Here is a 63,313-nt window from a genome sequence, read left to right on the forward strand (position 1 = left end):
GTAGTTGTGTTTTTCGGTGTTCCAGTTTTTCGGTGTTCCAAGATGATTTGTCTCACCTTGGATATAGGTGTATTATTTTTTTCCCATCCCTCCCCCTCCGGTAGTTGATGTGGATATTGTCCTGTGGCATTCATTGTTGTCATGGAACATCATGTCTTTGAAGCTCCGGTCCTTGAGTGATGCATTGTGTTCATGTTTAGTGAGTGATGCTCTGTATATCATAGTAACGGGCTGAGATTTGTTTGGTTTGGTCTGTGTATTGTGCTACCTGAAAGGAAAAGTAGTCTGAGGTCAAGATTGGTGAGTTGTGTTTTGTGTTTGCATGTATAAGGTTGGCTGGGAGAAGCAGAAGAGTGGAGAGGGTGTCACAGTGAACGTTGCCATTGTGGACAGTAAGTGATGTTGGCTGCATTACGTTGTTGAGTAGTTAATGCATTGTCTATAATGTGGTGTGTGTGGTTGAATCTGAGCATTGTCTTTGTGAGTGCTATTATGCGACTGCACTGTCATGTGTGTGATGATATATGGGCCATTGTTTGTGAGTTTGTCTTTCATTGCTGGCTGGTGGGTAGCAATGCCGGTGTCCATACAGGACTTGGGGATTGCCTGATGAGGACAGAGAACAGTTCCCCATGAGGAAATGGATGCTGTTTTAAGAGTGGACTTTGTGGCAGAGGAGTGTAGTGAGGTGGTTGTGTTTTCCATGCATGAGGGTAGAATCCTTCTTGGTTTGTGAAGAGGAACGTAGCATCCTTCCTCCTCCCATTCCATTGCTGTTGCCAAATGGAACTGTTTTGAAACTGTGTATGTAAATGGGTAAGAGCCTCTTGTGGCACAGAGTGGTAAGGCAGCCATCTGAAAGCTTTGCCCATGAGGCTGGGAGTTTGATCCCAGCAGCCGGCTCAAGGTTGACTCATCCTTCCATCCTTCCAAGGTTGGTAAAAGGAGTACCCAGCTTGCTTGCTGGGGGGTAAACGGTAATGACTGGGGAAGGCACTGGCAAACCACCCCGTATTGAGTATGCCATGAAAACGCTGGAGGGCGTCACCCCAAGGGTCAGACATGACTCAGTGCTTGCACAGGGGATACCTTTACCTTTATGTAAATGGGTATTTGTGATTATGTGTGGGTTTTTTTTGGGGGGGAGGGGGCTGTGATCATTGCTTAGAATGGGTGTTTTGAAATGGCTTCATGTTTCTACTCATCCCTCCCATCTACAGTGTTATCTGACATTCTGAAGGGGGATGCACTTGAACTGTTTCACCTACCTTGTGTGTGTGTGTGTGTGTGTGTGTGTGTGTGATGCTGGCATCTTGATGTCCCCTTGTGGGGAAGTCACCCCTTGGCGTGTTGTAATTGATGACGTTTAAGTTTGTTTAGTATTCTGTCTGTTTGTTGGGTTGGTAGGCTGCTCTCTTGTTTGTCAGTCAATGGTCCTACTCAGAGTTGTATCCTGTATAGAGTAAGGGGGCATTAGTTGAATTTGGTGGGTACTTGCACATTAAGCTTCCGTGTAGATAAAAACGGACATAGCAGAGATAGAGGTTGCAGTCAGCCTTTAATCAGTGGGTTCTCAACGAAAGCAAAGCATCAAAAGATAGTATTCTCACCTGTCATCAGAAGTTGATCATCCAATTTTGCAGCCTTAGCATCCTAATGCTTGCTGGACGCCATTGAGGCATCCACGGTCTCAGTGTAACCAACCTTACAGGGGTGTTGTTGTTGGAAGCTGATGTAGGGGGAAATTATGTTGTAAGCTGCTTTGTGTGCCCATTGGGGAGATAAATGAGGTATACGTAGCTAAAGAACAGTCTGTAATAGTCCACGCTCAGCCTTGCCAGGGCTGGGGCAGAAATTACCCATCCCTCTTTCCTACAGAGGTAAGGGAAAGAAGCAAGGGGGAGGGAGGAAGAACTCACCATTGTAAACTGAGGCTGCCTTGATAGATTTCAGCAAGCCAAACTTGATAGGATGCACACAACTGGATTGACAATACCTGAAAAGATAAAGGGAAGAATCAAAGGTGGTGGTGGGGGGGAGGAAGCAGAGAATAACTCACCATTGTAAACTGAGAGGAGCTGAGAGGAGAATTTGCTAAGGCAAGCTTGACAGGACTCACACAACTGGAATCAGAATTCCAGCAAAGTTCAGGGAAAGAATCACAACAAGTGAGGTAGAATAAATCACTGTTGTAAACTGACAGGAGCTGAGGGGAGAATTCATCAAGCCAAGCTTTAAGTACATGGACTAATCAAATGCCATTGTTCCAATAGGCTTCCAACTAAAATGTAATGAGGATCAAATCCCTCGATAATTATATAGTCTATTATACTCTACTTCAGTTTTAACAATATATATATTGGCCTTTTGCTCAAAGGTATGGGGAAGCCTTTGACTAAATAGTAACAGGAAACAACCACTGATGAAAATGCTACATTGAAAATGGAACAAATCTAGATTCCATTTAGGTTGTTTGATTACTATTAAAAAGAAGATATAAGATATACTGTATTTCATTAACATTCATTGTTAAATTGTATAACTCTTTGTTATAGTCTACGATAGGTTTTTCTTTTTTCTGCTGCACTGCCATGAAGACAAATGTCATCCAAGAATTATGAACTATAACATCACTATATTACTAGATTTTATCTTTGAGACTCAAGTTTTACTTTTCCTTAAAAAAAATTTCTGTTGGGTTTTGCAAGGGTCATCCCTTCAGTCATGAAAGGGTTAAGCCAAAGTTTTTCAAAGCTAATAGCTATTTTAGTGTACAACTAATTAGGTGTAGAGTAGATTGTTTCTACCAAATATATGGGGAGGTTTTATTCTTAATGAGGGTACCTTAAGATTGACAGTTGGCTAATCAATATATTGGAGATAGTACATGCTATTTTGTAAAAGATCAAATCAAATTTATTTAATAAAGCACTATGGCCAGATAAAACAGATAATACTATTTTGTATGTATACAAGAGTTGGGATTGAGGGAGGGGGGAGAGAAACTCCCATTTGTTTCTTATTAGGATCAGAGAAAATAAATAAAACCAAGATGGAGTAGATCAGAATTAGAAAGATGAAGTCAGACTGTTGTTGTTTTCTTTCCCTGCATTCCTTTCCCTAATTTTGAAGTAAACCTTTTCTTAGAAGTTTAACACATGTGTCTGTGCTGCATTATTCTGCTGTGCTTTATTTACTCTGTTAAATATCCAACAATTTCTCTGGTCTTTTAAAAATCTGGCAAGGCCATTCCCCCAAGTGAGCCCAAAATTTCACCCTAATTGGATCTAAACAAATGGTGTTACAGGCACAAATTAGAATAAAACAAACAAGAATGTAACAAAATAATGAACACGTTGAAGCTTCTGAACCAAAAATAAATTGCACACCTCTAGTTTAAACCTTCTCCATTATGTTATCCGAGCTCTACAATATAAGATAATTTTGAATGGAGAAATAACAATGAATAATAATAAAAGTGATAGATTCTGAAGACTCACAGTTTTAGCAAGTCTATATTAAATCACCCTTAAAAATACCTGATCAACCCTTCTGGAGATTACTTTTTTCATGTTGTTTACCAGCAACTATGGAGAAAATTATTTCTCTCTCCCCGCATTTATCTCATTAGTTTTGTCTCTAGGTGGTTAAGACCAGCCCAGACTTCTATGGCTTCAGGTAAGTAGCCATGTTGGTCTCAAGCAGCAGAACTAAGCCTGAATCTGGTGGCCCTTTTAAAATTAGTAACTCACATTTCACTGCATGTCAGGAAGAATACATGCATTCCGAAAAATAAAGATGTCCCTAGACTCAAATGTTGTTGACCACAGTTCCATACCCATTGATTTAGTAAATAATAGAACAATGCTTGAGTCCAACGGCATCTTTAAAATGGTCCTACATGTGAAAGCTTACCCCCAGAATTAAACTTTGTTGACCTGAAAGGTGCCATTGGACTCAAGTGTTGTTCGGTTGATTCAGACCACCTGACTCACCTGAATCTAGTTAAAAAACTGGTCTGTGCTAGGGAATGAGCTTCAACCTCTTCTTCTCCAAGCTGAATATGCTCAAGTCCCTCAGCCTTTCCTCACAGGGCTTGATCCCCAGGCCTTGGATCATTCTTATTGCTTGCCATACCCCATGGTGGAGGTGGGAGTCCCCCACTGACAGGTCCCACTGCCCCACCACTGATATGCTGGCCAACGAGGGGAACTTATCCTCCAAAAAGAGGGAAATCCAGCTGATCTGCAGCCACTTGCAGGTCACTTGCAGGCCACCAGTCATGTGATCTGGATGTGGCATCATCACACTAAGATATCAGGGCAATGCTCTGGTATTTGAGCAAAAACTCTATGGTAGAAGCCAAATTTTCCCCAAATATCAGAGCATCACCTCAAGGCCAACCGTAGAAATTCCACCCCAAGTCTTCTCCCATCTCCTTCACTTTAGTGCTATTTTTTTGTTTGGGAAATTAAGCATCATTTGACTAATGAAGATATTTACATATGGTAAATTGGAATGCAAAATCACCCAGCTACAATGTAAGTCTACACAGAACATTCACCATGAAAAAGACAATTTCAACCTTGAAAACTTACATGAAACTCACTCAACTCATTTGAACTCTAAATTGATTTCTGCTAAACATGACTCAAGGCTACCATGATTTTATTTAAGTTACAGTTGCATCATCTGTTCCTCTAACAAGGATGTCAAAAATAGCCTCTGGTCTACCTCCAACTGAGTTCCTCTTATCTTTTCCAGAAACCCATCTGCTCTAACATCAATGGAGACAGACTTCACTTCCAAGTATATTTTAAATGTGTTGACATTTAAGACCCTTTAATATGAATGTGCATTGAATCAAATTGTTACCCGTTTGTATTTTAAAAATGTGAGCCACAAATTAGTTTTCCTCATAAATATACAAATAAAGACATAGAAATATTTTTCCCAAAGTAAAATATAGTTTACTTTAGCTCTTCCTTGGAATGCAGTTAAGAGACACATGGGGAAAGTTCTGCTTCATATATTTTATCAAACTGAGATTAGAGTTCAAATAACTTCAAAATATGTTATGCATATAAACCTCAAGCATCTCCGTCATGGAAATCTCATTTTGCTTATAAACCCTAAAAATCAAAAATTAAAGGACTGACAAAAACTCCTTCAAAGAATGTTGCTTACTGATTTATTTATTCTTGCTCGTAGAAACTTTCTATGCAATTTGGTAAAAGGGATGAGGAGAACCATTTACTCCCCAAGCCCAATTCTATCTTCCACCATAATTATTTCCAATGTTTGGAAGAGCGCCCCTCTATTTGGCACAAAAGCTCTTTCTTTTCAGTTTAATGGACACATTCTGCCAGGCCAAGGCAATGCACATCCCCCTCTACTACAAGAAGATAAGCTGCATTTTTGGACCCTACTTCTTACTACCTGAAGGAGTCTCAAAAGAATTGTGATTGGCCCAAGGTAACCAAGGTTGCATGTGTAAGAAGTGGTGAATCAAACCTGGGTGTAAACTGCACAGAGCTTTTATTCCAGTGCCAGGTCAATTCAGTCCCTGCCGTCTACACAGAATGTGATTTCTGTTCTGATTTGGGTCGATTTAAATTTTCCTTCTGCAGCAAGAAGGATTGATCCAGAGTGAACCTACCTTTATTGTGTGATATCTTAGAGTGCTTTTAATGCTCAATATTTAAAGAATCGCATTGAGAAAGCAGGCTGTTTTGAATCTGGGCTTTGCTGCGTGGTAGAGAACCCTTGATTGGCCAAAGCTGTTCATGTGACAAGTTTGTCTTAAAGGAAAAGCCCCTAATTTCTCTCAACTTCTGTCTGTCTTGCCTTCTTCAATCCTCTCTTCCACCACCACCCCCTCCAAGAAAAGAAAGAGGCTCTCTGCTTGGCCCCTCTTTCCCCCCCCCCTTCAAGAAAGGAAAGAAAGAGGCTTGGCTCCCCCCCCCCTTCTGAACTACCCTAACCATGTGCAGAACACTTTACTGTTTCAATGGGGGGGGAGAGGAAAACCCAAGTTCAAATCGATCTGAATTCAACAGGATTGACAATGGAATAAACAAAGTAAGTGCAGACTTTGCCCTGGTTTTCCATATTAGAGGCAGACCAATACCAGAAGGCACTATGGTCATCTGTGAGAAACTTTGATTTCTAAATAGAAGAATGAAATTTTCTTTATTTAAGAACAATGAAAGCATCTACAATGAAGACATAGTCAGGACTGAGGAACAAAGCATAGAATAAGTAATATAAAGGTTTGTGCCCTCCTCCCTAGGAACTCGAACCAGGAACAGTTCAAAGGAGTCAAAGCATGGAGATAACTATTTGGCTACTGGGAACACCAGGTCTGGAAACTACAGGTGACTAAAAGAAGGGAGGGGGAGGCATAAACTATAGTGGCAGGAAACTGACGCTGGGAAAATAGGCCACTCTAACAAGCAACAGAATCAAACAGAATAAGATCATGACAGAAGACCTAGAGATTCTGACAACATCATCCTTAAAAATCCCACTTCTCCCTGGCTCCTAAATCATTGTGATTTAGGCTTCATGAAAATCCACAAGATTGTCAGCCAGGGAGCTCCACTTGATGGTTAGAGTTCAAAGGTCAGCATAGGGGAGAAGGCTTATTTTAGTGGAACAAAAATTGGCATCCTGTTAAAGGTCCAACATTCCTAACTGAGGTATGTAAAGGTCTTATGGAAAGCAACTCTGGGAGAGAAAAGCCTCAGACCTGCTGAGGTAACCTGTCCAGAAACAGGGAAATTAAATCTCTACTGAGATGCTTGGTTAATACAGCAGAATTTTGCCCAATCACAGAAGTGTGGTACTGAGTGCAATAAATAAATTTCCCGAGAAGTATATTACAAAAAAAAATGTAAAACTTACATTTATTCAAGTAGATCCAGTTCACATACAAGCTGCAGTTGACAGGGGAGAGATAAGCTTCATCTAAAGAGTCCTTTGCCTATCACAAATGGCCAGCTTGTCCGGCATAATTTGTGTGGGAGAAGGGCATTGGCTCTACAAGAGAGACTTGCAGAGACATATGTTACCATGAAAGGCCATGTGGAGAGATTGAGAGGACAGAGAAAGATAGAGGGGGGGAGGATTCAGAGGGCAGCTCCCAGGTTAAGACAAAGAGAGACAGCCCATTCAAGGAGATAATACCTAGACACACTTAGAGTGATGTAGCATTGTCTAGTATCGGAGTATGCTGAGATGCTTGCTCCTATGTTTCCTCTCCATTATTAAATGCTTTCTTTTGTATTAAATAAACCTCTGTTGTTCATCTCCATCTGTGTCTGCAAAGGCAAATATCCAAGAAGCAGTGGACTCTACTTAACTCATATATAAGTACAGCCATAGCCCTGGCACCTTTCCAGACCTCATACCTTTAGGGAGCACTTAGCCTACACACTGCCAATCTTTAAAGGCTTGAGTGGGGGACTGGAGAAGAGAAGGTTGAGAGGAGACATGATTGTCTCTTTAAACTTTGAAGGGTAGTCACTTGGAGGAGGGCAAAAAAAAAAAAAACGCTCCTGTTGGCAGCAGAGGGTAGGACCCACAGAGATGAGTTTAAACTACATGTAGAATGGTATCAGCTAGATATTGGGGGGGGGGGAGGATCACAAAGTAGTTCATCAGTGGAATGGGCTGCCTAAGGAGGTGGTGAACTCCCCCTAACTGGCATTTATCCTGGATTCTTTAGGCTGATTCTGCATTGAGCAGGGGGTTGGACTAGATGGCCTGTATGGCCCCTTTCAACTCTAGGATTCTATATTCTTAAGTCCAGACGGTGGTTTTATCTGTCTCCCAGCCCCTCTTACCCCATAGCTAACACAGCACAAATCACCAGTTCGAAGAAGATGATGATGATGACGGGATGAGAAGGGGACATAATGCACATCCTTCTCAAGTGGAGTGAAATGGCTGACAATAGATATGGGGGGGACTCTTAGAGGACCCTTGGACGTAAACTTTGGTATCATGGAAACCATGACTGCCCATTTTCATTGTGCAGTTCTAATAATATTGTGTCATAACACAGCTCCAATCCCGTCCTAACAATTCCCCTTCCTGAGATGTTAATGCAACAATGGTCTAAGAAGCTGCCATGCTGTGACTTTCTCCAGCATGAACAGAAGCTTCCTGTTTTACCGTACAGGGGAGAAATAAAATAGCAACTGCTTCCATGCCAAAGGTTATGCTTGAAGAACTCTTTGATAGCACTCTCAAGTGCTATCTCTCTATGTACAAAACACTTGTAACTATGGGCAGAAATAGCTCCCAGTCTTCAGTTTCTCCAGTCAGACTCACATTGTATATCATGACTGTCAAGAATGTCTCCCCATGCCCACCACACACTGAGAGACTCAACTCCACCCCAACGTCTATACCTCACCCACTGAGACCTATTCTGCCTGGTGGCAGCCATGCTAGGCCACCACCAGGAATTTGTGACTGGACGGTTTGCCCCGCTGCTTCCTGTATCCCCATGAGGGACTGTTTTTGGTGGTGGAACCTGTCCAGCCTGGATTTTTGCTTCCACATGAGGCAACTGGAGCAGAAAGGTTCTGCTGCATGGGGGGGGGCAGTAGGGGTGTTATTTTCATGAAGGTGGGATTGTGTAACAATGCTATCCCACCTTTATCAAAATTTTAAAAATTGCCCCAGTCCATACTGTGTTGCTGCAAAGTGCCATGGGGCTGACTGGGGAATTTTTTTGTCCTTTCCAGGATGATGTAGGCAGGGGAGGAGCCAGGGCTTGAAGGTCTGGCTTTCCCATCCACACCGGTCTGTGTTTGGATAGGCCCTGGGGGGTGGAGGGACTCGGAAATATCTGCATTCTCTTGCCATGGGGTAACAGAGGCCCTAAAGCAAGCCAGGGCCAGGCTAGGTCCAGGGCGGCTCTGAGGACATATAGAAGGGGGGTTAGATACTACTGCTCCTAGACTCTTACTCAGCTAGTAAACTTCTAGCTCTCTCTTATGAAGAGAGCTAGCATCATCTCATATTCCTGCAAGCCTAAAAGTAGAATAATATGTCAAGAATCTATTTCCATGAACACATTTCACTAAAAAACCTTTAAAAATTAATAATTTTCTCAGTTATCAGTCTTGTGGCCTAATTGGCAATTTAGCATTATTAAAGTAGGAAGTTAATTTCCAAGAGATTAATGCCCTTTTGAAGGTATTTAAATTTAAGTGGCTTTTGGATTTATGGTAAACAAAAAGAGGACTCTTTTGTTCAGTTATTGACTCAACCAGCAGTGATCTAAATACCTAGATGCGAGAAGTTCATATGAACTTGACCGATAAATTGAGAGAAAGCATGGTCAGTAATGAGAGGAAGTGTTTTCTAATATTTAGGGATCTCAAGGAGAAAGATGATTTTGCTAGAGAAACAGCAAAAGTCCATAATCTGCTAGAGAAACAGCAATAGCCCTTTGAAATTAAGATTTCATCTGGAATAAATTCCCTACATATCATTACTAAATGGAGCGCATGCAATTTTTTCCTTAACTCAATTATCAATTCTTAACTCATCCCATTCAGTACTTTCCAGGGCGGGGGGAGGGCGGCAAGAAAATCTCAGATATATGTGGGGATTAGTGGTAGACCCCAAAACAGCAGAAATTTGGGAGCAATCTGCCCCCACAGCTCTGGTGTTTTTTGGGCTTCTGCTACAACCCATTTACAGTTTAAAGGGACTGCAGTAGACAGCTCAAGGATCAGCTGTGCTGGGGGAGCAGACTGGCTTCTTGTACAAACTGGTTTGAACAAGGCTGCAGACGGCAACCCCAGAACCCTTGCAGGGAACCATCTGCTAGTCATGACACAACAGATCCTGGAGCTGGCTTCTTCTGCAGTCCAGTTTAAACCTTGTTGCAAGAGTCATCCAAGCCAGAATCTGTTAGAGGTGGGGAGAGACCTCCCCATAGCACATGGGTGCCAGCTTCTCCTCAGCTGAATCATGCAGGATCAGCTCCTTGGCAGGCTCCCTTGGACAGTCCAGTTTAAACCAGGCTGCCCCCAAACCCCCAGCTCAGCCTGCAGGCTGTCTGGCCTAAACAAAACAGACTAGCAGTGACCCAGCCAAGCTCGTTGTGATAACTCTCCCCACAGGATTGGCTCCTGGGTAGGGTCTTGATGGAATTGCAATCAGCAAGTAACTTGGTGAAGTCAGCCTTGCAAAGCTGTTGTTAAGCTGCTTTGAAGAAGCCAGGAACAGCAATTAAGGCTCTCACCTATCACCATTTGCTGATGTATAGGCATGTAGTCTGCTTGTAGCCTAGCCATAGAGGCTTGAAGTATGCTGCTTTTGTAACTGCTTTGTAAGTGTCTATACTTTGCTTCAGGATGTATGTAACTGCTTTGTAAGTGTCTATACTTTGCTTCAGGATGTATGTATGTATGTATGTATGTATGTATGTATGTATGTATGTATGTATGTATATGTAAATATCTGTCCTAGTAAAGATTATTATTTTTAGACCTTAAAGTGCTGTGAATCTGAATGTGTGCTTTATCCACAAAGGTAACTAATAACCATATACTTTCAAAATGCTGTTATTCTGCAACTCTATTTCTCTGGTGTAACTCCAGACCAAACCAAGTCCAAAAGTCCCAACAACTCTATTGGGCAGTCTGGCTTTTCTTTGGTTTGGGTTGATTGGACCTGAAAAACTTCAGGATTTTCGAAAGATCCCGTATGTCAATACTGTACTGGGATTGGGATACAGATTTTTTCATGAACTTCCCCCCCTTTTTTTTTAAAGATAGTAGGCCTGAACTGTAATATACCAAGAAAAAATTCACACATCTAATTGTTGTGCATCAAAACTTAAAAAAAAAACACCTTTCCCTGTTTGCATGATTTTTTCATGGTGCATTTTGTCTGATTGTTAGACATGTGTGAGGGAACACAGCAATCGATTTCTGCACAAAAATTGTATTAATTCCGCCAAACATGTGACAAATGGTGGGGGGAAGCATTATTTTACCAGTAACCATGTGTGCACTACTAAAAGCAAGGGAAGGTAAAAAACTAAATGCAGCAGGAAACTGCACGTGTCCCAGTTCCAAAATTAACTTCAGAACTTCTTTGTCAAAACAGAATTCAGGAAGAATAAAACACTTTTTGAATGAAATCCATGCAATAATAAAGACATTGGATGGGAAATGAGAATGCACTCATTTGTATTATATACATTTATTAAATTCATTTTTCATTACAACTTCTCTGCATTATTTTTCTGGTTAACTAAAGTGTCATCAAGGCACCTCTGAATACCAAAGCCAGGAAGCAACTTGAGGGGAGGGCCTGTGCCTCTCTGCCCTAGTATTGACCCTCCAGAGGAGCTGGCTGGCCACTGTGTGAGATAGAAGGCGGGACTAGAGGGGCTATTGATCTGATCCAGCAGGACTCTTTTGATGCTTTTACGTTCTTAACCATATTCATCATGGAAGAAGGGAGCAAGAGAAAAGACCCAGCTGTAGCAATAGGGGTGGTGGAATCTAATTATGTTGTAGATCCTGGGGAGAGCCAGGAACATGGAAGTGTAGCATCCACTTTCTGTTTTTCCAGGGGTCTGAGCAGAATGGGAGAAGGTCAAGACTGAGAGAGGTCAGGGGACAGCCAGCTGTAATTCAGTGCCACCAGTTTCTTGAGTTCTAAAGTGCTTGGAGGACTGAAATCGGGTGTCACACAATGAATGAAACTGTTACGGTCTTTTCCCTAACACAATTGTTTCAGAAGTTAGAGCAGAACAGCCTATCACAAAGAACATGAATATAGGATACAGCTGGTAAGCAGTGCCGTCATGAATGAAAGGAGGACGTGTGGCCAGGAGAAGAGTGATCTTCGTTGGACGAATAGGGATAACTATCAGAACGTGTGTCCTCTTTGTGGCCGTGAAATGATGGGGGATAAGGAACAGTTTCTGAACAAAACTTTTCAATAATAAATGGTGCAATTATATATTGTGCTTTCTTCCCCTGTGAGATGATATGAAACTCTGAGTCCAGGAGCACATTGCTGTGAAATTGCAGTCTGAAACTTTGAATGCGTCTCCCACTGCTGGTTTGACCTATCTTCATGCCTAGTGTCAAGAAAAATACTGTTACCATTTCTTAGGGGCTGTGGATATTCTCAGTTGGTGGCAGAAATTGGTCTGGATTCAAATACACATGGAATACATAAGAACATAAGAAGAGCCCTGTGTGGTCCATCTAGGTCAGTATCGTGTCTCACCTAGTGGACAACCAGCTCCTCTGGAGTTCCAAGAGACATGGAGTCCGAGGCCATCCCCTGATGTTGCCTCCTGGCTCTGGGATTCAGAGCTTAGTGCCTCTGAATAAGGAGGTTTCCCTCAGTCACCATGGCTAGTAGCCCTTGATAGATTTATCCTCCGTGAATCCATCTAATGTCCCCCATGAATCCATCTAATATCCTTTTAAAGCTACATCACTTCATTATCTGGCAGGAAATAGAACATTTTAATCATTCTAGCCATATGTAAAGTAGCCTTTCCTTTTGTCTGTCATGAATCTGCTGCCCATCAGCTTCATTGGATGCCCTGGAGATCTAGTATTTCGGAAGAGGGGGGAAAATGATCCTTTGTCAACTCTCTCCACCCCGTGCACATTTTGATAAACCTCAATCATGTCTCCCCCTTATTTGCTTCTTTTCTAAACTGAAAAGTTAAACACTCTTCAGCCATTCCTTGGAAGGAAGATGTTCCAACTCCTTACAGTATTTACTCAGTCGTGGCACAGTCAGGACGCAGCAAGAGTGAAGACATCTCAAAGGATGAAAGGGCCAGCATAGCATGGCCAGAGGCAGGAGAAGACAACCAACCACAAAAAGGAAGTGCAAGCCTGCCAAGGCTTATAACCAATACCATGCACAGCATCATCCCCACCCCCCAACTCTGATCCAGTGAATGAAAGCCAGTTGCTAGTTTCCAGCCCTCCAGGGTCACCTGCACCATTAAAGAGGTAAAGGTGCAGGCTTAAAGCAGAGCTGTAGGCTAAAAGGAGAAGTGCTTGCCATATGGCTAGACATGAGCTGAAAGTGAGGATGAGTTGTTGCAGGAGGATGTCAGAACAGCTGGTGCTTACCTATAAACATCTTGAGGTGTGAAAGCAACAAAGCCATACACTTCATTGTCTGTAAACCTTGACCTTATGGACTGGATGATCATGCTGGATTGATTTCTGGACTCTTGAACCTTGGAATTACAGCAACCTGTAATCTCCCTTAGCTTCATTTGCTTGGAAGACTTGTGAAGGATGCTAGAATCTAATATTGCTACCTGACCAGCTATTGCAAATAGTAAAAAACAAAACACGTATGCCATCAGAAAGGTAAAAGATGGGATTGTCTTATACCCTCATAGAAGCTATAATAATGTGCAGTAAAAATTAGGAGGGGTATATTTTAGGGGGATCCTCTCACATTCATGGTTGCCTTCAAAAAAAGATGTGGACAAAATGGAGAGAGGGTGCAGAGGAGAGTGATGAGGATGATCCAGGCCCTGGAGTCCAAGCCCTGTGAGGAAAGGCTGAGGGACTTGGGAATGTTCAGCCTGGAGAAGAGAAGGTTGAAAAGGGACATGATTGCTCTCTTTAAGTATTTGAAAGGTTGTCACTTAGATGAGGGCAGGGGAAGGTTCCTATTAACAGCAGAGAACAGGACGTGCAGTAATGGGTTTAAACTACGTGGAGAATGGTAATGGCTAGATACCAGGGTGGGAAATCACAGTCAGAGTAATTCAGCAGTGGAATGGGCTGCCTAAGGAAGTGGTGAGCTCTCCCTCATGGGTGGGGACCAGAGACTGGACAGATACTTAACATGGATGCTTCAGACTGATTCTACTTTCAGCAAGGGGTTGGATGAGATGGTCTGTATGGCCCCTTCCAACTCTATGAGTCTTCCTCCATAAAGGTGCAAACTCTAAACATTTGATCCATGTGCATACTCGATAGTACGCACATATATACACACACACAAATCTCAGCAGACATTTCATGTCTCTCTTTTAATATCTCAGTAACATTAACATGAGGTTTTATTGCATTGATTTCTGGGAACTATATAATATCGTGGCAGAAACGGCAAAGCTATAAAACAAACTTATAAGCAATGAATTTTTATATCTGAAGGGGGCATAAATATTGGTAAAGGCAAACACTGGCACACTGGCTTTCAGGAATGTTTTACACACTCACAGAGATACAAAAATTAGAAAGCACCAGGACTACAAGGACTAACTTTCCTGGTTGATTCTGAGAAGGCTGATTCAGTGCAGGTTCAAGGTGGTGGCAGGTGACAGTGGATGAGTGAGAGGGTTGTGAGTGTCCTGCATAGTGCAGGGGGTTGGACTAGATGACCCAGAAGATCCCTTCCAACTCTATGATTCTATAATTCTATGATTTTATGGTATAAGAATAGAGAAAAACTGTACACATATAAATGTAAGAACCGCACACCTCACCTCACAGGACTTCTGCACAATGACATTTCATGCAGTAATAGTACTTAACTTGCCACATAAATAGGGATTGCAGCCTCCAGGTGGGACCAGGGCATACCCCAGAATTACTGTGCATCATCAGACTACAGAAATCCGTTCCCTTGGAGAAAATGGATGCTTTGGAGTAAAGACTCTATAGGATTGTGCCCAACTGAGGTCCCTGTACTTCCCAAAGTCCACCGCTAAATCTCCATGAGTTTCTCAACCCTTCCCCCCATCCATTGATAGCCAGAAGAAACCTGGCAACCCTACACATAAGCCTGACTGATCACATGTTGGCTTGCTTTGGACATAAAGCCAGAAGACCTCTGTAGATCTTACGTCCACATGAACTCTGTTCCATCTGCTGTCCATACCAGAAGTATGTGGCCCCTGCAATGACACCGGATATGTGCAGTCACCATTTGATATGAAATGGGTTGGCATTGCTGGCATATATCACAAGCATACAGCTTTGACATATGTGAACACATTCCCAGTTCATGTGGATGTAGCCTTTGTCCCTGCAGAAATTAGCTGTGAAAAATTTTCAGGTTCACTTGATCCTTGTCAACCAGGATTGCCAGCTCAAGGTTATCAGGCATCTGAAGATTGAGGAAGTTGGGGACAGCCAGCTTGGTGTAGTGGTTAGGAGTGTGGACTTCTAATCTGGTGAGGCAGGTTTGATTCTGAGCTCCCCTACATGCAGCCAGCTGAGTGGCCTTGGGCTCGGTCTCTGTTGTGAGGAGAGGAAAGGGAAGGAGATTGTAAGCTGCTTTGGGTAGAGAAAAGCAGCATATAATAATCAACTCTTCTTCTTTTTCAGTAGTATCAGGGCTCTCTCAGCCTCACCTGCCCCACAAGGTATCTGTTGTGGGGAGAGGAAAGGGAAGGCGAATGTAAGCCACTTTGAGACTCCTTCGGGTAGAGGAAAGTGGCATATAAGAACCAACTCTTCTTCTTCTTCAGTAATATCAGGGTTCTCTCAGCCTCACCTCCCTCACAGGGTGTCTGTTGTAGGGAGAGGAAAGGGAAGGTGATTGTAAGCCACTTTGAGACTCCTCCTGGTAGAGAAAAGTGGCATATAAAAACCAACTCCTCCTTCTTAATGAAGGAAAGGACTTCAATGGGGGATAGTACCCTAGAGCCCACCTTCCAAAGCAACCATTTTCTCCAGGGGAACTGACCTCTGTCACTTGGGGATCAGTTGTAATCCCTGGTGATCTTCAGCCATCATCTGTCAGCTGGTAGGTATGTGAAAGTCCTCTGCTTGGTGCCCTGGACAGTCACTGACCTAGATTGGCCTTGATAGACCATTGATCCAACTCAGTCTAAGGTAACTTCATGTGTTTACAGACAACCCTTTTCTGCCTAGATGGTTCTTCTACTAGCTTGAAGAGATGAGGGAATTCTACAAGGAAAAATAAAACAGAAGAACAAAAATGAGAAGATGGATGTGCAAGCCCAACAAACACTCCTTCCAAGAGGTACAGTATACCTGTGTCACGGTTACTGAATCACATGGATGCATGAATCTGTCAGATGGAGTTGTCCATTTATATTTGGTTGTTCCCGTTCCTAACTGTGTTTGGGGGTTCTTTTGTTCTTGCCTCCCACCCCTCCATCCTCCTTTATTTTTGTCCTGTTCCTTGTGTCAGCATGTCACGTCAACCCAAGAGGTTATTTCTTTTTGTGTTGTCCTGCTGTTCCCCTAGAATCACAGCCTAGGGAGGCCAGCTCTAGGCTTGGAAATCGCTGGAAGTTTGGGGGATGTAGCCTGAAGACAGTGAGGTTTGGGGAGAGAAGGGGCTTCATTGGGGTATGTCCAGTGCCTACCTTCAAAGCAGCCATTTTCTCCAGGTGAACTGATCTTTTCCCCCTGATAAAGCAAAAGCAAGAGAAGGGTGATCAAATGTCCTCTTTTAAAGGACAGGTCTTCTTTTCTTTACCAGGAGGCTGAGCCTATTTGCCCTACAGTCCCCCAACAGAGAGAAGCCCCAGTTCTGCCACCAGCATTACTTCCAAGCATCTGTTTTGAAGAGGACATCCTATTTCATTGTTGTGTATCAAGATTTTCTTAGGTCTTTGGACTGCTTTGCTCTTGACTCCTTCCCTCCCTATAGCAAATGCACAGAGGCCCCAAGACTGTCTGGAAGTGCAGAAGTCTGGGACCTTCATATCTGAGGGGCCACCCCTCCCAGTATGTCTCCTGGAGACATTCTGTAGCCTGAAGACATTTGTTACAAGTGCTTAATTAGAGGAGGACTTCAAAAGAGCACCAGTTGGTGACAAGTGATTTAAAGACTTTCAAAAGTGCTGCAACACACTTTGAGTAGATGACATTTCCCCCCCTGCATTCCAAGACATACTACAGTGGTTGAGAATAATGCATTTGTTAAATGAATGCCCAGTGGACAGATTTACCACTGAAACCATAAAGGGTACTCTGTCACCGCAGTATAACCCAGGGGTAGTCCAACTGCGGCCCTCCAGATGTCCATGGACTACCATTCCCATGAGCCCCTACCAGCGATTGCTGTCAGGGGCTCATGGGAATTGTAGTTCATGGACATCTGGAGGGCCGCAGTTGGACTACCCCTGGTATAACCTATGTGATCAAACATGCCTTGAGTTCTACAAATAACTACTTGAACAACCAATTCTACCTAGGGAAATAAAATCTTCCAAAAATTATTTAGAGAGCCAGTTTAGAGTAGTGTTTAGGAGTGCCAGCTTCTAATCTGGCAAACCAGGTTTGATATCCTGCTCTCCCACATGCAGCCAGCTGGGTGAACCTGGGCTCACCATGGCAGTGATAAAGCTGTTCTGATCGAGCAGTAATATCAGGGCTGACTAACCCCACAGGATGTCTCTTGTGGGGAGAGGAAAGGGAAGGTGATTGTAAGCCGCTTTGAGACTCCTTCGGGTAGAGCGGCATATAAGAACCAACTCTTTTTCTTACCACTTCCTCATAGGTATCCAAGTACTGGAGTTATAAGCACAGATTTGCTTAGTGATACGTAAAACATTATTTGGGAAGGGAGACATTCGTTTTGTTACTGTTTTACTGTGTTATTTCTTTCCTACTTCAATGCAAACTTGCCATTTCAGTAAAAATAATGCAGCTATGTATTTAAATATATAGTTAATTTTTTTTCCATATACATATGCGTGCCTATGCCATCCACAATGGCTATGTGATTTTTGCAGCTGTGTTTCAACAAAAAAATCAAAAAAACTTGTGAATGATCTTTTTTTACTCACAAAATCTGATCAGCTCAAGCAGGAGATCTCCAGTCACCACCTGGGGGGGGGGGGGGTGGCAAGCCACATATTCCATTAGTGTGATCTTGCAGCCACCTTCATCTCTAACACCTATGTAATAACTACACAGCACCTCCACTTTACTAGAACATAAGCAAGGCCAGGTCTGGGCCACAACCAGTCCAACCAACATAACAAGTGAAAAGTGAAACTAAAGCAAAAGCTGAAGGGTTTGGGTGAAAATATTTACATTATACAATAAGTGAACATCAACAAATTCACAACCACCCATGATACAACCGTTTGGATTATACAACGCTTCCATTGTTTACTTTATGAAAAAGCCTTATCTCGTCCTCCTTTTAAGCCTTCGCTTTGCTTTATTTCCTTGGGGGCCTGGCATACTTTATCATGTTTGTATAAAGGGGGAAAATAAGGATGAATGTGCATGTTACTTAACTGTGTATAAAAGCCGCAGAGTAATCAACAAGACTCTGATCAGCTCTGCAAGTTCAGAGAAGCCCCCTCAGCGTATATTGCAGGGAGAAAATGGTTCAGAGGAAAAGGGGTCCCAAGCAGACTAGATGTACATATAGATATATATATATATATAGTGATCACTTGGAGAAATGGGGGCTTTGTGGCATTGCATTCCATGGAGCGTCAGGGTTGCTATCCTCCAGGAGGGACCTGGTGATCCCCTGGAATGGCAGTTTCTCCGCATTGTATAGAGATCAGTTCCCCTGTTAAAGGGATGCTTGATAGGAGGAACTCTGAGGCATTGCACTCCTCTGATGTCTAGGGATGCCAGCCTCCATTTGGGAGCTGGGAATCCCCAAGAATTATAACTCCTCTCTTAGCAACAGAGTCCTATGGTGTTTCATCCAGCCACCAACACTTAATGCAGGATTTGTGTTGGTGTGGAAGAGAAAGCAGGAGTGGTGGGCATAGAGATGGGGTGGATTCTCAGTTTATGAATGCATTAGTATTAATTTTGTAACCATTAGTGTGTAACAAAGAATTTACTTCAAGCATCGATTCACAAGCCACACACTGTCCATATTTGTGATTGCCCATTGGCAATCCTTCACTCCTAGTGGTCTACGTTACCAATTCCCCAATGGTGTTCCCATGTGCTGTTCTGCCAAAGCATAGGAGGGGACGAGCATGTCTGCAAAGCATCGCACAGCAGATTTTGATTCCCGCAGATACAATTGCATCCAGGCAGCTCTTCTGCTATGTTTGATCATGGGTGCGGAAACATTCAAATGAAATGAATCAAATGAGTGCTGATGTCAACTGCACAAGTGTATGTTGGTCAAGAGTGAATTTTTACATTTATCTTAGGTAAACAGAATTAAAGAGCTGAGTGCAACTCAAGAAAGGTTCAGAGGAAAGCCATATAGTCCTTCTCATTACACTTGTCATCTTGTGGGGGAAAGGGTTACTCTTAACTTTAGCATCCTCCTCTGAACTGCAGGAAATGCCCTAATTATTCTGCAAAAAGAACAAAGTTGGATGTATACTCCTGAACATTCCAAAGTATGAGCCTCAGTCTTCAGAGACATTACATGTCAACGTTTGATTAAACAAATACTTTTCACATGCAAATAGGAAGTTATATTTTAGACGTTATGAGAAAACATCTGCTGTACACAGCACTTTTTTGACACCAACGTTAGAAGCTACTTAGTGTAGACAAAAAAAAAAGACTTCTTTCAACAGCTGGAATAATTACATGATTATACCAGAAAATGCTTCATTAACATTGTACATAGCGGTTCCTCCAATTTTGTTTTCATTTACGTACTTTATCATGCACTAAAGTATATCTATACATTTTAAACAGAACGTATTTATAAATTGCAACAGAAGAACATTTTTATTCCAGAGTTTTTAAAACTTTCATAAAACCCCAAAATAGTGTGTGTTTTTTTGTAAAGGAATACAACAGACAATGTTGCTAGTTTCTTTCAGAATTTTAGCATGCTTATTCTTCATAGGGTTCTTTGATGTTTTCTTTTACTTATCCTGCTATGATGGACCCATCCACTTCCCTTCTCTTTTTCTTCCCCTTTCTGACTGAATAGCCCAAGTGGTATGTTTGCTTCTTTCCAGAAGAACCTTGGTTGTCCCACCCTGGCATTCACTGCATGGACGTTTGCCTTGGGGCAGTTTATCTCGCCTCTTCCTGGCTTTGTACGGGGCAGCATTTGGCCTGTCATTGGCAGCGGAGCTGGAGCAGCAAAGTTCTGCTATGCTGCATTTATTTTGCTTAAGAATGTGGCAGTGTGTAAAAATTCAAAACTGTGTTCTTAAACAACAACAACAAAAATGCCCCAGGTGACTTCGCCATGCTGCACAGCATAGCACAGCTGCCTGGGGCATTTTTTTGTCCCTTCCAGGAGGCCGTACTAGTGGCCATGGGTGGGAAGAGTTAGGATGGCCCAACTCTTCACTTCTGGAAGGCCTAAGCCCAACATTCAACCCCATTGCCACTCAGGGAAAAATACATTCCCTTGCCCCAGGGAAAAGTAAGGGCTGAGTCAGGCCAGGCCTCGGACGGCCCTGGCCCAGCACTGACATTGAGTGGAACTGGGAATTTGCCCCACCACTGGACAAGCATTGAGTCAGGGCAGATTCCTGGTGCGGAAAAGGTTCTGTGTCAGTCTGAGATTTTACTGTGGGCAGTATAAGTCTGTGATGACTTCTGTTATGTTTGAGTCCTTACCCTTCATTTACTGATATTTTCATCATGAGTGTAGGAGGAGATCTTGCAGGCTTCCTGGTTAAATAGCAATGGCAAAATAGTGGGTTATGGATTTCTATTATAGCATTAGCTTTTGCTGAGGATTTGTTTAAGTTTGTTTAAAGAGTGAATGAATGCTCAGTAAACATAAGAATTGTGAAGACTGGGTCGAGGATTTCTTTCTTCTGGGAAATGCCTGTGTCGGTGGCTAAACCTGGATCCATTCCAGTAAGACCTACTCAGAAAGCATATAAGTGGCTTTTATCTTTATATCCATCCTTCCATACCACCCCCTTTCACTTTCCTCCATCAGAGGCAATATTTTCCCTTTGTTTGTCTTTCCTTTCTGTGACAAAGCTGCCCTAGTTTTCTGTTGTCTCCTTTCCTGAAGAATTTTGGCTGCCCAATCCTGTCACGGTATGATATTTTGACTCTTTGCTCAGCTCAGGAACCTGAGGGAAGGAATGGGAGTCTGCTTTAACTTCTATGACTCCTCCACATGCTGCCAGATGGGTGAACTTGGGCTAGTGACAGTTCTTTCAGAGCTCTCTCAGCCTCACCCACCTCACAGGGTGTCTGGTGGGGGTGGGGAAGATTTGGCAATTGTAAGCTGCTTTGAGACTCCTTCAAGTAGCAAGAAGTGGGGTACCCAAAAACAGCTCTTCTTCTGTTTCAAACTTTCCTTATAGGGAAGGTGCCCCAATCCCAATTTTCTTGTAGTTTTCTTTTTGAGATGTGGTCATCAGAACTAGAGACGAGCAGAAAGTAGAAAAATGCAGTTCAGTTCATATATTATTCATAAATCACGACCCAACATGAACTTTCCGCAGCCAAATGAACCAATTTGGTAGAACCCCATGGAATGGATCCAGTGAAAGTTAATGATACCAGATTCACGGGTTACCTGGATGATGGTCCTCTACCTGCCATCCTAATTTGTTGAGGATTAGATTTACAGGGCCCAAGTTATGGGCCCCCTGAAAGGTGTCCCCAGGAAATTGACTGCCTCTCATATCCCCAGAGAGCACTTCCTTAGAGGCACACTTGGGGGAGCATAACTTGGACCCCATAAATCCACTCCTCACAAGACATGGAGGACAGAAGTAGAGGAGAGTCAGATGATCCCCTGTGAATTTGATGTTTCTAGCTTGAACAGGATCCATTCTATACACCCTTGAACCTCCTGAACTTGTGTCAGGCAGTCATTTTCATATGTGCAGGCTCAAACCCTCCCCACAGCCGGTATTGTTTTTCTAGTGACTCTTGTCTCCACATAATGTGACCAGAGATCCAGTTCTGTGTAGCTGTTAAGAGTGGTAGACTCAAACTGGAAACCTGGTTCAATTCCCCACTTCTCCACATGCAGCCTGATGGGGAGACCTTGGACTCTCTTAGAGCTGCTCTTGCAGAGATGTTCTCTTAGAGTTTTCTCAGCCCCACCAACCTTACAGGGTGTCTGACTGTTGTGGGGAGAGGAAAGGTGTTTGTAGGCTGCCCCAGGACTCCTTTGGGTAGTGAAAAGTGGGGGTACAAAACAACAACAACAACAGTTGCTTCTCCTCAAAGTACAGTAGTTTCCGTTCAATCATTTTAGTTCAGAGTGAGTTCAGGATTGATTTGACAGGGAACCAATTTATTTGTCATTTTCACAGTCCGCAGTATCCACAATATTCTTCTCCAATGACACATTTCAAATAAACCAACTATCTTCCTGTAAAGTTCACCTGATAGGAAGGATAGATGGCTTTTCCCACTCATAACACAAAACTCACAGATTCCATATCTTTGTCATAAGCTTACTGGGTGTAAATTGAATCTTTAATTCAATTGTCTTAAAAACCCTAAATGAATATCAGATGCACCCTGCTGGATCAGACCAATGGTCCATCTAGCCCAGCATCCTGTCTCACAAAGTGGCCAATCAGTTCCTCCGGATCACCAACAAAAGTCCCTAGAGGCTGAGGCCATCCCCTGATATTGCCTCCTGGCTTTGGGATTCAGAGGTTGAGTTTTCCTCAGTCATGATGGCTAGTAGCCATTGATAGACTTCTCCATGCATTGACTTCTAAAATCCTAATAAGTTGATTATTGGAAGTCCCATTTTTTTGAGATCCTGCTAGTTCGTGGATGTAGTGTACCTTGAGTCCCTATGATGAAGGAAGGCTGTAAACAAATAGACTTGAACACTATTTGAATAGATCCATAAGCACTATTGGAAGATATTCAGAATGTACCACCAACCTCTTTTCTTTGTATGCTACAGCAGTTCACATAAGAGTAACCTAGTTTGATCTCCAACTTTGCTGTGTTGTGTCCCATCCTCCCCCCCCCCCCATTTCAGAGGGAAGAAGAAGCTTTGACATAATTGCAAATGACACCAGAGTGACAAATGTGGAGCCCGTTGCTGAATGCTTGAGCTGCCAGGCAGAAAGGAGACACGGAACAATAGTCCTGTGTTCTAGCTGAAAGGAATCGTACTTTTCAATGCTCCGATTCAAGTTCATGCTTCTTGAGAACTTTGCACAAACTGTGCTTCGGGCAAAATTGGGCAGCAATTCTATTACCAACTTCCTTTCTGTTTTTTCCCTCAAAGGGACAGTCTGTTCCTATACTTTGGTGGCATAATAAACTGGGAATTTATTTAAAAACACTCTGCCCTTCCAAGAAGAAACTGAGGTAAGTAGAGATGTGTCTCCCCTTCCTATTTGATTTTTACAATCACCCTATGACGTAGGCTAAGTTAAGATAAAATGACTAGCACAAAGTCACCCACCCCATTCTGCTTGGTGGCTGCCATGATGAGCTGCTACTCAGCAGTTGCAATGGGGCAGTTTGGCCCACCGCTTCCTATGTCTGCATAAGGGAACATTTTTGCCAGTGCACCATGTCCATCCTGAATTTCTGCCTCCAGATAAGGTAGCCAAGGCAGAAAGGTTCCACCATGGAGTAGGGAGGAATATGGTAGAAAATACTGCATTCCTAAACAGAAAAAAAAAATGTTCTGGGTTCATCACCTGGAATACTGCTGGTTCAGCATCCAAGATGGCAGAGATCTTCAAAGACTATGTAACTTCATTGTACTGTTGCAAGAGACACGGGCTCAGGAGAAGACAATGGTTGTTGGATTTACCACATGCAAATTCCATTTCTCTGTTGGGGAGAGAAGGAATAAACCTAGAGGATGCTTTATGAAGACTCATGCCCCAATTATCAAACTACATTCATGTGATCAGCTGGCCTAGGCTGTAGTTGTCACATTCAACCATGAAAATTTGCTGGTCGTAAATGTTCATATTCCTCCCCCCCCCAATGGTATTAAATCTAGGGTCTCTTTTCTCCCCTAAACTCTGCCCTCCTGAGGGTCTAGGTCTTTAATCTCCAGGTAATCTCCAAGCCTGGAGCTGGCAGCTCTACCACTCCCCAGACTGTCCAAAGATATAAAATCAAACTGGGAATTGATTGTGATTAGCTCAATTAACAAGCATCAGACCTTTTTACTCTGCATAGTAGAGTTACGAAATCCCAATTATTAGGGATCCATTCATTTGCATCCATTTTGGGACAGGGATCTAAATTATCACCATATGAGGCCATAGAACTTTTCCAATATATTATTTTAATGGTTGCAACAATTTAAAAAAGACATTGGGGCTCTTTTCCCAAATCCAGTATGAAGAGCAAGGCACAGACTCCAAACTAGGTCATTATCTAATCAGCTGCTCCTGTACATTCCCTGAGAAGTACTGTTTAGGCAGATCAATGGCCAGGAGACAGGCTTGGCATTGTGTCATTCTCAAGCACATGCCACCCATTTTATTCTGTACTCAGGACAATGTCATGGAAGGCTGCCAAGACACCTACAGACAACTTACTCTGTACAAAGATCATCCTGAAACAACCTCCATTCTATGGGCAGGATGCTTTACAGAAGGAGACTAAAATCAGCACTCTATCAGTTGTGGGAAATTTTCCTGGGTAGGACCCTGGGGCAAGGGACATAACCCAAGCACAGCCCAGGATCACAGTACATCAAGTCAGAAACCTAAGCATCAAACCAGGACATATCCAAAGAGCACAAGGCAGTCAGTGTCTAGAAGTTCAACCACACTGGGGTCTAAAACAAGACACAGCTCATCAACTACCACTACCATACAATATCTGTGAAGACATGACTTACATACCAGGTTGCTATGTTCTATCGGCTTTTATCTAGAAAACCATGCTGGGCCCCAGTAGCCTTTGTGGCCTTCAGCCCTGATACTATGGTGACTCAAGTTCCCAGGCTGGCCAGCGCCAAGCTGCCAACTGTGTGCTGTTGGTGCTGGTCTTTTATCCCTTTCCAGGTCCACCTCGCCCAGCATTCCAAGGACCTTGAAGATCCAGGGGGTGAAGTTGGCAGCCTTTACTCTTCTATTGCAGTTCTGGATCCTGGGTTGTGGCTCTGCGGTTGTGGTGTGCTGAGTTCAGCCTCAGGAAGACTCTACTTTATCCTGCAGGTCTTCCTGCAAGATCCAAAGAACAAGACCAGTCTCCTCCACTTCTTCATCCAAAGAGGCATTAGCAGGCAGATTCACAACATTAACATTCTTATAGGAGGTCAGGCAGGGTAGCCCTTTAAAGCTCTTTAAAGAAGTCTGGGGGGAAGGCTAGTGAACTCACTCAGACCATTTCCATACTATAGGATTCACAATGGATTGCAGGTTGAACTTTTAGTTGGAGAAGGTTGCCCTACCTTTTCCTGCTCATGTGCAGGGGAGCATTTGGCCCAATGCACCTCATCTACCTTGGATTTGTGTTTCCCACAGGAGCCAGGGAAGCAAAGTTCCCAGTGCGGAAACAGTTTAATCCATCCATTCTCAACTTTTTTACCACTGAGAAACCACTGAAACATTCTTAAGACTTCAAGAAACCCCAGAGGTGTTATGACCATGCCGAATGTGATTGAGAAGCATAGCTGTGTATACACCCGCCCAAGGCCCCTCCCCTTCCCACCCTCTCTAGGCCCAGCATTGACCATTTTGGGAGTGGGAATGGATCAACATGACCATATATGGCCATTTATCATGCAATTAATATTTTCTTAATTAATTAGTTCCTACCCAATTGGGTAACCCTTCCAAGGCAGTCAAGAAACTCCAAGGTTTCACAAAACCCTGGTTGAGAAAGCCTGCACTAATCCAAGGCACTATCCATTGACCCAGAGCCTGGAAAAAGGAGTGAGGACTTGCTAAGTACAAGGTTGGCCATTCTTTGGGGGAGCATTTAAAAGGCATGCCTGGCAGCAACCAAGGAGGAAGAGTCGGCCTCTTCTTTGTCAAGTGTGTAAACTGGATGAAGAGAAGACTAAAAGCAACACTGGAGAATGAGGCAGCTCTGGATTCAGAAAACAGTGGAATCTGACAATGCTCAAATCAATAATTTAAATAGATTAGTATTCTGAAGTCATTATTGGAATGAAGGAGCTGTGCGAACCAGGAAAGCTGAAGACTATCCCTTAAAAAAAAAGTGGGGGGGGGGGAAGATGGGCAATGAGGCAGGCAGGCAAGCTTCACTGATACTTTAACCCTGAACATTTGAACAATTCATCTATATTCACAGATCGTACTAGAATAAAAGACTCTGAAATCAACTGCACATAAGTGGCTATTTTAAGAGCCACCAATTAGCTTGATTCAATACAGAAACACAGGGTTTTTCCCTCTTCTTTTCCCCCCTTTTAAGACTCTTAGAACTTTATTTTTGCAGTATATTCTCTAAAAGAGCTTTTTACATTTCCATCCCATAATGAGAAGCTATTTTGCAAATTATATACACATGTATTTCAGTAAACTTCTGCCATATGGTTTCTAATTAACTTCAGAAAGGTAAACAAGTGAGAATTATTTATTGTGCAGAAACTGGATGTTAAGAAATAAGAATTCTAAGTTGCCTGTGGCCAATGTGATAGCATCATGCTCTTTTGTTTATAAATTGATCTGCATTTTGGAAATATCAGGCAGCAGATAAGGGAAAGCAATTTTGTTTTGTTAGCTCATGTGCAGTTAATCAATTTTGGGAATGCTGTATTGACCCCAGACTGGCCATGGGACTCAAATGAAAGAATGTCCAGAATATGGGTCAAACAGTCAAGCGTTATTGAACAAATTGGTAGTTTATGGGTTTGAAATTCACAGAATCAATTCCTTCTCCAAATGAAGGATGATAGTATTGCCGTATCAGGTCTACATTTTTTGCCTACAGCCACGATCTGTCTGTAACATTTGGCAATAACGTGAATCTATAGCAGTTTTGTATTTGCAGGCTTAAACATCCCCCAGTTAGCCTGCTTGTATGTAAAAATGAGAAAGGCTATTTTATTTTTAAACACAAGCTCTCCTGAGTCTAAAATAGACTGATGCTCATGTGAGAAGATGAATTTCCAATGCTATTTCAACCTTCCTGATCTGTACATATGATACTAGAAGGAGCTTTCTAGACCCCCACCCATTTTTCTATAAAGTTCTACACATCTGTGGATTTAACCCTTCCTTGTGTGGAGAAAAGTCTTCCCTAGATATCAACCCAATAGAAGGGTTCCAGGAGATTAATCATTCTGCCTCCTACCCCCCAAAACACACATACAATACTTCAGTGTTTATTTATAAGAAGAAGAGCTGGTTTTTACCTGCCACTTCTCTACCAAGAAACTCTAAGTGGTTTGCAATCACCTTCCCTTTCCTTTCCCCACAACAGACACCCTGTGAGGTGGGTGAGGCTGAGAGAGCGCTGATATCACTGCTTGGTCAGAACAGTTTTATCAGTGCCGTGGTGAGCCCAAGGACACCCAACTGGTTGCATGTGGGGGAATGCAGAAATGAACCCAGCAAGCCAGATTAGAAGTCCGCACTACAACAAACTGGCTCTCTACAAACATCTGCCCATCTGGGTGAGTGTGGCCAGGTGCCAGAATGTGCCTCCTGTCAACTTGTTCTCAGTTCTCCTCCTGGGCTACCGCTGCCCACCATGGGGCTCGGGCAAAGGCAAGGGCAGCAGAGTTCAGTGGTGCATCTTGTCCCTCAGTGTGGCTCTTCAGCTGCAGCCCATCCCTCAGGCCAGGCCAGTGGGAAATAAATGTGAGCATGGCAGCAATAACAAGCTCAAACTGTAATGCAATAAAAATAAAGTAGTTTAATTTTTAAGCACCACACCAGCCCTCAATTCCCATGGCACTCAAATCGCTCAAGCAAGGGGTGAGATTCATGCGCTGATGTGCGCTTAGTCACCATGCATGCAGGAAGACAAAACACATCAGCTGCCATTACATAAATGTTTACCTATGCAAAATGTATGGAATGCTCCATTTCAACTTAACTAAATCATAAGGTGTGTTTAGGTACTGGAGGGGAAGATGTGTGTGGGGTCAACTTTCAAGTTTTTGGAGCAGCTGAGGCTTACTGCAGATTAGTGTTGTAAATGAGATCATATTGAAAAGAAGAAGGGAGACGACCAAAGATGGTGCTTTGCTAGCCCGTTCCATGACGAGCTCTTGAGCCAAGCAGAGGGCCAGGAGCAGATGCACCTGGCAGACCTGAACAGGATGCGTAAATCTCGCTTGCTGGTCGCCCCAGGAATCGGGAACGGCATCCTGAGGGTCCTACAGATCTGCGGAGACTGAGTTCTCCGGAATATCGCTGCCTGTACTTGGGTCCGTGATGGCGTCCTTGCCATAAATAATTTTCTAAGCTTGAAACGACCAGCTGCATAAAATCCTGCATTCTTCCCAGATTATCTCTTACCAGATTGACAAGAGCTGAAATCTGATGAAATCAATGCAAAGACTGTGAGTTTTCTCTGTGCTTTCCTATTCTTTAAAGCCAGGGTCCAGCCCCCCTCCTTCCCCCCTAACCAATTTACAAGGGAATCCTTTCTTTGGACGGGAGGCAAGCCAGCTAAATACACTCATTAAAACAAAAGAGTTTAAAAATTTGTTAAGGAGAGCTCAGCGGGAGATGCTGACTTAATACAGAGATTGACAAACTGATAATTTCTGATCTCCCGAACTCTCGTGAGACCTCTTGTCTGCAATCTGTGACTATGGAATCTGACAGCTATGGAAAAACTAACTAAGGCACAGTTCTTTCGTTTGTTATGCGAAGGCAACTCAGAGATACTGAAAGTAGTCAAAAAGGTTGAAAAGGAAATCCAAGACACCAAGAAAGAGCTCTCAGACAGAATTGACGGTTTGAAAAAAATAGCTGATGAAAACACAACTCAGCTGGCAACACACCAAATGAGAATCCAATGCCTGGGAGTTAATCAACAGGAGTGGGAGAGTGGCAGAAGATAAATCCAAAGCCCTGGAAGTAGAATCTAAAGCTAGGAACGTAAAAATCAAAGGTGTCTTGGAAGAATTTGGGAAAACAGACCTAAGGAAGGAAATCACCGAAAGCCTGGAAGACTACTTAGAGGAGGAAGAGATTCGGATTGACAAAATATACAGAGTCCATTCAAAGGCAACCGCACGCAAGAAGCAATCAAGAGGCATCTTTGTGGGCCCTGACAGCAAGGCTGCAAGAAATATTCTACCCAAAAAGCCTCAGGCAACGCCGCTGAGCTTGGTGGATCAAGAAGCAAAAATACTTCAAGACCTGCCAGCAGATACATCATGGTAAAGAGCACAATTCCATCTTTTGCGACCACATGAAGAATGTGATGAAAAGTGGAGCAATTACCTGGTCTTTTTCAGGAAAGACAGCAGCAACTTTTAGGTTAGGGCCAACATACGATGGGAACTGACTATGTATTATTTGGGATAACAATAGATTGTATTCTTATATGTATTAACAATTACTTTGCTAAGAAAGACAACAGTAACTTTTAGCTTAGGACTAATATGCAATGGGAACTGAATATGTTCTTTTAAAGACTATACTCTTACATGTATCAACAATTATTTTGCCAGCTGGTTGTTTCTTTTTCTTTTCATCTTTCTGTAAGCGCTTTATATACAATAAAAATAAAGAAAAGAAGAAGAGGGGAGGGGAGACAGGGTAGAAGGAGCGGCAGACTATCGGGCAAAGTCGACATGTCACCGTTTGAGGTGGGAAATGGAGGATGAAGCCAACTTGACTCTTGAGCTTCCTCACTGGGTAAACGTGAATTCCCTTCCCAGGGAAGAAGAAGGAATCCATTTGCAAAATGTTCAGTATACAGGGAGTGCATTCTGATATGCACCCGAATAGCGAGATTTCAGTGTAAAATGCTTGTGATTCCATGGGACATCAAGGCACCCATTGTGCCATTTTGCAGGGGTGAAAACAGTCTGGGAAAGTCAAACAGCTCCTTATATAGCATATAACAGTACTGTAATGTGAACATAATGGACCAACTCCATATATCACTGGCTTTCTTTGGAAATTGATAATTTGCATTGAGATTCCCTTGGTAGTTTGCAGCCAGAGTCTTCCCATTATTTTATGGGTCTATCACCATTACTTGTTTTATGGTGGCCAACTATTTGATGATTTAGGCAGGTAGCTGTATTGGTCTGAAGTAGCACAACAAAAATTGAGACCAATAGCACCTTTAAGACCAACAAAGGATCTTAAATAAATCTTGAATAAATCTTCGTTGGTCTTAAAAGTGCTACTGGACTAAATTTTTGTTGAACTATTTGATGAATTTGCAAAATCCCAAATAAAGACACTGAATTTTAGTACCAATTTGCTTCCAAAAGCTGAATGGTTTGAAAGGCTGAAAAAACATTCAGTGTTCTTGTGCTTCTGGGGCAATAAAAACCATCTCATGTGTACTATTAATGCTGTCCCTTGTTTGTTAAAATTAAATGTAATACATTGGGAGATTTTGTTAATACTGCTGTTCCGTGCTCTAGAAATGCTATTATCTTTAAATTGTTGCTTTCTAAGGATACGAAATACTTGAAGCTGCTGCAAAATTTCTTGCACATATTTCTAAATAGTTGTAAATATTTAATGATTTATTGATATGTCTTTCCTCTTTCCAGATCCTATGGGTTAGGGGATAGAAAACAGCTGATTTTCCCCATGGTTATCATCTCAGTGTAGAGAGCAAGCTTGGTATAGTGGTTAGGAGTGCTCCCCCACATGCAACCAGCTGAGTGACCTTGGGCTCCCCATGGCACTGATAAAGCTGTTCTGACTGAGCAGTAATATCAGGGCTCTCTCAGCCTCACCTCCCTCACAGGGTGTCTGTTGTGGGGAGAGGAAAGGGAAGGCAACTGTAAGCCACTTTGAGCCTCCTTCGGTTAGAGAAAAGCGGCATATAAGAACCAACTCTTCTTCATTTTGACTCATACTCACATACACACACACACACACACTTTAAACCATTTGCAGATGGCTAGAAATTTCCCAGTGCTAAGACATATATTTTCACATCATCACCATTTCTATAATATTTAACCACTCCTGCGGAGCGGATAAAATAAAGCCCTAAGGGCTATTGGGGAGGAGTTAGGGTGGGCTCTGTCCATGATAAAAACTCAGAGGGGTGAATCAGGAGCCGCAAAGCGGCTCCTGATTCACCCCTCCAAGTGCCACTCAAGGGCCAAGTGGCTAATGGGGAGGCACCTTCCAATTGGCCCCTCAACAGGACAGATCAAAATTCCATTCACCCAGCCCAGTATGGCTGCCAGTCTGCTCCTGACCTCCGCAGGGAGATGAGGTCAGTAGGGCTGCCAAGGGGGATGAGAACACAGGCTGCGCCAGCCCTTTTTGCCCAAAGGCTGTCATGTCCAACTGCAAATTGCCTCAGAACCCTGACAGAGCTGGCAGGAGGCTGGTGAGTGTGCTCCCTCCCCTTCCCCCCTTCAGGCCTGCTGTGAAGGAGCCTCTGACAGCCCCTGACTGAGGGGAGGGAGGCATTTTCCTTCAGAGAGCAACACAGGGGAGCCTGAGGGCATTCCTTTTGAGGGGGAGGGGAGACTTTCCCCTTCTGCCAAACAGTTGGCTGACAGGGAGGCCACAGAAAAGCCCCTTCTCACTTAAAATACTGCTCTGCTCGGAGGTTAGACACAGCCAAGCCATGTGTCTTTCTTCTTTGCAACTCTCTGCAGATTTGAGGTCACTGCACAGCAATATTCTGCAGAAGAAACTGGCTCTTTTGTCTCCTGTTTCATCTGCACAACAACCCTGTGCAGTAGGCCTCAAGTCTTTCAATTCAACAACAACCTGTGTGGGAGGCCTTAAATGTTTCTTCTCTACCACAACCCTGTCCAAAGTAGCCCTTTCTGCCTGGGAGCTGATCTTTGTACTCTGCTGGTGAGCTGTAATTCCAGGAGCTCTCCAGGCCCCACCTGGAGGTTGGCTACACCTGAGCTGGAAATATTCCTGTAGGTTTGGAGGTGGTAAGTATCAGTCCTGTGAGTCTGGAAAGTGCAGGAAGTTCTAAATAAATATTTACAGCCTGAAACTGTCAATAGAGAACAAGTAAATGTCTGGCAAATAACCTTGGCCTGGCAAATAAAAAACAGTATTAAGAACCTTACTAAGGTCAAGACTGCTGTGCACAGAGAGTCTTCCTCTTAGGGTTGCCAGCTTCCCTGAAAGTCTCGCTACCTCACCTCCCTCATGGGGAGTCTGCTATGAGGAGAGAAAAGGAAGACGATTGGAAAATGCTTTGAGACACCTGAGGCCTGCTGGGTCACTGCGGCCCATTCCCAGTTCTCTCAGATCTCTCACAACCCCACATACCTCACAGGTTTACTATTGTGAAGAGACGAATGGAAAAGGTGTTTGTAAACCGCTTTGAGACTCCTTTGTGTAGTAAGCAATAGGGTACAAAAATCCGTTCTTCTAAGGAACAACCATGAAAGAAGCATGTGGGCACATAACATTTTATCAACAGTGAAAAAATGGAAAAGAAAGAACAGGGTGGACACCTGTGTACTGTGACTACCCCATGTGTATTAGGGCAGAGGGGCATTTTGATGAATGTGGTCTAATTCAAGAAGGGAAATGATGCACAACTAGGAAGAATTGGTTGCCATGTAATCTTCCCCTAAGAAGAGTCTCCAGTCTGATTTTCCCTTCACATATCTGATGACATGGCTCTGGAAAGCTCATCTGTAACCACTATGCCAAAATTCCCAAAGCTAAGTCCTCTCCCACACTCAACGAACAGTCCACACCACAGGTTCTTGACACCCATATCTCCACACCCATACCCTCATTTGCCACCATGTCATCACAACCTCCCATACAACACACACATTCAACCCCATGCCCTTACAGACTGGACAACTCCTCCCCTTCCTCTTCCCACTGCCAAGCTCTAGCGCCCGTTGTATTCTTGGATACAACGGGCTTTGCCCCTAGTGTACAAATAATAGAAATTATTCTTTAAGTGCCTAAAGAACCATATTCTCTACAAAACTCAAAGCACAGACCTAAACCCCAATTTTTTAAAGTAGTTGTGTCTTTCCCTGGCACCAGCTGCCTTGACAGCTAACAATTAATCTTGTTAAAGCCATGAATAATTCAAGCTCAATACTGTACAATTAAAAAAAAAATACACCCAGTGACAAAAAGGCACTATTAGGACCACCCATGGTGTTTTTGTTCTACTGAACATTTGCTTTTGGACCACCAGCCTGCCCCGCAATTCACTTGACTGAACATGACAAAAAATGAGGATGTCTTCCATAGTGACCCAACCTGGAGGGTAATGCTCTGTCTGCAAAGACACATTCCTTAGGTCATGTAGGTCAAATTTATTCCAGCAGGCATTCCTCTAATGTAATTTGGGGGTCTCTTAGTATCACAGCTGTTGGTTTTTATGTCAAAGGTGTTAGTTTCCGGTGTATTAACTCTTTAATTGTATTTTATTGAAATTATGAGTTTAATTGTTATTAAATTGTTCTGTTGTTAGATGCCTGAATCCCATTCTGAGGGAGGGGTGAGATAATAATAAATAAATACATAACCAAAATTCACATTCTCTTAAGAACCCCCCACAAATTCAACAGCCTGATGTTTCATCTCGGAAATCAGCAAAAAGGCTTCCTCCTTCGCTTCCTTTGGTAGGCTTAATATTTAAAATAGTCAACAGAAACAAATTAATGAAGACCAGAAGAAGGCAATATTCAAAATTAAAACCATAGCATCTTAATCAGAGGTGTTATAAACAGTTTGACAAGGGAATAAGATCATCTGACAATATCACCTGAAACTGAATTCCACTAATAAAAAGTAGGGAGGAGAAAATACAAAGACATAAAATAGATCAAATATGAGGCTTTGTGACATGCAAAGGAATACAATGACCAAACAAAGGTGAACATACAGAAGTTAAAAATGAAAGATAAGCATAAACTAGAAATTGAAAGCATTTCAAAGTTGGGAAGCAATCTTGAATATGAAAAAGAAAAAGACACCATGCAAAGAAATCCAAAGCAATTTTATTTCTGCGAGAGAATGAACAAGCTGTGCCAAAAAAATAGAAAACTGAAAAAAAGAGGCTCAAAAACAAAGATATGAAGGATAGACAAATGGAAGATTGCAATAATCCAGATGAAGCCAAAATGGAGGATGCCTCGAAACTGTTGAGTGGAATCAACAGACAGGAACTAACACTTTTTAGGTTCAAGCTTCACAATGGAAAAATGGGCTCTATAATTGACTGATGTCATGAGAGAGGGAAAGGAAGCAACTCAACCCCAACATCTTCAAATTAAGGGGAGCAAGAGAAAAATCTGGAATATTAAGGGGAGGAATTTTGAGAGAAGAAAAATATAGAAGGAGCAAGAGAAAAATCTGAAATACAGTTCAGTAAAAACTAAGCACGCTTGAGGTCCACCAGCTTTGAGAAGAAAGAATTAGGAAGGAGTCAAACTCAAAAATGCTCATCAGAGAGCATTCCCTCAGCTCTATCCAGTTTGGGATCTGACCCATCAACTCCAGTTCCATGGACAGTGTCCTCAGGATACGCCTGGTGTTTGCTAATATAGTCTTCAGAATGGACACAAGCAATGATAATAAATCAAATATTACATTCAAATCAGAGCTTGATGCTTTTACTCTACCTAGCAGCTTTCAGGAGGCACAAAGGCAACTGAATGTTATTAAGGTAATAAACAAAGCAGTCCACAAGGAGGTCTAGAGCTAGGTGTTCTATTCAAAGTAGCAAGGACAAAAATTCAAGGTCAACAGACAAAGCAGGCTATCAGGATATAAGGCTCTCTTCCTGAAAAACAAACACAAGATTATCAGCATGGCCTCAAACACTACTTTACTTACCAAAAGCCACAAAAGTGTGTACAAAAGGTTGCTCCCACAAATTAGCTCTCCTCTGCATCTCCCTTTTATCAGCCTAATTAGCTGACTCATGGCTGAAACCCAGGTGTTCTGACTTACTAAGAACTTGGCCCTTGATCAATTCTGGGTGATTGATGCTGTGCTAACAATGGAGCACACCTTAACCCCACTTTTGTCTTTGATACTATGCCATCTCAGGAAACCCTGGAAGTGAGAGACAAACTGATTTCTGTCTCTTTTTCCCCTGCCAGAACCATCAGGCCTCAGATCTTTTGGCTGGTCCTGCCTCTAAATCCAGCTGCTCTGATGGGCATTCCACTGGTACAGCTCCGAGTTCCTCTTTCTCATTCACAGAGGCAGAGGCAGCTGACCAACTCATGATAGCTTCAGCAAGCCTCAGGGTAGAATCCAAGGGATATAGAGAAAGTGCAAGTGTGATGTAGTATTTACAGCCTCAATGAGAACCTGGGAGACCTGGATTCAAGTCCCCACTGTACTAGGAAGCTTATTGGATGACACTTTCCCTTTCACTAACAAGAACTATATACCAGTTAGGGATTGGGGATGCTGCAAATATAGCCATGAGCACACTTGACTGTTGGATGTACCATGCTCAAAGACATGAGCCAATGCAAGCCTCTCACTCATTCAGTTTGGTTCATCCCAAGCGATGGCAAAGGACTGTTGAACCATTTGCTAATTCCCCCAACTGCATGTGTACAAAGATGCTAACAGTTCAAATAAATTGGCAGCCATTAGCATTGCTATGGACTACTTTAACTTGGAAGGGTAGAATTTGATTGAAACAAGAGCCAGCTTGGTATAGTGGTTAGGAGGGCCGATTCTAATCTGTACAGCTGGATTTAATTCCCTGCTCTTTCACATGCAGCCAGCTGGGTGAACTTGGGCTCGCCACAGCACTGATACACCTATTCTGACGAGCAGTAACATCAGGGCTCTCAGGCTCACCTGCCTCACAGGGTGTCTGTTGTGGGGAAAGGAAAAGGAAGGCGACTGTAAGCTGCTTTGAGACTCCTTCAGATAGAGAAAAGCAGCATATAAGAGCCAACTCTTCATCTTTTCATACACTTCTGACTGGTTTATATGATTTGTAGGCAATTTGCTTGTTTAAACAATTGCCTACCAAGCAAGACTGTTAAACCGCAGAAGAAGAATTGATATTACACCTCATCAATCTCTACCTTCAGGAGGTCTCAAAGTGGCTTACAATTGTCTTTCCCTTCCCCTCCCCATAACAGGCACCTTCCAGAGGAAGTTGAGGGCAGAGAAAGGTCTGAAAGAACTGGTATGGTTGCCAGATCCAGGTTGGGAAATGCTTGGAGATTTTGGGGGTGGATCCCGAGGAGGGTGGGTTGAGGAAAGGAAGGACTTTGGTGACATATAAGACCATTCCAAAGCAGCCATTTTCTCCAGATGACCTGAACGCTGTTCCCTGGAGGTAAGCTGTAATTAAAGTTGTGTGCCCTGGCGTGCTTGGCCGCTTCGGCAAGCCCTGAATCCCGAGGTAGGCAGTGCTGTGGCACGGAGGGGAGAGGCAGTGCCAGTGGTGGAGTACCAGCCGGTGCCCGAATGCAGGTGCAGTATGGGTGCCGGCTGGTGCACTGTCACCGCCCCTCCCCTCTGCACATTGGGTGCTCACCGAAGCGGCCAAAGTGCTCCAGAGTGTACAACCGTAGTCGTAATAGTGGAGAACTTCCACCACTTGGAAACTGACAATCTTAATGACAGGCCCAAGTTCATCCAACTGGCTGCAGCTGTAGGAGGAGTTGGGAATCAAACCCAGTTCTGACAGATTAGAGTCCACAACTCTTAGCCACTACACTGGGGTTAGCAGAACTCAATCAGGTGCTGCATGGGAAGTAAGGAACACAACAATATACCCTGCCAAATACCCATGCATCAAAGATGCAGTCTTTTCTGTACCCCTGTTTTATTGAGTTTTCAGACTTTGTATACTGCCCTGAGATGGACAACCAAGAGAGGCAGCATATAAATCAAGAAATAAACTATTGAACCTATTGTTGTGGGGGAAAAAACAAAAACAAATTTAGTTCGTGTTTGACAAACAGGGAGCCAAGCAAACCAGCCAGCACCCAGACCTGGGATGGCAGCTGTATCTTCATGAACTGCGGTGGGGTGGGGAGGGGAGGGAAGGGGGGCTCTTCTTTGCTCCTTTGAGATTGTGGGAAAACATATAGCAATTATGTTTGCACAGGTCCCCTTTAATAGTACTCTTTTCTTCTGCAGGGCTCTTGCAAAATGCTGCTCCCATGTATTTGCATAAGCATTGTCTGGTAAGCTATTCAGGAAAGGCATTTAATTCTGTAGCTGCCCAAATTCCAGTGGGAGCCAAACACTTCATTCTCTTAAGTGCTTTTAGAAGTACAGACACTCTGTTCCCAGTGATGTCTGCCGAATCCTATCCCGTGGTCATGACACTGCAAATACTGCCTGTTTTTTTTTGTTTTTTTTTTGTTAATAGAAAATAGAAGTGGGACACCCCCAAGGACTTGCAGGAGGCATATCATTTCCCCTCCAGTATAATTTCCTCCCTTCTTTCCATGAAAACCCTCCAACCTCTCCCCTTTCCACCCACCAGACAACTGAATTTTATTTGCCCCTATAATAATTTCCTGCTTTCCCTCACCCTGCTGGTCCTGGATCAGATCCCATTGTATAGTGAGGAACCTCAACAGACTCATGAGATACCTCTATTTCCCCTGTTGCCACCCCTTCCACATAATTTCTGAGATAGCCAACCTGGAGGGAACATTGAGTGACTTAAGATGACTCTCCCTGGCTGAAGTGGACAGGATGCTAGCCTCAGCACAGCTGTCCACCTGGCCTTTAGACCCCTGCCCATTGTGAATACTTAAAACAACTGATCCAAAGGTAGGATTCCCCTCTCTGGGAGATGATCAATCTCTCCCTCTGAATGGGAGAATTCCTGGGGGACGGGGGGTTGAAAGGGGCAGTGGTACGGCCATTGCTGAAAAAAAATCTCTGTACTCACGGGAGCCCACAAACTACGAACGAGTCTCACATCTAGCATTTAAGGGGTTTTGCACCTGTTATTTGTAGACCAAAATTTGGTTTGGGGAGAAGGGTCATGACAGCCTTATAGGTTTGCTGACTTGGCTGTGATTCAGTTTCAGCAAGGAAACTCCTTGCACCAGTACGTCTATTTCTACAATAAAGAAATTTATTTTGCATCAAAGTGTCTGCTTACCGGAAATTCAACTGGGCTTTGACAGCTTGTAACTGCCACCACTGCCTGTGGCAGTAAAATCCACCTGTTCATTAATCTTTGGGTGAAGAAGGACTTCCTTTTCTCTGTTCTAAGCCTACTGCTCATTAATTTCATCTAGTTGTCACAAGTTCTCGTATTGTGAGAAAGGGAGAAAAGGGCTTCTTTATCTCCTCTATCGCAGGCATAATTTTGTAGACCTCTATCAAGTCACCCTTCAGTCGTCATTTCTCCAAGCTAAAGAGCCCAAACCTCTTTAACAAAGTCATCCCACAAAGTAAACATGAATAATCCAACGTATTTGTGAGGTTGCCTTAATCAGCTGGCTTCCTGACTGCAGACCTAATGTCAAAAGGAATTGTATGCTCTGGCCCTACAAGCTTAGTTATCTGAAGTGACACATGTCTGAACCCAGAAGGCTGTACAGCAAACAATGCTCTGTCACATAATACGACATATGCATGCACTCAGGCTATGGAGCCGCCACATTAATAAGGCCTCTTTAGACAGAGCGGATGAGCTCCCCATTTATATGGTACCTTTGAAAGCAATTTTTTTTGCTTTTTTGAAGACTTCTTGTCAAAGGGAGAGGGGGAACCCCTAGAAAAAGCTCCCAAAGAATCAAAAGGTTTTCAAAACATGTAAAGCTGACTTGATGTCCCCACCCCCACCCCTGTGAAGCTAATCAATTTGGAATCTATTCATATGAACTTAACAAAATGCAAATATGGTTTCAAAGGAAGCTCATTGAGGACCGCTGGGCTAGACAGTCACTGGAGATGCTTACATTTACTTAGATTTTTAAAAGCAAGTAATGTGGAAGACAGAATTAGCAGTATTTTTTTTTCTTCTGCAAAAGTGTTTCTGAGTCAACTCTAGGGATGCCAGCCTTCAGGCAGGGCCTGCAAATCTTCTGGAATTAAAACCTTGCTCCAGACTACTGAGAACAGTTCCCTTGGAGAAAATGGGTGCTTCGGAGGGTGGACTCTTAGGCATGGTACAAAACAAGATGAGGAAAAGGTGGAGAATAAACTTAACCCAAATAATCAACAATCAAAGAACCAAAGGTTAAAGACATTCAAATTAAAGGGCCTAATAATGCTGTATCTCAATATATAACATGCTTATTCTTAAATATAAAGAAATTATTTGTATATTTATTATAAATATATTTAAACTACAGAACAGTGTCCACATGCTGCATCTACATTATATTCCCTTGGACCAGGGTGTAAACTGCACGGAGCTTTTATTCCAATCCCAGGTCAGTCCCTGCCATCTACACAGAATGCTATTTCCGTTTTGATTTTGGGCGATTTAAATTTTCCTTCTGCAACAAGAAGGATCGGTCCGGAGTGACCCTGCCTTTATTGTGCAATATCTTAGAGTGCTTTTAATACTCAATGTTTTAAGAATTGAATTGAGAAAGCAGGCTGTTTTGAATCTGGGCTTTGCTCCGTGGTAGAGAACCCCTGATTGGCCAAAGCTGCTCATGAGACAAGCTTACCTTAAAGGAGAAGCCCCTAATTTCTCTCAACTTCTGTCAGTCTTGGATTTTTTTTCTCCCACCTCTGCCTTCTTTGATCATCTCTCCCCCCCCCCCCTCCAAGAAAAGAAAGAGGCTCCCTGCTTGGCTCCTCTCCCCCTCCCTTCAAGAAAAGAAAGAGGCTTGGCTCCTCCCCCTTCTGAACTACCCTAACCACGTGCAGAACACTTTTCTGTTTCAATGGGGGGGGGGGGGAAGGAAGACCCAAGTTCAAATCGATCTTAATTCAACAGGATTGACAATGGAATAAACAAAGTAAGAGCAGACTCTGCCCAAGATAAGAAGGTATAATATTAGAATACCTTAACAGAAAGGTATTCTTAATGGGAGCAGAAGTTTATCTACATAAGTCCTCTGAAATTACATCTCCACCTTGAGTCACAGATATTGATTATAACAATTTCAACTTGGCCTGACTTTTAGAACCTATTGTGTTAATATAGCAATCAGGAGCCATTATGTAATCACTATGTCAACATGACATCTAATAACTCAAGAAGGCTGTTTGGCCAAAATGTGTGTGGTCAGGGTCGCATTAGGTCTATGCTTGGCATAATTATAATATTTTTATGTGCTGGCAGGGACTCATGGGAATTGTAGTTCATGGACATCTGGATAGCTACATTTTGGCCACCCCTGGCATAAAGCAACATCCCACTATATCTGGCTGCAGCACTGGTGCAGCATGGCAACATCTGTATAGCTGAGACACTTTGCTGATGGAAACAGGGACTTCATGTCCTTTGAACTTCCCTATTCTCTCACTCATAGGGTTGCCCTGACCAGCAGTCTGCTGGAAACTGTAGCACACTTTCATGGTGTTAGGGTTGCCAAGCTCTGGGTTGGGAAATAGTCTCCAAACTCTAACATGGAGAACTGGGTTTGATTCCTCAATCTCCTTCACATGAAGTCAGCTAGGGGATCTCAGTCACTGTTCTCTCGGAACTCTCTCCACCTCACCTTCCTCACAAAAAAAGAGGAAGGTAAGGTGATTGTAAGCCATGTTGAGACTGCATAAGGTTGAGAGAAGCCAGGTATAAAACTTTCTGCTCTCGTCTTCAAACATGCCTCCTGTTATTGGGATCAAGTGGTGAGGATTATGTGAGCTGGGCAAGGAAAACAAATTCCATCCAAACCAGCGACATTGCTGCTAAATTCTGTACCCAACATCCCTCGAAATCTTTGTTTTGCATTATTGAAAAACGATATCCGCTCAATACTTTTTCAAGATTCATAAGAGATTCACTATTTTAATCAGTAACACTGTTTACACTCACAGGCAACAACAACAAAAAATGACCAGCATTCAATATATTGTGAACGATTTCAACAGCTAATAACATTATGCCTTGCTGGGGGAGGGGGGGGGAGAGTTCTGGCAACTTTACAACACCCTTCTGCAAGGATTAAAGCTAGGGTTGCCAGCCATTGGCAGGGAATTAGCAGGGACTGTGATGGGGGCAAACCCAGAAGTGATGTCATTGTACCAACATGGAAATCTGGGATTCTCCTCCCCAACTCTACCATGTGATGTCACTTCTTGTACTGGAAGTGGCAGTGTAAACCCAAGTCCTTTTCAATTTAACCGTTTATTTCTATTCAAAATGTTTAGAATGCAGGACCCAGGGAGCAGAAGGTCACAGGGCATGGGCAGTTAGTCTCATATTAGCAACTTCAGGGCCTCACTCCCTCAGTAAGTCTTCCATGCAGCCAGGGATTTCAGTCTCCCAGTGGATCCTGAAGATCCCCTGGTTTTACAGCTCACCAACAAGTATCAGTTAAGTATCTGTTAAAATGCTGTAAGAATGTATGTCTGTAGATACTTTGATGCTGATCAATGACCGTAATAAATAAATAAATAAATAAATAAATAAGTTCCCCTGGATGAAATGGCTGCTTTAGAGGGTGGAATCCATAGCATTATACTCCATGGAGGTCCCTCCAAGCCCCAGATTCCATGCACTCCTGTTTCCAGCCTCAAAGCCTCCAGGTTTTTTCCAGCTCAGAGCTGGCAACCCCAGTTTCCTCTGTGTGTGTGTGTATCACTGGGCACTGTCTGCAGGGATTAGCTTTCGACTTGAGTGCCTTTTCTGAAATTCACCGAAGGACACCAAAGATCTCCCCTCTACAAAAGTTGCTGTGTTTATAGACACTGTGATTCTGTAGTCTCTGCTTGCAAAGCTATCAAGTTATCATGAAGGAGTTCATGGTGATTGTAGTCCATGGAAATCTGCAGAGCCACAGTTTGGACACCCCTGTACTAAGTGCTGCTAACAGACACACAAAATCCAAAAGTCATATCGGCATGGATTCAAATATTCCTTCCCAGACCAATTAGAAAATTCAGAATGGGTGGGGGGCTTTGCTTGGTCAGGACAACGGCCCAACCAGAGCAGAGCTAGCCCATGTTTGTATATGGAATGTCATCAGCCAGTTCAGGGTCTCCACACTGCACTTCACGCTGCCCAGAAAAAGAAAACCAGAAAGTGAGGCAACAATCATTGTCAGATTGGAAGTCTTCAAAACAGGCCTGACTGATGGAAAGACTTCTGTTCAAGGTTGGTGCTCTGCTGTTCCAGAATAGAATAGAATCATAGAATCATAGAATCATGTAATAGTCATTTGGGAAATGATATTACATTTGGGAAATGATTATGTGATGCATAAATATAAAGAGGGAGATACCTGGCTTGATATTAATATAGAAGAGACTTAGGAGTTCTGGTGGACAATAAAAAGAAGATGAGCAGCTAAGAAGGCTAATGTAATATTAGGCTGCCTTGTTAGCAGCACAGAATCTAGAGCAAGGGAGTCTGTAATACCACTCGATTCTGCATTGGTTATACCACAATTGTAATATTCTGTCCAGTTCTAGGCACCTCAATTCAGGAAAGATATTGACAAGTCATGCCTTATAAGGAAAGGCTGAAAGAGTTGGGTATGTGTGGCTTGGAGAATAGGGCATGGGGTGATATCATGGTGTTTAACTACATAAACTACTATGTTTAACTTGAGTCCAATAGCACTTTTAAGACCAACAAAGATTTATTCAAGACATGAGCTTTCGGGTGCATTCACTCTTCCTCAGACAAAATGGAACAAGGGTCATAAGAGTTCAGATATAAGGCAAAAGTAAATTAGTAAACTGTGTCATAATATCCAAATTATGCAGTATGGCTATTCTTTGCTAAAAAAACTAATCAGTCTTTTTGAGTTCAGCTGTCGTTTTATTTCTCCAATGTTTTTTGTGAACTACAACTGAACTCAAAAGGACTAATTAGCTGTACTGGACTCCATTTCTGTTTTGCTACTTTAGACCAACACATCTACCCACTTGAATCTACATAAAAGGTAGACAGGTTGAAGAGAGGAACAACTTGTTTCTTGCAGCTTTAGAGACAAGCACCAGGGGCAATGGGATCAAATTACGGGAAAGGAGGTTCTACTTAAATATGAGAAAGCATTTTCTGATCAATAGGACTGTTCGTAGATAGAATATGCGGCCTCGAAGGGTGCTGGAGTCTGCTTCATTGAAAGTTGTTAGGAGGAAGATTTTAGGAGTACTTGTTAGGAATGTGTTATTTTTAAGACCTCGAGAAGGTGGGGGGCTGGACTGGATTGTCATCTGTGGGGTCTTCCCACTCTGTGATTCTGATTCTGCCTGCAAGAATATTGGCCTTCAGGTCTCTAGTGCATCTCAACAACTACTATTGATTCCACAAATATGAAGGTACTTATGCAAATGCTTCCTTCCATGCATGGAAACATTTCCATGGCTATTCATCCGCACAGGCTGATCAGAACATTGGCATTATTCTCTTAAGAGGCAGGGAAATTATAAAGTATGTGTGGGTCAGCTTTACCATTCAGACAACAATATCTAAGAAATAAATACCAGGATGGTTCCAACACTCACACAATACATTTTGGGGGTAGGAGTAGCACTTAGCTGTATTTATTATTTTTTGCCCAAATAAATGGAAAGATACAAAAATAAAAGCCAGCTATATGCTTTTTGATTAAGTCTCAATGGGATGGGTTGAAGTTTAGCTACTAACACAGGCATATTGCAGAAGAAGAAGAAAAAAGCCTTGACCTAGTCTTCACAATTCTTATGTTTACAGAACATGCATTCACTCTCATGCAAACTTAAACAAGTCATCAGTGACAGCTAACACTTTCATGAATGTAAAAGGAACTCCATGGCCCTCTATTTTGTCATTGCTCTTTAACCAGATTCTGGTGACTAAGGAAACCTACCAGATCCCCTCCCACACAGAGCACTTGTGATGAAAATATCATTAAATGAAGGACAAGGACTCAAACATAGCAGAAGTAAATGCTGACTTGAACTGCCAGTCTGCCTTCAATCCCCTCAGATCACCAGGTCCTTCCAGGAAACACAGGGAGGGTGAAGGGATATATTGGGAACAGCAGGAAGCCCAGCTGATGCACAGTGATGTGTCCATTGTCACTGCCCACATGACCTGGAAGTGGCTTCATCTCATTTAGGATGTCAGCGTGAAACTCTGGTATGTGGGTAAAAACTCTATGGAAAATTTGGCTTCTATCATGAAGTTTTTGCCCCAGTACTAGTGTATCACCTCAGTCTCCCAGTTGTGATGGCATCTTTTCCTGAAATCCCAGCTACTCGTTTTATCCAAGAGCCGAAAAGGCCCTGACTCTGGTTAAGATTGAGCACACCTCTCTGGGGATGAGCATCACCAACTGGTTGGAATTGGCTGAACAGAGAGCCCTCTGGGTGACATATTTGAACAGACAGTCCCTCAGGTATGAAGGTCCCAGACTGTGTTAAGTCCTTAAAGTTTAAATCCAGCACCTTAAACCTGATCCAGAACTCAGTCAGTAACTAGTACAACTGTTGGAGAACTGGTCACATATGTGCTCTCCATGGGGTCTCTGACAGGACCTGTGCAGCTACATTTTTAACATAACCTAGCTGATTCTCAAGGCTGACTCTGACCAGTTTGAGGACTTAAAAAAAAATCTCCCCTGCCAGACCCTTCAATCTGTTAAAATTCAGTCTGTTTAGGCCCTTATCTCATCCATTATTAGCTTAAGAACAGTGAATGTGGTCTAACCATTATCTGACCAAACACATAATTTTGAATTATTTTGTCCCACATGAGTCTCACAGACAACCTCGTAGAGCAGGGATAGTCAACCTGTGGTCCTCCAGAAGTTCATGGACTACAATTTCCATGAGCCCCTGCCAGCATTTGCTGGCAGGGGCTCATGGGAATTGTAGTCCATGGACCTCTGGAGGACCACAGGTTGACTACCCCTGTCATAAAAACACCCCCCCCTGATAATGGTAACTAAGAACCAGTTCCAAAGCTAAGAAGTCTGCCCAGAGGCATCCTAAATTTGTAGAAAGCTGAGGAATCTATGGTTTAACCTCAGAGTTATGGGTAAATCTGAGATCACATCCTAACAAAACGATATAACTTTGGAGTTGCACCAGAAATGACCTCTTGGTATCACATGCTATATATTGCTCCCCTCACCCCCACCCACATTTTCTCATGTCATCCAGCTCAGCCACTGCAGGGAGAGATGGAAGAAGAGATTCCCCACCCTCACTTTCTATTGCCTGCAGCTGCATAGTGTGATACATTATTCCATTTCCGACAGAAACTAGGTTTTACCATAGAATTTCCAGCAATTCCTAGAAAGGCATCATGCTACTTGTGGAATTCACATGCCAGTGATGCTCCCCATGTTCTGCCTCCTCAGTCTCCTGCTTGTTGGCAACCACAGAACGGCGCCTCCTATATCCTTTAGAAGAAGAATAAGAAGAGTTGGTTCTTATATGCCGCTTCTCCCTACCCGAAGGAGGCTCAAAGCGGCTTACAGTCGCCTTCCCATTCCTCTCCCCACAACAGACATCCTGTGGGGTGGGTGAGGCTGAGAGAGCCCTGATATCACTGCTCAGTCAGAACAGTTTTTATCAGTGCCGTGGCGAGCCCAAGGTCACCCAGCTGGTTGCATGTGGGGGAGTGCAGAATCGAACCTGGCATGCCAGATTAGAAGTCCGCACTCCTAACCACTACACCAAACTGGCTCTTTAGTCTGTGTATCTACTCATGCAGTGAAGTAGCATGACAGTGACACTGTCAAAACCCCGTGGGATTTACCATGTTTACTGTGATTCTGTTTGATCTGATTCCTCACCTATATGATGGGTACCATGTTTCAATATTTATGGTACTGTTCAAACCCCTTTTGTTTAGAGTAAGCTGGCAGCCATTCAGTCCTGGGTGTCTTACACGTAGCTCACATCTCCTGGTCAGGTACCTCACCCCCCTGTTGAGCCCCTCACTTTCCACACCTTTGGTAGCTCTCCTTATCTCGGACAGCCCAGAACCTGGGCCACTCCTACGATATATTGAAGCAATATCCCCCTGGGAATGACCAGCCCCCACCCATGGCTTGAGTGGGACATCTGCAACTTAGCATGATGCTATGTCTTGTGGGGAATGGGGGTTGGGACTCCGAATACTATATGGAGCCTGAACTGAGGGTCCTCAGTTCAAAGAGTGTGGTTTCTACTACCTCTATGAGACCTTACAAAGAAATCTGATTTTACAATTATGAGTCTTGTTGGCATCTACAGGGAACAGTCCTCAGAGATACAAGATCATCCCTTGTTGGAATATGCGAAGTATGTAGTGTGCATGATTCAATGGCTTACAAAGGAGAAGGGAGGAGGGGGAGGGGGAGGACGAGGAGAAGGAGAAGGAGGAGAAAAACAGTTGGTTCTTATATGCCGCTTTTTTCTATCCGAAGGAGGCGCAAAGTGGCTTACTGTTGCCTTCCCTTTCCTCTCCCCACAACAGACACCCTGTGAGGTAGGAGAGGCTGAGAGAGCCCTGATATAGTGCTCAGTCAGAACAGCTTTATCAGGGCCATGGCGAGCCCAAGGTCACCGAGCTGGCTGCATGTGGGGGAGTGCAGAATCGAACTCAGTATGCCAGATTAGAAGTCCGCAGTCCTAACCACTACACCAAGACTACCCTACAGGGGGCAAGGAAGGAGATATGTAGTTAATAGATTTAAATCAGAAACGTTCTGTTATGTTTTCAAATAATATCCCCCTGACTGGCTCCATCGGAGACTTCCTGCTCCTCTGAGCACACTTCCTCCCTATTTGCCTTCAGATAATGAAGAACAAGTTAGTTAAAACTGTAAGCTGTGTCTCAGACCTCTCTTTTTAAAAAGTTGTTTCTACAGTATTCTCAACAAGGCAATTTATTCTTTAAGCCGCTGGTGCTCTCTCCTATGTGCATACTTAGATTCTGCCAGCACCCCTTGATGGAACAAATTCTTCCATTGCACCCAGAAGATGATTATATGAGGGGGGCATGGGAAAACAGTTTGGCAACAGTTTGCTGATGCTTGATGCCATTTCTGCCATAAAACTGGAAGTGACTTTATCATGTTTGCAGTGCACTTTATGATTCACTCAAAACTATGACTTAGCCAGAGTTTGAGGTGAATCCTAGAGAAACATAATTATGTCAGTAACATTGCATTTTGTTGGGGTGCCAAATTGACCCCCGATTTCCCCACCACCGGATGAGCAGCAGCAGAGGACCAGAGGACTAGGGCAAAAGTTCTCCTGGGTGTCATAAATGGCACTGACTCTTGGCTTGGGTTAATGATAGAACGTTTCCCAGTGCTTGGCTTGGTTTTCCATTTCCAGAATTTTGATCCATGGTTGACCTAAACCTGGCTATCACTCCTCTCATATGCTTTATGGCAGGGGTAGTCAAACTGCGGCCCTCCAAATGTCCATGGACTACAATTCCATTCGCTGGCAGGGGCTCATGGAAACTGCAGCCCATGGACATCTGGAGGGCTGCAGTTTGACTACCCCTGCTTTATGGTCAGGTGCTTGCTAATCAGTGGGTGCTGGGTCTAAACATTTGAATACCACAGTGTTAAGGATGCTGTTCTCTACTGGCTCCCAGTCACAGTCCATGTTGTAGGCCCAGAAGGCCGAAGGAACTGAGGATGGAGTTTGTAACAGACATTAAAGATGGCAGCCCTCAGGATAAACAGAATTGACATTCTAGAACTAAGCTTTCCCAAGAACACAAGTGAGGTAGGCATCCAATTTTAATCCCGAGGAAAGAAAATACAGTTCAGCAATCAAAAATTGCTGGAAACACTGACTCATGCAATACAGTATGGTTGTCAACAAAATAACTTTCATTTGGCTGCTTTTCTTTACTGACCTGACTGACATTTTCTGTTCCGCACCTATTTATGACATTAGAACTGAGAAATATACAGACAAAGTAATATAAGGTAATAAAAAAAAACATTAAGTAAATGGTTTAGCAAGTAAATCTGTCCCCCCAAATATTTCCTTATGTGTGAAATGAATGTCAAAAGAATGCTAGGCGGCCACATATGAAAAGACCACCTACCAAAAGCCATTACATATGCTGGCAATACAAGAAGGAATTTCTTAACATCCCAGCACGTTCCGCTTCCTTCATGAGATTTTTTTTAAAAAGGTTGTTTCCTAATTCCAAAATGTGTAACTGCACCATCTGGCAACCCTACAGCATGGCATTACCGTCAAAAGTGCCATATGTGGATCAGCCATCCTGTTGCCCTCTTTATGTAATAAGACATAAATAAAACTATGCTGCTGAACCTGTGAAATGAACTGTCAGCAACCGCGAACACATCCCCAAATACATTAACGGTGTTTGGGGTTCCATTGGCTCTGGTATTAAACAGATTTAAATTGGCTGACTGGGCGGTTTTAGAGAGCTCTCCAAGGAGGAAGTCACAAAAAGAGACTGAAGTTTCCAAAGCCAGGAAGAAGTGGAGCTATGTGCTTCACTGCACAACCCTTGGTAAGACATTTCCCAAGTAGTAACATGAGTACATGCTAGGTTTAGAAAAGGATACTCAACTCCTCACCTAGCTAAGTATTCTAGGATGAACCACTCACGTACCCACCAAAGTGAGGCAGAAACCCATGTGGTAAAGTGGTCAGAATGTCCGGGATCTGGGAGATGCCAGTTCAAATCCTAACTCTGCCATGGGAATTTGCTAGGTGACCTTGGGCCAATCATACACTCTTAGCCTCACTAACAACCCAGGCTTGTTGGGATAATAAAATGTAGGTGGGTGTCAGAAGTGCCAGGCTTCTTCTGCCATAGATATTAGGAACTGTTAGAAATGTAGATATAAGGTTCTCTGCCCATGTTTATTGCCTACTCTGCTTCCTTTTGCTTTTACACCTTCCCCCCTCCCCTCCCCTCCCTCCATCTCCTCTTGGCTCTGGGAATGTGAAGTGTCACCTTGGATTGCCTGGCTATCAGGACTTTTGAAGGTTTCCTGCATTTCTTGGGTTCTCACAAAAGGGGGAGTTGGCTGAGGGGTTATATGTTGAGCCTGCTTTCTTGTACCTCAGTTCTGGCAAAGTATTGTTTGGGTTAACTTGCTTGACTTCATTAAACTCGATCTTTTGCAGCAAGTCAAGATTTGTGTTTGGAAGCAATCTGAAGAAACCTGACAGAGAAGGAGTTCTGCAATGAGGAGAAATGCAAGTGTAAAATCAGCAAATTTTAGGAATTTGCTTCTTTTGCACCTGCATTGTTACTTCTTATTGCATTGTTCTTCACAAACTCATTTTATACTCCGTACACCCTGTGATGTAAGTGAGGCTAAGAGTGTGTGATTGAAGACTTGGTTTTTATACCCTGCTTTTCACTGCTGGAAGGATTCTCAAAGCAAACTCAGGGTCACCTTGCTGGCTGCATGTGGAGGAGCAGAGAATCAACCCAGCTCACCAGATTAGAAGCTGCTGCTCTTAACCGCTACACCAAGGCCAATTTAACAAAATTCTGTCTAAAATCAAATTACGATCAAAACTAGAGTTTTCCACAGATGAAACTATGATGGATAACTCCATACCCTTCCCCACACTGAGGTAAATTTTCCCTCCAAAATGAAGTTCACTGTCCCACCTAGTCATTGTTTGTTCTCTTTCACTTTGTTCAATCCTGGGAGCTTTTAGGAAGGTATAGAGCCATCTCTACTCAAAACAACAACACCTTTGTCAAAATAAAAACAGAGGGTTCCCCCCCTCCAAAAAACTAACACAGTAAAGATTTTTTGCAACAAAATGAACACTAGATTCACTCCAGCCAAAAGTCTCCTCAGTTTTTCTCCACTGATGTACCTACCACCATACCGCAAATCATGCACTTTTGAGGAAAAGGGACAATCCAGTAAACCATGTTCCAGTGTATCAATTTCCCCAGTACCACATGTTTTCTAAATATAGCACTTTCTTATAATGACTATTCATAACTTGAGATGGTGTGGAATTCAGCCTTGGAAGCATAAAAACCTTTCCTATATTTGGTGTACAGTCAACTACTAAATGGGCAGTGGGAAGCTCCTGGGATGGGAAAATCCCAAGTAGGGTTGCCATCTCCATGGGTGGAGGCAGGGATCCCTATCTGTCAGACCCCACACCCCACCACTGATCAGGACAAAGAGAAAGGCCCAAGTGATTTTGCACAGGAAGTGATGTCATAATACTGATGACTTTTTGACGATGCTAAGCTATTTGGACAAAAACTCTGTGCCAAGAGCCATTTTCAACATAGAGTTTTCCCCAAATATCAGAACATCACCACAATGTCACAGCATGATGATGTCTCCTCCTGTCCAAAATCGCCTGGGACTTCCTCTTTCTCCAAGGTAATTCTCCCCCATCCCCCACCAGTTACCAGAGGGACCTGGAAACCGTAATCCCAAATAAGTGGAAGAGCTTAGAAAATAAGCTTTCTTTAGTGATCCAAAATTACTGTTCTACTTCTCCCAATCCCATTAACTTTAATTGCAGAATTTGAATTCCCTGCATAAACAACATTTTTGCCAGCTGCTCTCAAGAGCTTATAGAGGCGTCCTTTCTTAACAATAAAAGGTAAACATTTTCCGATGCAAATACTGTGTGCACCCACTTCCTAAGGAAGGAAGATTTTCACTCCCTTCTGTCAGACAGGCACTCCTTGGAGCTAATCTCACACAGTGTTTGGATCACAACCAACAGGGAGAGAAGGGGCTTCAGCTTTTCCTATGGTTGCCCACTCCAATTGGGCAAATTCCTGAATATTTGTGGGGTGGTGTCTGGGAACGTGGGAAGGAGGAAATTTGGTAGGGATTTGATTCAATCCACTCTCCAGAGTTGCCATCTCCTCCAGGAAAGACAGATCTCTGTAGTCTGGAGATCAGTTGTAATTCTGGGAGGATTCCTAGCCCCACCTGAAGGTTGCTGACCACAGCTTCTCTGTATCATTTATCCCAAAATGAAACAGCCCTGTGGGGCATTATATACTCCAAGGGGAGATGCTGCATGTGTCGTCTATCACACCAATCCATTAAATAACACCATTTCAGATTTGGCCCTAAATTGGACCTGATCAAGCAAGGCAGTCCTCTTGGTTGTGTATGTTAAGTACCATCAAATCCCTTCAGGCTTATGGTGAGCCTATGAATTAATGACCTCCAAACCATCCTATCATTAACAGCCTTGATCAGATTTTGCAACATCTATGACTGAGTCAATTCATCTCCTGTTGCAGGGGTAGTAAACCTGTGGTTCTCCAGATGTTCATGGACTACAATTCCCATGAGCCCCTGCCAGCAAACCTCATGGACATCTGGAAGACCACAGGTTGACTACCCCTGTCCTGTTGGGTCTTCTTTTCCTGCCGCCTTCAACTTTTCCTAACATGACGGTCTTTTCAAGTGACTCTTGTCTTCTCATAATGTAACTGAAATACCGTAGCATCAGTTTAGTTCTTTTAGCTTCTAAGGAGAGGTCAGGCTTGATTTGATCGTCAACCCATGGTAACCTGTAAAACTCCTATATTATAAGACAGATGAATCGCATTTCTTTCTGTCAGCTTTCTTCATTATCCAACTCTCACAAATAGTATTGGGTAACACAGCGGTATGAATTATCTTGATTTTGGGCACGAGCAACACATCCTTACCCTCAAGGATATTCTCGACCTTCTTCCCGGCTGTCTTTCTCAGTCCCAACTTCCTCCCGATTTCTGGGTTGCAGATTCCCTTTTGGCTGTTGGTGGAGGCTTTTCTCACTCATCAGTCACAGAAGGTGTTTGAAAACAGCACAGCTTGGGCAGTTCTGTAGGCCATAAATCTTAGGATGAGCAGCTTCAGACATATGCCTTGTCTATGACAAGGCCAGGTGCATCATTACTCATTAAACTAAAAGGAGAGATTACATTCAAGTCTTTAAAAATGTCACCTAAGTGAGGGGGGAGAAATTTAATAGTGTCTCCAGGGTGCCAGAGAGTAACAAGGAGGCAACAAGTGAGCACCAAACAGGCTACTTTAAAATGGTGTTTTTCAACAGTAGCCTAGCAGGCCTTGTTAGCCGAGGGTGACAGAAGGAAGCTGAAAATGGTGGGTCCCTTGGCAGACCGCTCTTCCTATTTTGCTCCTACAATCTCATGTGCTTCAAATGATCCAGAGAAGAAACAAAATATGGAATCACATCAACAGTCTCCTGCTGGTTCAGACTTTCAGTCTTTGTTTTGTTTTGTTTTTGTTTTAAAAAAGCTCCTGCTGGACAAACAAATACATTTTTAATCAAAGGTGCCCACATCAAGTTGGTGCATCGGAGTGTAAGACACACTTGCCATGATGATCTTGGGACATGCCACCGTCTTGGTTTTCTTCGCAGGATCACTGGAATACTAAATTAAGAATACCGTACTAACAGCCCTCCTCAGCAGGGGGCAAAAGAGACTGAAAAAACAACAACTGAGAAACTACTTCTGAAGTTGCCTAGCACAGTCTCCCTGGCAGACACAAATGGAGCATTAAAACACATCACAATTTCAGGCGGACTTTCCCTTCCCTAGTTTACAGAGCTCTTCTGCCAGGCCTATGGCTGAGGCCAGGAATATAGCACAAACCACATTTAATGGAGATCAAAACTGACCATCCAAAGAATGGAATCCTTCTCAATATACAAGTCAATTGGTGGATGCATTAGAGCAGTGGTCCCCAAGCTTTCTAACACCGGGGGCCAGTCAACGCTTGACAATTTTACTGAGGCCTGGGGGGTTAGTCTTTTGCCAAGAGACATCGCTGCTGCCTGAGCACCTGCTCCACTTGCTTTCTCGCCAGTGCCCTGACTTCCCGCTGGGGGGCGCTGCCAGCAACAGCTGTGCAGTGCCACATTGAGGGGGAGCCCCAGCCATGGCCGCCGCTGAAAGCACCAAAGGTGAGGCAGTGGCAGAGCAGCAGGGCAGCCCCTGAGGCAGCAGCCGGGGAGGAGGATGAGGAGGAGCCGCGGCCCGGTACCGACTGATACACGGACGGGTACCGGTTCCTGGACCGAGGGTTGGGGACCACTGCATTAGAGAAGCCGGGAAATGTTTAACTGTTTTAGGATGCTCATTTAATGTGATGTGAAAGTGTAATTTTGGGATCTGAGGTTACCCACCCTGAGCCTCATGGGAAGGTTGAGTTATAAAGATAAATATTCCTTTCCTTTTCTTTCTTTTCCGTTCCTTCCTTCCTTCCTTCATTGGCATACATAAGAAAAGTGTTGGGTTTTTTACAAAAGGTAAATGAGATTACATCAAAACCATAATAAAATAAGGCATCACTACATAAACTACTACTACTACTACTACTACTACTACTACTACTACTACTACTACTACTACTACTACTTATTATTATTATTATTATTATTATTATTATTATTATTATTATTATTTGGCATTTATATTTCGGCATATACTCCACACAGGTTCCATTTCCTGTGTGAATACTCCTTGTTTATCAGCTCTTTTATCACTCTGTTATCCATAAGCTGATGCTATGGGGGCAGAAAAGAATGTGGCTACTGATGATCTTCTGCAATTTCGGCTGATCTGGGTAACACGAGTTTGAATCTCCATTCTGCAGTGGAAGTTGGCAGCATGAACTTGGGTCTGTGGCAGACAGGAATCCATTCTCATGGAGAAAATGGCCAGTTGGAAGGTGAATTCTATGGCATTATACCCTCGGGGAGATTGTAGGTTCTCCATCTTTGGAAATTTTTAAACAGAGGCTGGATAGACATCTGACGGGGAGGCTGATTCTTTGAAGGCTTAAGGGGGTGGCAGGTGACAGTAGATGAGCGAGCGATTGGGATGTGAGTGTCCTGCATAGTGTGGGGGGTGGGATTGGAGGAGATGACCCAGGAGGTCCCTTCCAACTCTATGATTCTATGAGAGAAGACAGGGACCTCAATGGGATACAATGCCATGCAGTCTACCTACCAAAGCATCCATTTTTACCCAGGGGAACTGATCTCTGTAGCCTGGAGATGACTTGTAATTCAGGAATATCTCTAGGTACAATCCATAGGTTGGCATCCCTAGTAAATAGCTGCATTCTGGGGTTTTCAAAAAAAGATTTGCCTCAACAACTTGAAGAAGGTAGCATCTTTTCCCCAGGGATCAGCAGCAAGCTGGCAACAGTGACCTTGTCTATCATACTGTCCTTTCCAAGAGCAAGAGTGTACTTGAGGTGCTATGCTGGAGGCAAACATTCCCCAGAACAATTTTTAGAAATCTAATGAGTTCATTATTTTAGAAGTATGCTTTACCCATAGTGCTCCCCTTCATGAAAACGGAGGTTGCTGTGCTGGAAAGATACCAGCCTTTACCTGTTAGAATGCAACTTTCAGGTTTCCCATTGACTGGCAGTACAACCTACTAGATATCTATTATTTGTGTTACAGGTACGAAGTGTTGGCTCACCTTGCCTCATTAATGTCCATTATTTGTAATGTTTTAAAGGAATAATCCTATACCCAGAGATGCCTTACCAATGTACACTGTGTCTTATTTTCCTCTAGAAGGTTACAAGTTCTTTATTTTTGAAGTCTTTCCCAGAAAACGGAGGGAAACTTTTAAGAAAAAAAAAACAGAATAGAAATATATCACTTTAGATTGAATTATCATTATTATCTTGTTGTGAAGAAGAGGAGAATGATATGATACCCAGTTTTCGATGTCCATTCAGGCAATAAGCAGTGTGCAAATAATAAATTAAAATGAAATCAGCTCCAAGTTAAAGAAGCGTATGCCAGAATAAATTTTATTAATTTTTAAGCCGGTCCAGATATCTGAAGTGCCGATACGGCAGCACAGCAATAAAAATGGCTGCAGCAAAATAGCTGCTGCAGGAGGCAGAGCCAGCCACAAAACGATTGCCACAGCTTAACTTCAGTGACACAGTGCTTATCTTTGTGCTGTGGTGGGCAGCTGCTGCCAAAGCAACATGTTAAACAAAACTGCACAGCCAATGAATCTCCAGTAGTCAATCAGAACCTTTGCTGGGCATAAAACCCATCTGGTCCTGCCCACTTCCTAAACTTATTTGAGGGCATCAGGAAAGTTTCAAACCTTGTAAATGTCAAGATCCCTCTCCCCCTTTGTATTCTCTTTCAGTTTTCTTGCAAAGGGATTGCACCCTTGTTTGAATTTGCTGTGATTGCTCTGATAGCAGTCCTTTAGAAACTTACAATACCAATGGCACTGAGTTCTGCTGGGGATTCAGTTTCTACTACAGAAATTTTCTGACTTGACCTTAGTCCTGCTGAGTTTGCACTGCCAAAGTGGCACCGGTTCTGCTGGGCTTGCAACAAATTCCCCCTTACTTCAGTTTTTTCTACAGATATCCTTAGGGACTTTGATTCTGTTCTGCTGGGCTTCTATTTCCCAAGGGTTGTTTTGTTTTTTTGTTTTTGTTTTTTGCTGTTTTGATTTGCCTCCATTGGAAACAATGGAGGATGGGGTCATCTTCTTTTGGGGGGAGGGCTGTAACTTGGAATCTATATACTCAGTCCTCGCCAACATTGGAAGAAATGGATATGACAGTCAGCCAGAGATCCCCGGTAAGTTTGGTGTCTCCAGCATGCTGGAAGTCTGTTCTATTGTATGATTAACCTCATGAACTGAATGGGCTTGTTTAGCTTCCATAAGTTGATGACAGCTCATGCCACAAACCACCAGGAACCATGTTGCCAAGTTAATGCCCATCCCTAGATACCACTCTCAATCCACTCTTTATTGTTTTACTAGATTCAAAGCCCGTTCGTGAGAACAGGCTTTGAACCCCCCCCCCCACCACCACCGTGGCCACCCAGCAGATACATAGAGGCAGCATTGCCCCCAGGTGCGGCATTTCTGGGCCCAGTGGGAAGGTCTGCTTTCCCCCTCCTTCCCCTGGACCCCCTTCCCCTGGGCCTCCTTCCCCTGCTCCCCCCCTCCTTCCCCTCTATGCCTGAGGGGAAGGCCTCCTTCTTTACTCACTGTGTCCTGCCGCTTCCCTGTCGCTTTCTGGCCTGTCATGGCGAGGGCCTAGAAGCCTGTCCTGGTGAGGACCTAGACGCCTTTCTGGCCTGTCCTGGTGAGGGCCTAGATTGTGCCCTCACCCGATTGGCTAGAACTGCGGTCTGTCCTGGTGAGGGGCCAATCGGAAGGCACTTCGCGACTTCCGATGGGCCTCTCATCTGGACTGGCCCCACCCACTCTCTGCCCACTTAACCCTTAGCGAAATATGAAGGTGGAAAGACATCTCTATATGTAACAAAAATGATATTTTGGTGCTACGCAGTATGGGTAATCTGTATTGCCATTCCTTTATGCCTGTATGACCTTGTGTTTGTTAACAAGGAAGGCAGGCAATCACCGGCTGAAAAAAAGCAGTTTGTATACTGTAGGTCACTGAAATTAAGCATGCCAAGAGCACAAGTGCAAAGAGTGCAAACTGTGAGTGATCTGTTCTTATAAAGGAGGTCACTCTAATGGCCTGATCATGACTCTGGGGAATACCTGCCTTTACCAATGATCAAGAAGGTCCTATAAACTAACTATGTAGAGGCTAGAGTTACTACAAGCTGCAATACAATATCCTTGCAGCTTATGTACTAAGACAGAATATGTCCAAGATAGTTTTTACAATAAGAGTCTGGTTGACAATGCCTTCTGCCATCTTGAGCATCCTAGTTGGATGACTCAGTGATTTGGTGAAAAGGCTCCACTTGTACCCAAGTTAGTAGTCTGATCATACTAAGTTTCAATGTCATTGATATTTTTATGACATCTGTATCCTCCCTAGTACAAATTACATTTGTTGCCTGTACAGCCAAAGCCCCTTTTAGGGGAGAGAGAATTCACAGTGAAACAGTGCAAAATGAGTTGATAACCCTTGTTCTGGGGAGTATTATGGCATGTGTGTTCACATGGGATTGAAAATTGTTACAGAGCAGCTGTTATTTTGTGTACCACCTCTAGCAGGTCTCTAAAGAGGAAGCATATGCATGGTTTATATGTATGAATGAATGAATGAATGAATGAATGAATGAATGAATGAATGAATGAATGAATGAATGAATGAATGAATGAGATAACCAGTAATCAAAACACAATCAGCCAGTAAAGGGTCTTTCTTTAGGAATTATAATTTTGTAATAGTTACATAGGTTTAGGACAAGCTAGTATGTATAAGATTTGAATCCTGCAATTCTTTTAGTAAATTTTAATTAATGTACTATCATTTCTTGTTGGTTTCTCTATGAAGCCATGACCCCAATGTCTATTTATTTACTTAATTTATTTTCTCACCTCTCCAATCATTGTCCCATCTTGTTGCTAGTAATGGCAAGCCCCCTCATCAGACTGGCACTCTTTGCCCAACTACCAATGGCACCCACACCTGGTTTAGGCTGAGGCAAGCCAGACCCCATGTACTCAAGTCAGCCAGACAACATGCTTGGCCAATCCACCATCTTGTGTGTTCTGGGTGAGTCCTGAACATCTGCCAGCAACTGGGTGAGTCCTAAAGATCTGCAACAAAGATTAAAGGTCCTTCTACCTGACAGAGTAACTCTACTTCCCCTTCCATTGTATTGCTGATCAGTAGCCAACAGAATCCTTTGCTTAATTGCCTCCTTGCCTAGTTTCTTTGCCTTTACACATGACTCACCCCTGCTACTCTGTCAAGGGTCAGTTTCCCCTATCAAGATTCTAGATAGCCTCTAGGAGCCCTTGGAAGACTCCTATTATTCCTAAATGGCTCCTTTTGTCTTGAGCAATTACCACCCTTCCTGAGCCATCATCTTGCCCATCTAGAGCCATCAACCTTTTGTCTTGGTTCTAGGCCAGCGCATCCTGTGTACATGCTGTTCCTAACATATACCACCCTTCATTATGGTACAAAAATCCCCTTGTTGTCAAACCAAATTGCCACTCTGAGCCCTCAAGTCCATCCAGGCTTCCTCTCTGATCAATTATGTTGTCCTATCTCTGTCTCCATCTCTTCAAAATCAGTAAATATTCTTCCATTGACCCATTTCCCTGATTGTATTCATTTCTACCGTTTATTTCCCTCTTGTTGGTGTGCTGGTGTGCTTGTTCTATGTCAGTCTAAAGTCCATTTTATTAACTTTCTGCTTAAAATAAAGCTTACTTTTTATTTCATTTGATATATGTTGTCTGCCTTGAGTTCCTAAGGGGACAATTACCTTGTATAACATAGGCAATCTGATTCTCCACTTGTTACCCGCCTCTTACTAGCTATCCCCCACAAACACATCTCTTGAAATGCATTTTGGGTAACAATCTCCATGCAGCTGACATCATTCCCCCCTTCTCTGTTTTTCCTCACAACATCCTTAGGAGACAGATTAGGCTCAAGGTATGTGGCTGGCCCAGCAAGCTTCCATGGCACAGTGGGAATCTGAACCTGGATCTCTCAGCTCCTAGACTCATTCTGCATATGTTACACAATCCCCAGTTTTGACTGGAACCCATACAGGCGATGGAGGGCTTGAAGTGTTGGAGAACAAGTTATTTGTTTTGTTACCAACATGTGATTTTGGGGGGCTATGGGGTGGTATTGTATTTTATGATGTTTTTTGGATATATTGCATTTTATGAAATACTTTATTGTGAAGTGCTGTGAGCCAGCTCACTGGGAACAGCGGTATATAAATTCAATAATAAATAAATATTGCATAATTGTATTTATTTATTTAATATTGAATGTGTACAGCACCAGTTTCTGGATTAGCCAGCTCATGGTGCTTCACAACAAAATAAAAACATAAGACAACAAGATACTCTCTTGCCGACAAATACAATAAAAAAAAACAACCTAATCCAGCTATCCCAATTTAAATAACAATTTTCAATGCACTGAAGAAGCAGATTTCCTGTTTCACACAGGAAAATCCAGCTGCAACAACACATTGAAAATGCATTATCCAGCATGCAAAAGCACATTATCCACATTGGTGTTTAGAAATGAGGCTTTAATGAGAAACATGATACAACTTTAATCCCATGTGCAAATGTCAATCCAGCTGCTACATTTAAACAAAAACTCAAATACACCCATGCACAGTGGCAATTTTGGTCTCCAAGAAGATCTAAATCAAAAGCCCACATACAAGAAGTTGAAATATCTGCTACAATAAACGGGCATATCTTGCAGAAACACTTAATAGAAACACTTTAAGGAAACAACGGTGTAGTAACAGAAATACACCAGTCCATTAGCCATCTCAATTCCTAATTATCTATAAATCTCTCTCTCACACGCAAAAGGTGTGTCTTGGGTCATCTGATAGTGGTTCAGGTAAGGGCTACAGATCTATAGTTGCATCATCACCCAAGTGGTGCTTAAAGCCAACATGGCCTGGGAAAATGTGTGCCATCACTGAAAGGTACCAGCAGCAGGTGAAAGGAGATAAGAAACAAAGCTACTGCAGATCTCCACTTGGGTTGGCTACGTGAACTACATACAAAGTGACCACTTCCAGTATTAACAATTAAATAGCCTTCATGCTGCTCACTTGGGGAGTCTGATTAACTTCAGCCAAGTGGGTCCACTTCACATGAAACAGTCACTCCCACCATCACTAACACAGCATGGGACATCTCAAGATGTCCAGATGACAGAAAGGAGAAAGTAAGTTTCCAAAGAGGCAGAAAGATAATACCACTGTGATTAGGAAGAATGAAAGTGAACACCTGGTATAGGACATTAGGGTAACACAGAAACTTGCTACAAACGATAAATAGTTTGCAATTCCACTGTGCTTGTTAAAATCGTACAAGAGTGGGTATTTCCCCCTCTGAGCGCTTTACCTAGCATAGTTTTTATACTCCCAGTTTAGAACTACAGGGAACCATCTTGTCTGAATGATAGCACTTAGACCCTAACAGCATGTTATACTTATCCCAGGAGCACAGCCCCACCACATGCTTAAGAATCCCATCAAGCTGGAGAGATGGAGACGTTCTTCCCCTTCCTTACAGAGAAGTAAAAGGCCCTGGCTGCCTTTCTTCATCTACTGAAGAACAAAGAAAACTAGCTGTTTAGCAAATATGTAAGATGACGAACCACCCCATACTCAAAGGGATTCTAGGGCATGTGTTAGGTATATTCCATTCACACACTGCTCTGGTTAGGCATGTCAGAGAACATGAACCTCTTGTTGAAACCCAGATTGGCCCTCTACTCACTCCCCAAATTTCCCTTTGATTGTATATTACGTAGCAGCATTGGTAGTAATGGACAAAGTGACTTTCAGCAAAAACTATTCACCATTGTCTACTCTGAACTTACCTTGTGATACCCTTGTAGGAAGAAGTTGACAAGGCAGCAGCAGGAGCCAGGAACACAAGAGTGGATTCAAGCTGGGAAGAGAAGCTGTTAGGAGGGGCGGGGTTAAAGTAACTTCAGGTGATTGAGGAAGGAGGAGGAGTTAGGATGGGAAAAGGGTATAAAAAGGAAGCAGGTGAATGAGAGAGGTGGTAGGTAAAGGTTGAAAAAGGAAGACAGAGGTAGACTAAGGCATAGCAAAGAAGCAGAATAACAGAGACCTGAGAGAGTGTTGGAGAACAAGTTGTGAGTCTTCTAGGTCTCTCCCAATCTGAAACAGCCAGTGCTGTAGAATCAGCAGTTGGGAAAGGAGAGATTCCCAGAAGATATCCAGTGATTCTGATAGCTCAGGCTCTTTGGAAGAGTCAACTGGGAGTGTGATAGAAAACCCTGACTTGGCTCTTTCTGCACCACCTGTTGAATCTACACGTGCTCCATTAAAGCTCCAGTGTGATGCCAAACCTTTGTGGGAGACTTCTTGTTGGAGTGCGGTTGGTGGGCCAGGATTGGCTACTCCGGGTTGCCCCAAAAAACCTCACAATATGATCTGAAGCCAGAAAGAGAACAGTATTGTGGAAAGCACCATACACAGATATGAGGTAGGCTGAAATAATGCTCTTTGCCAGTCATGCCTGACAATCAGCAAGAGGGTTGTGGGAGAAAAATGTAAAAGAAAAAGGTGGCCTCAACTCCTTTGAGAAAGTTCTTACCATGCTGTTTCTGGTGTTTCCAACAGCTACGAGGAAATGACAAACCTCTAGGAATTGCTCAAAACTCTATGGCAGGGGTAAAAATGCTGGCAGGGGCTCATGGGAATTGTAGTCCATGAACATCTGGAGAACCACAGGTTGACTATCCCTGCTCTATGGTATAAGCTTCTAGTTTTACCATAGAGTTTGTGTTCCCAGAGCTATGCTTTGTCATAGGGTTGTGTGTGTCAGCACACACAGGTGCAGACATTGTCACTTTCAAGTAGCTCTAGGAATTGCCAAGAAGCCTATGGTAAGCACTTCCTTAAGCAGACAAGGTGTCATTTTTCTTTGTTTCCCCCTTCCCATGTGTTTGGGAAAACTCAGATGAAAAGTTTCACTGCAGCTGTTCTACAAAGAAATACCCACCCGAAACTGCAACCAATTAGGATTCTCCCACCTCCTGCATTCACAACATAAAAACATCTCAAAGCCTACAATGCAAGTGTGTTTTTAAAATAGAATTTAGTACCAAAAAATAAAGAGTTACACATTAGGAGCGGAAGTTACAGATGCAGCTACTCAACTGAGCGAAAAAGAAACTGGCTTAAAATTAAAGTAAATTTTTGTAAATGAATTTGGACTTAGAAGAGACAAAGCCGCCTCTCAGCCCTGGGTAAATTTATCCCCCCCCCCGCCCCCAATTATTCCCAGAATTATTTCCATATATAGCTTCAAAAGCAGGTCTGAAACACAACAGAACCATATGTCTGGCCAAAACAGAAACACACAAATACAGACCGAACACATGTTTTTATTGTAACACAAAACACAAAATAGCCCAGAATGACTCAAAGAATGATAAATGGAATGATAAACTTTGAATGGCACAGCATTTGATATTACAGAAAATAACATTATCTGGATAATGATACAAAACCAAATACGGAACAGCTGAACACTGTCTATAATTTTAAATCATTACCCTACTTTAGGGTTGCTTATTCTGGGCAGGGATTTACCTGGAGATTTGGTGGGGGGGGTAGAACCTAGGGAGGATGAGGTTTGGGAAGGGATGGAATCTCAGTGGGGCATACAGACACAGGCCTCCCCCCCCAAGCAGCCATTTTCTCCAGGAAAGCAGCTTGATTGTCTGGAAATCAACTGTAATAGTGTGGGGGGTTGGTATAGTGTTGGGGATAAGTATGCATTTGTATGGCTAATCTCCAGGTAACCTCTATTGGCTACAAAAGGGCCATTATAAATCATAAACTGCTTTACTGGACAAGTTGAACATAAGAACAGCCCTGCTGGATCAGACAAGTCGTCCAACTAGCTGAGCATCTTGTCTCACACAGTGGCCAACCACTTCCTCCAGCTGACCAGCAACAGGACAGAGCAGCCAAGGCCTTCGTAAGAGGATAAGAATATCCCTGCTGCATCAGAGCAGTGATCCATTTAGTCCAGCATCCTGCCTTACACAGTGGCCAACCAGTTTTCCTGGAGGGCCATCAACAGGGCACAGGGGCAAGAACAGCCCTGCTGGATGAGACCACTCAAGCATATTGTCTCACACAGTGGTCAACCAGTTTCTCCACAGGGCCAGCAACAGGGCATGGAGGACCAATTGTGTTGCTTCCTGGCACTGGGATTCAGAAATTGAATGCCTCTGAATGTGGAGGTTCTTTTTAGTCTCCATAACTAGTAGCCACTGATAGATCTATCTTCCATGAAGCTATCTGATCGACTGATAGACCATAGGTGTCTATGCCTATGGCTATCACTACAATCTCTGGCAGTGAATTCTGTATTTTAATCACTCACTATGTAAAAAAGTATTTTCTATAATCTGTTCTGACTCTACTGTCCATCAGCCTCATTAGATGCCCTCAGGTTCTAATATTTTGGGAGAGGGGGCGTTCTCTTTGTCAATTCTCTCCATCCCATGCATCATTTTATAAACGTCTATCATGTCCCCCCTTATAAGGAAGGTGCTCCAAGTCACTCATCATCTTGGTTGCCCCGTTCTGTACTTTTTCCAGCTCTGCAATGACCTTTTTGAGATAGGGTGACCAGAACTGCCCACAATAGTCCAAACAAGGCCGCACTGTAGATCTATGCAGGGGCATTATAATACCACCCGGTTTTCTTTTCAGACCTTTCTGAATAATCCCTAACTTGGAGTTGTTTTTGTTTTCACTGCTGCAGCATCTTGGGTTGACTCTGTC

At 43.2% G+C, this 63,313-nt stretch overlaps 1 long non-coding RNA gene across 1 annotated transcript; it reads right to left on the minus strand.

The window, feature by feature from the left end:
- Positions 1-24,159: 24,159 nt before the first annotated feature.
- On the minus strand, positions 24,160-60,453 carry LOC143844315 (uncharacterized). The gene is made up of 3 exons (XR_013233947.1): positions 60,361-60,453; positions 51,690-51,844; positions 24,160-25,051 (listed from the first exon to the last, which is right to left on the minus strand). It is a non-coding gene; the product is annotated as an uncharacterized LOC143844315 (long non-coding RNA).
- Positions 60,454-63,313: the final 2,860 nt, after the last annotated feature.

The sequence above is a fragment of the Paroedura picta genome, chromosome 9, assembly GCF_049243985.1.
Source record: "Paroedura picta isolate Pp20150507F chromosome 9, Ppicta_v3.0, whole genome shotgun sequence".
Lineage (NCBI taxonomy): Eukaryota > Metazoa > Chordata > Lepidosauria > Squamata > Gekkonidae > Paroedura > Paroedura picta.